The sequence below is a fragment of the Eublepharis macularius genome, chromosome 15 (genome assembly GCF_028583425.1).
Source record: "Eublepharis macularius isolate TG4126 chromosome 15, MPM_Emac_v1.0, whole genome shotgun sequence".
Taxonomy (NCBI): domain Eukaryota; kingdom Metazoa; phylum Chordata; class Lepidosauria; order Squamata; family Eublepharidae; genus Eublepharis; species Eublepharis macularius.
In genome coordinates, this window is record NC_072804.1 from 110,505 (window position 1) to 172,445 (window position 61,941).

General features: G+C 42.0%; 1 protein-coding gene and 1 long non-coding RNA gene across 2 annotated transcripts; one reads left to right on the forward strand and one right to left on the reverse strand.

Annotated features, from left to right (window-relative positions):
* Window positions 1-13,895: 13,895 nt before the first annotated feature.
* LOC129343691 (uncharacterized) lies at window positions 13,896-15,542 on the forward strand. Its single transcript, XR_008598319.1, has 2 exons — window positions 13,896-14,101; window positions 15,225-15,542. It is a non-coding gene; the product is annotated as an uncharacterized LOC129343691 (long non-coding RNA).
* A 10,439-nt stretch (window positions 15,543-25,981) lies between these two features.
* LOC129343690 (uncharacterized) lies at window positions 25,982-41,315 on the reverse strand. Its single transcript, XM_055000048.1, has 15 exons — window positions 41,269-41,315; window positions 40,593-40,688; window positions 40,064-40,159; window positions 39,601-39,696; window positions 38,925-39,020; window positions 38,462-38,557; window positions 37,786-37,881; window positions 37,237-37,332; window positions 36,561-36,656; window positions 34,874-34,969; window positions 31,695-31,734; window positions 30,727-30,879; window positions 28,824-29,020; window positions 26,760-26,802; window positions 25,982-26,204 (listed from the first exon to the last, which is right to left on the reverse strand). The coding sequence occupies exons 4-15, from the start codon at window positions 39,654-39,656 to the stop codon at window positions 26,157-26,159; spliced, it is 1,113 nt and encodes a 370-aa protein (XP_054856023.1). The 5' UTR covers window positions 39,657-39,696; window positions 40,064-40,159; window positions 40,593-40,688; window positions 41,269-41,315; the 3' UTR covers window positions 25,982-26,156.
* Between the last annotated feature and the right edge of the window lie 20,626 nt (window positions 41,316-61,941).

Sequence of the window (61,941 nt, forward strand, 5' to 3'; positions counted from 1 at the left end):
CAATGCCATAGGGTAAATAAATACAAGTTCACAAAGACATAGCATTAGTAAAAATCCACTACAACATAGTGGTGAGGTCTATGGTTCCAGACTCATTAGTGGATCATCTGAGATCCCCTCCCTACAATACACCCCTCCTATCTGAGTAAAAAGCCTTTTTGAATAATTCCATTTTGCATCGTTTGTGGAAAGCTAGTTGAGTGGGGGCTCTCCTGACCTTCTTAAGGCAGGCCATTCCATAGGGTAGGGGCCCCCACAGAGAAAGCCTGTGAAGCATAAAACTTAATAGAAAAACAATCTATAATTCAACAGGATATTCAAATAAATCAAGATTGTTTTTTTGCATTGTTTTAGTATTGCTCATTTGTGCATCCCACTGTGCCAAGGGGGGTGGGGGAGGTGAGTCCCACAAGTTAATAATGCATTCTGAAAGTTAGTAAAGCAGACTGAAGGCAGCCATTCTGAAGAACTTTGAGAGAGGCAAGTTAGACTACAATCCAAATCAATCCAATCCAATCCAATCCAATCCAATCCAATATACTTTATTGCTTCAGCACAGTCATAGCAAATAACAAAAAAGTACAATACTATTAATACGAATTACTACATCCTAAAATTTAAACCAAAGTTAACAAATCTCCATCTAGAACTCTAAATCCATAAAACCCATACATCATATAATATAGTGTAATAAGTCCTACTAAGAGGAACTTATTGTTACCTTTAGAATAAAACTTACTTCAATAGTCTTAACTGTATTTTGTTTTCCAATGTTACAAACTTTGCCACTTGCATTGTAATCCATTTATCCTTATCTACCGGCAGCACTGCTAATTTGTCTTGCTCTGACCTCCCTGGCACCCATTGCAGAATATTTCTAAGATACTTCTCCCGAATAGTTGCAAATCTTGGGCATCGAAACATAACATGGGGCATATCTTCAATGGATTTATGATCACACGGGCACATGCAATCAACAAGTGGGGTCTTGTTATAACAGCCTTTCAGTACTGCCAAATGAAGTATATTCATCCTAGCTCTGGTAAACGACGTCCTATATTCTGTGACTGTTAGGTCATCAAAATAAGCTGGCTGGGCTATAGGATGAGATACAAGGTTTTTATATAAAGTTGCTGAACTCGTAATACCAAGCTCCCCCTGGTCTTATTGTGCTCTTATGTCCAGTAATCTTTGTTTAATTAGACATATAGCAGCAATATAGTCATCGCTCCTTAAATAATCTTCAGATAGTCCTAATTTAGAGACTAAAATCAAATTTGCATTATTTATCAAAGATGTTATATTTGGTTAGGTATTTCTTGTTTGCCAAGATATACTATGACCAAAATTAGCTCCATAGTTTAATGAGGTGTTTTCTTGATTCTCTTTCCCTCACATTCTAATCCAGAAATAGATCTTTGAGTTGATAGACAACAGTTTTCTGGTAAAGTATCAGATTTTGCAGACACGATAACCTTGTCAATTCTTTCTCTGTGTTGTTGATGGTCCATAGTCTGTGTTTGAATTTTTCATGAAGAAAATGTTCTTATGCAGTCCTGAATTCAAGCACTCGCTTTATTTATCCATTAAACAGCAAACTCCGAGTAGCTTCTGTCCACTGGCAGCATGAATCTGGGTTCCTTCCATCTACTGTAAAGGTTTAAAGTTTACAGGATTTTTTAATTCTCTGTGGTGATGCATGGTGACATCCTCATGTTCGAAAAATTCAACTTTAGAGGGTCCCCTTTTTAACAGCATTCTGGCAATAGGGGTGCTGCTGCTGCCCTTTTAAGCCTTGGCAATTAAGAATACACACTAAAGGCTAAACTACACGAGACAAATTCCACGAGGATGCTCAAGTGAAGGGGGATGCAATGTTAGCTAGGAAGCATAGTTTGGATTTCACCTCTCTCTACAGAGCCGGCAAAGATCGCTTCTCAGGGGGTTTGTGAATAATTGACACTCTTCAGAGAGGCAAAGAGGAAATTAACAAACCCTCTGAGGTGCGATCTTTCTTGGCTCTGTAGAGAGAGGCAAAATTCAAATTACACTTCCCGACTAACGTCGTGTTCCCCTTCACTCGGGCGACCTCATGTAATTTGTCTCTTGTAGCTTAGCTCTGAGAGCAGCAGAATTGTGCCCACTAACCTGCTCCTACTCATGTCTTATAGGACTTGTGAACATGAGACTGCATGAGTCATGTCCAAATAGTTCCTTACCCATTCCTTTTTGTTTTCATATGTTGTCATTTCGAGCCTTCTGCTTGGCCCATGTTTGTCACTAGCATTCCCGATTCATTTCTTTTATGCCATTTTAATACCATTTTTACATCTTTATACATCTGGAGACCTCCCAAGAATTACAACTTATCTCTAGCCTACAGAGGTCAGTAGTCCTCTCCCCAAACTCTGCCCTCCCTAGGTCCCCCCCCCATCTCCAGGAATTTCCCAATCCAGAGTTGGCAACTTTCTGTTACAACGTTGATGACAACAGCTTGGATCCAGGATTTTCAGGATTTCTGTAAACAGAACGGGGAGATTTTGCTGACCCCCCTATAGCAGACCTCCAACTCCCTTCTCATGCAGTTCCTAGGCATCCACTGTTCCCCTAGAGCAGATATTGGGAGTCCTTTTGTACTGCACATGGAGGTGGAGGTTGAGAAGTCCTGCTCCACTGATGGAAATCCCCTCTATTTGTGGAAATCACAACTGGATGTTAGCCATTAATTCTGTTGAATTTCATTAGTATGTGTGGTGGAACTGCCCCAATGGCCCATGAGTGCTGCTACATTTGGTCTGCCAGGGCACCTGGGCACCTGGCAAGTGACTGTCCTGAATCTGCCCAGCAATGCCGCACTCTCCTGGCTCACCCAACCCTCAGAGGGATTTTTCTCTCTCCTTTCTCCTGCACGCTGCCACCATTTTAGGAATTACATGCTGAGACTCCCAGCTTCTCTTCACACATTGCTGTTCTAAAGATCTGCCTAGTGCCTGTATCTCCCACTACCCAGTGACTAGTTACCAGTGGGATGGTTTACTGTACTTGTAACAACTGACCACCTCCCATCCCTAGCACCCATTTTAAATAGCCTGTTGGGATGGTGGGAGTCACTGTGGTACATAAAGAACAACTACCAGCATTTAAAATAGTAAAGCATTTATTAAAAGTCCACACCCATACTTTCTGCACAGCAACGGACTGAGGGAGGAATACAAAATAAAGGTGCAAAGCAAACACAAAATTCACTTTCCCCTCATTTTATACATGCCCTACTTGATCTTAATTTAAGGCAGACTCTTAAGCTTAGAAGTTACAGTTTCCTAAAAACTTCTCATCCCCTTGCAGTCTTTGTCCAGGCAGCCAGTCCTTTGCCTGCTTCATGTGGCAATTACTCAACCATCAAAAAGAAGCCCTGCTGTGAGAGCTTCTTCCTCCAGATGGAGTCAGCCAAAATGAACTTGTAAAAATGAACCCCTCTCCCTCCATGCTAAGGGACTTTATATCTTCACTTTCCCCACCCCCTTGTGGGCTGAAGAATCTTTTCTTGAAATCTCCAGGAGGATATAGTCTACCCCCTTGCACTTCCAAGTCTCTCTGTCCCTAGATTCCACCTAAGGCGTAAGCTGAACATTTCATCGTCGCCAGTCAGGTCATCCATTAGCATTTCCATAGCTTTGATGGTTGAGATACTTGGATGTCAGAAACTGGGATTTGGACAATGTGATCATGAAATGCAAGAACTTTTGGGATGCCAGCTCTGGGTTGGGCAATGCCTGAAATTTTGGGGACGGAAAGGACTTCAGCAGGATATAATGCCATAGATTCCACCCTCCAAAGTTTCCACTTCTTCCAAGGAATTTGATCTCGATACTCTAGGGATACCCTGCTAGGTACTCTAGAGATTCCCTGCTAGGGATTGGGAGTGGCTTTTCCCCCACTTTCACCTTCAACCCCCCCTCCACAACTCACCTGGCTGGCAGGGGAGAAAGGTGTGGGAATGGGCCTCCCAGGCGCACTTTTGGGGTGGCACGACGTCACTCCCAGGAGTGATGTTATTGTACCACCTGAGAGCATGCATGCATTTTGCAGTGGGCTGATTTGGGCCCCAAATGGGCCAACTAAGGCTCGTTTGAGGCCCATATTGGCCCGTTGTGAAGTGCATGCATGTTTCTGCACCTGCGTGATGACGTCACCCAGAAATACCATCGCCGGAAGTGATATCATTACACAAATGTGGGGGCAGTGCACGCAAAGCAGGTGCAAGTGAATCATGCTGGACTGCAAGCAAGGAAAGTTCCAGGTCCCCAGCCTCCCACTGGGGCAGTAAGGGGACCTGGCAACCCTAGAGTGCTTCTGCAATCAGTTGTAATACTAGGAGATCTCCAGGCCTTACCAGGAGACTGTCAACCCTATGTAAATCCCTAGCCTTCACATGTACAAGTGTACACAGGAAGGCTTGCTCTATGTGACCAGGAACACTGGCAAATGACCCCAGAGGGCACTATTTGTCCCATTGGTGTGTGTGTGTGTGTGTGTGCATATGCTCTGGAGTGTGACTGACAGTCCTTGTTGCAGTCACCTGTTAAATGTGATACCTCGTTTGTGCCTCAGTGGATGTGTGTGAGGTTTTGTCTTATCGCAATGTGCTCTGTGGCAGAATGTTTCATGCTAGCATTATGGCTTCCAAAGCCACTTCACAGCAGTTTTGCAGCATCTTAATTCAGCAGTGTATGCGCTGTATTGAACTTGTTGCTTTCCTGGGAAGGGCACAGGAGGTACAAAACCCAAAAGACAATGAAACAAGCTCAGTCTTGTTATTTGTATCGATCTCAGTTTTGCTCCACTTCATCCAGATATATAAATATATAGTCCCTAAAGAACAGAAGTGTCTCATGTTATGTCACTAAAGTCCATGTTCTGTATCCCTTTTCAGACTTTCATATTCCATGTACTAGCAACACAAGGGGATCATGTCTCTATTTTTCAACCTCCCTACCTTAATAATAATAACAACATTCAATTTATACACCGCCCTTCAGGACAACTTAATGCCCACTCAGAGCGGTTTACAAAGCATGTTATTATTATCCCTACAACCAGGGCCGATTCCAGATGGCTAACGTTCACGCGGAACATTGCGCCTCATTGCGGGGAAAATGCGAAATATCGCGTTTCCTCGTGCGAGTTTTGTGCGTTGTTGTGCGACGTTGCGCAAAACTCGCGCGAGGAAACGCGATATTTCGCATTTTCCCCGCAACGAGGCGCGACGTTCTGCGTGAACGTTAGCCATCTGGAATCGGCCCAGGGCTTTTTTTCAGCAGGAATGTGGTAGAACGGAGTTCTGGCACCTCTTATAAATGGACACATGGCTGGTAGCCGTGCCCCCTAATGTCCAGAAAGAGGGGAGTTTAGATTGCCCTCCACACCGCTTGGCGGTGGGGAGGGCAGTCTAAACACCCCTTTGTCTGGAGATCAGGAGGCGGGACCACTGGCTATATGACCATTTTCACTTAGGGCAATTTAAACTTTAAAAAATTCCCCTCTTGTTCCAGCTGACCCAAAGTGACATCATTGTGCGGTCTTGAGTTCCACCACTGAGATCCACCACCTCTTTTCCCAGAAAAAAAGACCTGCCTACAACAAACACCCTGTGAGGTGGGTGGGGCTGAAAGAGCTCCAAAGAGCTGTGACTAGCCCAAGGTCACCCAGCTGGCTTCAAGCAGAAGAGTGGGGGATCAAACCTGGCTCTCCAGATTAGAGTCCTGCCACTCTTAACTACTACACCAAACTGGCTCCCTTCCTGATACCTGAATAGCTGCTGCCATTCGGAGTAAACAGTACCAATAAGCCAATCCAATATCAGGCTGCCTTGAGTCACAGTATAAAGGGGGTCTACAAATAAAGTAAGTAGGTAAATATTTTTTCTCATGCTAGATTTATATTACTGTTTTTTAATGTTTCATTTTTTAAAAATTTTGTAAGCCATCTGGGGTGAGCTCCTGAAGAGGCAGCGTAAAAATATTATAAATAAATAAGTAAATAAATAGGGACACGTCTAGTCATGGTAGAGACATGCAAGCATTGGCAAGAACAGGGTCAAGTGGGAACAAGCTGACAACTTCTGGAATGACCGACTGCAATCCAGGCAGTTTCATCTGTTCCCATAAAGCAAGAAACCGTGAGCGATCACCTTTCCCTTTCAGCTCTTTTTCTTTCATGCCTTGAAAGTGTTTTGCAGAACAACCTCTTTTTAAAATGTATCAGCTCGGAGAAGGTAATTGTCCAGGGTTGACAACAATACTGTACATATATTTGGATATTTATTCACGAGATCAAATTGATAAAACAGGTTCCTTCGTGCTTCCTGATTTATCTACTGTTCGGGGATCCGTGGTGTATGCACTGCCTGGCTATAACTGTCTCGGATGATACAGGGATAAGATGAATACCCTCTACCGATTTCAGGTACAAGTAGGAAAGTGTAATCATAACTCACTTCAGAACCAAGTGATACATATTTATATTTTGCCTATCACTGCCTAGCAAGCCTTTTGCCTCTTTATTTTTTCATTCGTAGACCCTGGGTGCCCATCAATCATGTTTTCCATTTGTTAATACTGTTGTCAGTCAGAGGAAATTTATTGTGGTGTGACTTACGAGTCCAGCCAATCGAGCTCAGCTTCAACTCTCCATCCTGTCTGCTCTGCTACATAGCGGGCAGGCAGTCCGTGGGGCGATTCTTTCCTTGTGCCACATCAGTGAGATACCAAGGAGGGCATAACTGACCAGCTGGACACGAGCTTCTGCCCAGCAGGCTATTGCAGCAGAGAGAAGGCCACTTTTCAGTGTCTCTGTCCTGAGCCACATTTATCTGCCTACGCCAAAAGGGATGCCCGTGAGATCGTACCCCGCATTCTGCTGGGACAAGCCATAACTTTGATGAATTAAACGGTGACCAGCATCCTTCCTGCTTTCCGGCAATGCCTACCTTTAAAACAGAAAAAGGATAAAATGTCCAGTATTAAGTTTTGCACAAGTTAATGCGCTCTCTTATGCATTCTCAGAACAACCCTGCAGATTTGCCATTCCTCTTTTGTGGTCAGGAAACAGACGCCAAGAGTAGGTGACTTTCCCCCACAGTGAACCTGTGTGAATCTGCATTTCGCAGTCCCAGTGCAATGCTGATCTCTGAATCTTTGGGTCTGTGAAAAGTCCATGTGTGTGCACATGCATGCACACACACACAAAGTATCCTTTGGCTTGTGGAGTGCTGGTGTTCAACCACTAAAGACAAATGCCAGTGTTGACAGATCTGAAAATATATTGTCGAAGGCTTTCATGGCCAGAGAACGATGGTTGTTGTGGATTTTCCAGGCTGTATCTCAGAGTTTGACACTGAGAGATCCCTGTCTTTCAGTGCTACACCTCTGAAGATGCCAGTCACAGCTGCTGGCAAAACGTCAGGAACTACAATGCCAAGACCACAGCAATACAGCCCGGAAAATCCACAATAACCATAGATCTGAAAATACTTTGAGAGTCTTTGCTGCTGTATGCTCTCATTTCTTTGATGCTACGGTTGTTGCTTGACTGCTTTTACAGGTGTTTTTTCTTGAAGTCTTACAAACTCTGCAAAACTTTATTCAGGAGATTTCAGGGGGCTATGGTCTGATGCCACATTTTCCCCACTTTTCCAATGGCTTTCAGTTCTCTGACAAAGCATGTCCCCTCTCCCCCTCCAGTCTTCCTTATTTTCCTTCAGTTGTGTCTCTCTTCCTGGACCAACCAGCCTTCCTCCCCTTGCAGGACCTAAAGGAGGTGACCCTCTTTGGTCAAAATGTCAATAGCTACCGAGACACCTCTGAGATCCAGTTCCTATCAGCACCGCCAGCCCCCCAAGCTGCAGCTTCAGCACTGTCTACAAAACCAAACAGGGTGGCTTGTGCTTCGCAGGCCTTTTGTACTGGGTGTCCCTGGTTGACTCTGAAATGAGGATCTGCTTCATTTCCCTGCACCCCAAAGATTTCCCAGATGAGATGGATTTCTCCCAGGGCCAGCAGTTCTGGCCTTGACTAATGGGGTTTCCTCCAAGAGAATAGTGGTTGCCAGGTGAACAGCATCTCTTTTCCTGGCAGGTCTTTCAGTTCATGCGGGAAAGGCACAACCTTTGCAGGCAGCTCCATGGTCCTGCCCAAAGTGGCAGTACTTGTGCCCTGGAGGCCATGAGGAGAGGGTAAGCAAGAGACGGAGCTTGGCTGGCTGCTTGGAGGCCATGAGATCTGGCCTGCCTAGTATTTATCGAGGGAGGGTGTAAACAAAATGGTTTTCAATTTATAAGAAGGTAGAGGTATTCCACATCTTGTTGTGGCTACTTTCCCCCCCATTAAAATATGTAGTAGCCAAGCATGTAGAGCCTGTATGATGTAATGTAGTCTTCAAGGAGTGGCTGGATGAATACTTGTGGAGATGCTCTAGGCTGTTCCTGGATTGGGCAGGGGGAAGGGTTGGACTAGATGGCCTGTAAGACACCTTCCAAGTCTAGGATTCTATGATCTGAGTTCAAATCCTTGCTGGGTGACCTTGCCCCATTCTCACTCTTTCAGCCTATCCTACCTGACAGGGCTATTGTGAAGATTGAAAGGGGGGAAACCTCTGAGCTCCTTGGAGGAAGGGAGGGTTAAAAATGTACTAGAAGGTATTTAAGCACCCATGCTTCTGTGGACACCCATGCTTCAGCATCTGCATTGCATACTCGGCCTTTGCCTTCCTGATACACCCAAGAGGCTTACATGGAGCTGGTGTACCACATCTGGGCCTCCCTGCCAGGTAGGCACCTCCTCTGCTCCCCCTTTGATAGACTTGACCCCCAGGGCTGAGGCTGAAACATGCAAAGGCTTTTCACAAAAAGAAGAATGTCAAAGATAAAAGACTTTTGGCCTCTCTGCTTTGTGCCTGTTGGAAAGGGGTCCTGGTAGGGGTTTCTGGGAACAGGCTTCTGAGCAGAATTGCATTGGTTATTTTGTTGATTTTTTATAATTCTTAGCTGCATACACTATGAACAAGTTGTTCTCTTGCATATCTGTATGAGATCAACCTGTGGATTTTGCGGCTGGCTGGAGAGATAGCAAGAGAACAGAATCCTGTGGCCAAGTCTGCACATGGAGATCCTTTTCAGTCCCGTACTGGATTCTGAGACATCCACCACTTTTTTCCTGTGGCCTAGAAGCTTAGATTTTGGAGAGTATATTGAGCCAGGGCCATTCTCTGTTGGAGAACTTCGCCACAGGAAAACCTTTAATTGAAACTGCAACAGGGGACACTGAACTCGAGCCCTTTTGCATGCATAGCAGAACCTCTGCCTCTGAGCCACAGTTTCTCATGGGTGTGTGAGCCCAGAGTGTTTTTCATCATGGGCTTTTCATTTTGAAATTATGTGCCTCCTGCATTTCCATCCATGACAGAAATCACAGTGGCTAGCAGTAATGATAATAGCAGTTACAGTACTGATCAAATCATTAGCCACTTGGCCGTAATGCATAAGCCCTGATTTGGGGGGACGTTGGCTAAGGCCCCCCAGGACTTTACAGTTACATGGCATGTGCAACTGCTCTACATGGGTGACAGCATAGTTTTAGGGAGAGACAGTGCAAGCAGGAAATCTTGATGGGAGAAGTGCTCCTGCCTCACCACCAGCCTTGCATTTAAATTACAGCAAAAGAAATGCAAGGAAGGATTTGGGGATTGTTATTTTATTTTGATTTTTAACTGTAAATGTTTTTAATCTTGTAGCACATGCTGCCTTGAACCTCAAGGGAAGGTTTCTTAATGTGCTTTAATAAATTAATTTAAGAAATTAATTAACGTATTTGTAATTATTTCAAGTGTGTGTGTGTGTGTGTGTGTGTGTGTGTGTGTGTGTGTGTGTGTCTTTAAATGGTTGGTGAAGAATGGGGGTAAAAGAGAAGGATGAGTGAGTGATATGATTGGCTGATGACTGAGAGTGTGGGTGGAGTGAACTGATGTATCAGTTACTGAGTGGAGAGAAAAGATTCAGTCTGAGCAAAGCAGGCAACTTGTGTGGACGCCTGAAAGGATTCTTGTTTAGTTCAGTTAGGCAAATCTGTGTGAAGCCTGAACTGTGTATGTTTGTAAAAGAACATACAGTCAGGGCAAGAGAGGCAAACTGTGTGTGTGCCTGAGAGAAGATCTGAGTGACTGTGTCTATGAAAAGTAACTTTAAGAACAAATAACACTCTTTTGAAACCATCAAGCTTAAGAAATAATATGAGACCCTGGCAATTGAAAAAGGGAAAAATGAGTTATAGGGAAGGTAACAGAAGAAGGAACAGAAATAATGGACCACCAAGGTATAAAAAGAGCTTTTTATAAATATTATGCAAAATTATTCCAAAAGAAAATGACAGATTTAGACAAAATAGAAGCATGGTTGTTGTGGGTTTTCCGGGCTGTATTGCCGTGGTCTTGGCATTGTAGTTCCTGACGTTTCGCCAGCAGCTGTGGCTGGCATCTTCAGAGGTGTAGCACCAAAAGATAGAGATCTCTCAGTGTCACAGACTGTGACACAGAGATCTCTATCTTTTGGTGCTACACCTCTGAAGATGCCAGCCACAGCTGCTGGCGAAACGTCAGGAACTACAATGCCAAGACCACGGCAATACAGCCCGGAAAACCCACAACAACCATCGTTCTCCGGCCGTGAAAGCCTTCGACAATACAAAATAGAAGCATATTTGGAAAGAGCAAAACTACCAAAGATTTCCAAGACAATGAGAGAGATTTTGAATGTTCCAGTAACAGAAGGAGAAATTTTAGATGCTATAGAATCAACTAAAATAGGGAAAGCACAGGGTCCGGATGGAATTTCAGCAAAATTTTATAAAGTAATGAAAAAAAACTTGGTGCAGCCTCTACAAAAGTTGATGAATGAAATTATTAAGAAGAAAAATCTCCCGAAGACCTGGAATGAAGCAAATATCTCACTGATTCCAAGAGTCACAAGATTTATTAAATGTTAAAAGTTACAGGCCGATATCTTTATTAAACAATGACTATAAAATTTTTGCAAGAATTATAGCGGAAAGGCTTAAGAAATTTTTAATGGAATTTGTAGGGGAGGAGCAGGCCGAATTTTTACTGAATAGACAAATTAGGGATAACCCGAGAGTGGTGTTGGATGCCATTGAATATTATGATAAACATCCAGAAAAAGAAGTAGGCCTTTTTTTTGCTGATGCTGAGAAAGCCTTTGACAATTTGAATTGGGATTTTATGTTTTTGACGATGGAAAAGATGGAAATGGGACAAGATTTTATTAATGCAGTGAAAGCTATATGTTTTGAACAAAACGCGTCATTAGTGGTAAATGGTGACCTGACAGAAAAATTTGAGGTAAGAAAAGGTACAAGACAAGGATGTCCGCTTTCACCGTTATTATTTGTCATAGTGTTGGAAATACTTTTGAGGCAAATAAGAGATGATGACAATATTAAGGGTATAAAACTCAAAGGGTTTTCTTATAAGTTCAGAGCGTTTGCAGACGATGTAATGTTTATAGTAGAAGATCCAATCCAGACATTACCAACATTGTTAGATAAAGTTAAAGAGTTTGGAGATCTGGCAGGATTTACTATTAATAGATTAAAGTCGAAATTGCTCTGCAAAAATATGACAAAAAAGAAACAAGAACAATTAATGAATGTTTCAAAGTGTGAAGTAGTTCAAAAAACAAAATACCTGGGGATAGAAGTATCAGCTAAGAATATAGAACTATTTAAAAATAATTATGAAAAACTGTGGTCACAGATAGAGATCTGTTGAAATGGAACAAATTGAATCTGTCATTGTTGGGACGTATCTCAGTTGTTAAAAATGAATGTATTACCGAGAATGATGCTTCTGTTGCAAATGATTCCAATTGTTAAAGAAATGAAGCATTCTGACAAATGGCAAAGAAGAATTTCAGATTTTATCTGGGCTGGGAGGAAACCGAGAATTAAGATGAAGGTACTGTGTGACGCAAAAGAAAGGGGAGGCTTGCAACTACCAAATTTGAGACTGTATTATGAAGCAATTTGCTTGGTCTGGTTGAAAGAATGGGTTAAATTATCTAATTTAAAATTATTAGCTTTGGAAGAGTTCAATAACTTGTTTGGTTGGCATGCGTATCTATGGTATGAGAAATATAAAATGGACGGTATGTTTCAGCATCATTTTGTGAGAAGGAATATCTTCATGATTTGGCAAAAATATAAGAAATTTCTGGGTGAAAAAAGACCTATGTGGATTGTACTGGCGGAAGTGGTGAACCCAAATATGTATTATAAAGGGGAAGACTGGTTAACTTATAAGTAGTTATTGAGTGGGGAGAAAGATACCCTTCAGATAAAAAGTAAAGATGAGTTACCATTTGAGTATGGCTGGTTACAATATAGGCAAATCAAGGATATATTTGAAACTGACAAAAGAAATGTAAGTTTCAGAATAAAAGAAATGTAATGTAAGAAATGTAAGTTTCAGAATAAAAAACAGAACTAGGAGAGATTTTGTTTGGTGAAGAAGTGAAAATGATTTCTAAATTGTATAAAATTTTGCTAACATGGTATACACAGGATGAGGTAGTTAAAACACAAATGGTGAAATGGGCAATAAACTTTAATAAAGATGTTACAATGGAAAGCTGGGAATTTTTGTGGAGAAATACTTTGAAGATATCCACATGTAACAATTTGAAAGAGAATGGATATAAGATAATTTATAGATGATATTTAACACCGAAAAAATTAGCAAATGCAAACAGTGAAATGCATGGGAATAAATGCTGGGAATGTAAAAAATATGAGGGCTCTTTTTACCATATGTGGTGGACCTGTGAAAAGGCCAAAATGTTTTGGTCTAAGATTTATGGAGAAATGCTGTCAATTATGAAATATAATTTATTGAAGAGCCCGGAAATGTTGCTGTTAGGATTGAATATCCAAGAAGTTAACATGAAGGACAGAACTCTGTTATACTATATGACTGTTGCAGCAAGAATTTTGTATGCACAATACTGGAAACAAGAAGACATACCAGAAGTTGAGGAATGGATCCAAAAGCTGTTGTATATGGCGGAAATGGACAAATTGACAAGGAAATAGAGACCAGAATCCAAATGAATTTTTAATTGACTGGAAGAAACTTAAGGACTATGTGGAAAATAAATGGGACATGAGAGGACAACTGTGGACTTTAGATAGTTACTAAGTGATAAGAGCTATGAGAATGAACATGGACTTTACCTTTGATAATAGGGACTATAGAGTAATTAGAGATAACGATAAGAAATTAAGGGGTTTTAGTGCTGTTGGAAGTCAAAAAGGGAAAAGGGGGAGGGAGAAGGGATGGGGGGGCATATACTTTAAATATAAGGGTAAATGACTATGTATCGTATATTGTGTTGTATGTTAACCCATTCAATAAAAATCTATTTTTTAAAAAAGAAATAATATGAGACCAATACACTTATTGTATAAATAAAAAAATATTTTGTTTTTTCCCCCAACCCAGAGTATTTGTTATTCCCATATCCCATTCCTATCCTCAGGGCCATATAGTCCCACGAAGGAGCCTGATGTTTGGGCATGTAATAAAAGGGGAAATTTAAGTTATTTTGGAATATAATTCCTAGTGGGAGCAATCTACCAAGAGGGTGTAAAAGAAGAAAAGAGATAAAGGCAAAATCTAACTGAGAGAAAGAGAGGGGTTGTAACAGTATTAGTTTATTGATTTAATTTATTAAAATGTTTTATTACATAAATAAGCAGATGTCGAGCTAACAAGGAATAATCACAGCAAATAAATAGCAAAGCCAGGAGCTACTTCCTTGGCTTTCTGGAGTCAGTTCTTCAGCTCCTCCCTGTTTTCCTTCCCTGGGTCAGGGTTCCCATGGAGCTTTCTGTTTTGTGTGGCAGGAGTCAGCCCCAGCGGTGATTTCATTGCTGTTTTCTGCAGAGAGACAGAAGCCGATCATCAGCAGTCGATGTCCTTCCTGTGCCAGGTCTGCTACAACATGGCCTTCATCTTTGCGTACAGCATGTGACAGGTGAGAGCCCGATCCATGTGAAATCCTGAGGAACCAGGGGTTCTGGACACTGCAAACAGGGTGGAAAGTTCAGTGGTTGCCTCCTTGACATTTATCAACTGCAGAACTGGTGATTCTGGTTCCAGTAACTGGTATAGAATAAAGACATGTCCATTAAACTTGGGCATTCAGGTTTGCTTTCCCCCCCATTTTTATTATTAATTCCAGAAGGGCCATTTTCAGGATTGAGGGTTTTTTAATTGTATAGTTTTGTTTCTTTCGTTACTGATTCACTTTCATAACTGGTTTCAGTGGAAGATACCCCTTCCCTTTTCTCAGGTCTGTACCTTTATGGTTTCCCATCCAAATTGGATAAAACTTGGAGTGATTGTAGTATTTCCTGAGGACACCCACACTGCCGTATTTCAGACAGATAGAATAAAGCCCTCTTCACTTTTGAGCCAACGAAAGACAACCGTGTTAAAACAGGGTTGTACATACCTGTAACTATTGTTCACCGAGTTCTTCTGTGCTGACACACAGGTGCAGGCCAGCCACCAGAACATTCTTAACTGCTTTCTTGAGCTCCAAAGAGGCTGTTGCTCACGAGCTTATAGCAACCGTTTCCTGCCCAAACGGTTACATGCACTAATGGCAAGCAATGGCCCCTTCCCTCAGTTCTCCTATGCCACCGCAACCCATCATGAGAGCTAATATTGGAGTTCACAGCAGGGTAGGAGGGGATGTGTGTCAGCACAGAAGAATTCAATGAACAATAGTTATAGGTATGTACAACCCTGTTTTCATCATCGTTCTTCTGTGCCTCCGCACATGGGAGAGTACCAAGCTAAAGATGCTGAGGAGGCAGGGTGAAACTCCAACTCAACTTTATTAAACATAACTTCAAATATGACAGCAATTAATGTCAAAGGTAAACAAGTTCTCATGCAAACACATAACAGAAAGTGAGCAATGAGAGCAAGAGGCTCCACAACTAACTCCCCAACAGGGTATCCTCCCCAAATGAATAGTCAATACCGTTGAATACAACACTAGCTTATCTCATGAACCATTGCAGTGCCATAAACCATTTTGCATAAAATCTCCAATTGCATTAATTAATTTAGTGCTTTTTTTTTTTAAGGAAAATAAGGATTGAAGAACAGCTCTGGCTACTGCAATATCTTGATTTGCATTGATATCCATAGCATAATGCTTCACGAATGTGTCAGCAGAAGACCACGTTGCTGCTTTGCAAATGTTAACAATTGGAACACCCCTGAGCAAGGCAGATGACGCTTCCTGAGACCTTGTAGAACGAGCCTTAAGAAGCAATGGACATTTTATTCCAGCCATTGCATACACCTTAACAATGGCCGAAACAATCCATTGGGACACTGTCTGCAGAGATGCTTTTTTGCCCTTGTCTTTGTCCCCAAAACAAATAAACTGATGCAGACTATTATGGAAGCCCTTTGTCCTATCTAAATAAAAGGCTAAAGCCCTTCTAAGATCTGAAGTGTGAAGAACTTTTCCTCCCTTAGTCTCTGTGTTAGGAAAAAACATGGGTAATGTAATATCCTGTGCAAGATGAAAAGCAGTTACTACTTTTGGTAGAAATTGAAGGCATGGTTGTAAAACCACCTTGTTAGCATGAAATTTCAAGAAGGGAGGGTCAGCCTGAAGGGCTGCTAACTCACTCACTCTCCTGGCTGAAGTTACAGCCACCAAAAAAGCAACCATATATGACAGCAAATCTAAAAAGCATGTTGCTAGTGGTTCAAACGGTGGTAGCATCAATCTTGCTAATACTAAAGACCACTGAGGTATCGGCGGTGCTACAGGTGGGTATAGGTTAAACATTCCTTTCAAAAACTGGCAGGATTTGAAATGGGAAAATACAGTATGGCCCTCAACCTGCTCGTGAAATGCAGAAATAGCAGCTAGATGCACCTTCAAGGATGTAACCATTAGCCCTTGATTTTTCAACTCACACAGATAATCAAAGACTAAACTCAATTGGCACTTAGAAGGCACTACACTGTTTGTCACTGCCCATGTTTTAAATCTAAGCCACTTAGCATCATAAGATCACCTCGTGGAAGGTTTCCTTGCATTTAATAAGACCTCTTGCACCTGCATGGAAAAATCTATAGGCGAGGTTGTATCCACCAAACAGTCAGGTGCAACTTCCTGGGCTCATGATGAAACAGATTCCCGTTCACCAGGAGATCCGGCCGAGGAGGTAAGTGCACATATGTCCGTCTGGACAGCTCTAACAGTTTTGGAAACCATACCTGCCTCGGCCAAAACAGTGCCACCAGAATGCAATTGGTATTGTCTTTCTCTATTTTGCACAAAACCCTTGCCACTAATGGGAATGGGGGGAATATATAATGTAGCTTGTGGGTCCACACAAACTGGAAAGCATCCCCAATGGACAGGGGGTCGCTCCCTGCTCTTGAACAAAACACTTGAGCCTTGGCATTTTTTGATGTAGCAAAGACATCTCTGTCTGGTGAACCCCAGATCCAAAAAATCAAATCAATGTATTCTTCGTTTAATGCTCATTCATGGTCCAACATCAGTACCCTGCTGAGCACATCCACCCGAACATTGTTGGATCCTGCTATGTGTATAGCCTGAATTGTTACACCATTCAGAATCGCCCATTGCCAGATGAGTGTGGCCTCCTTGCAGAGAGTCATTGATGCAGTACCACCTTGTAGGTTTATGTAATACATTGCAGTTGTGTTGTCCGTCTGCACCAAAACATGACGATTCCGGAGAAGCGCTGCAAAGGACACAAGTGCAAAATGTATCGCTCTTAATTCGAATGAATTAATGTGTAGCCTTCTTTCTCTCTCTGACCATACATCCTGAACAAACAAAGACCCACAATGGGCCCCCCAGCCTTGCAATGATGCATCTGTAGTCACTGTGATGTCAGGGTGCAAATGCCCAAATGGGATTTCCTTAAGCAAATTTTCATCCTCTAACCACCAGTTAAGGGATGACAGTATGGTCCTAGGCACTGAAAACCTCAAGCAGGGAGAGTGCTGCATAGGATTATATCTACGTACAAACCAATTCTGAAGTGACCTCATGTGAAGTCGTGCAAATGGCACCACTGAGGTTGTAGCAGCCATATGCCCCAACAAACATTGAATTGTGCGCACAGACTGGAAACGATTCTTCTTTAAGATAGAAATTATGCCCTTAATTGACTTAGCTCTTTCATGGGGCAACAATGCTTTTGCCACCATAGAGTCCAATACTGCACCAATGTAAGACACCGTTTGACAGGGCACAAGCTTTGATTTTTCAAAATTTATAAGCAGACCTAAGCGCCTGCAAGTGCTTACTACTAAGTCTACATCTTGCAGTAGTTTAGCCTCTGAGCCTGCCACAATAAGCCAATCATCCAAGTATGGAAAAATGGTACAGCCCTGTTGTTGAAGACACCACAGGTGCTACACACTTTGTGAACAGCCGTGGTGCTGTGGACAGGCCAAAGGGGAGTACTCTATAACGGAATACCCTTTGTTGGTAAACAAAACCTAAGTACTTCCTATGCTCCTTTCGTATTCCTATATGAAAATAAGTGCCCTTCAGGTCAAGGACAGCAAACCAATTACCTTCCTTCAGTAAGGAAATAACTGAAGATAAGGTGACCATCTAAAATTTTGTAACCTTAAGGAAAGCATTAAGGCCCCTTAAATCTAGAATAGGACGTAAACCCCCGTCTTTCTTGGGGACCAGGAAGAAACGAGAAAAGAAGCCCTTCCCAGACTCCTCATATGACACTTTTTCAATAGCACTCTTGGCCAGAAGAGATATGATTTCATCCTCTAGTTCAACCAAGTTATTATTTACTGCCATTGAAGGCCCAATACACACAGGCAACTAAGCGAACTCCAACCCATAACCTTTATTAACAATCATTAAGACCCATGACCTGTTCCAAAAACAGCTAATTAGTAAAGAAGAAACAGATCGATATTTGGACAAGAGAAAGTTACCAAAAATCTTGGATTCCATGAGGACAACTTTGAACACTCCAATAACTGAAGAAGAAATTTTAAAATCTATAGATTCGATGAAACTGGGTAAAGCACCAGGTCCAGATGGAATTTCAGCTAAATTTTACAAAATTTTGAAAAAAGACTTGGTGCAAGTTTTACAAAATTTGATGAATGAGATAATGAGGAAAAAGGGAGTACCAAAAACATGGAATGAAGCCAATATCTCGCTGATCCCAAAGGAAGCGCAGGATTTAACAGATGTTAAAAATTACAGGCCTACATCTTTGTTAAATAATGTCTATAAGATTTTTGCAAGAGTTTTGGCGGAAAGACTGAAAATATTTTTAATGGATTTTATTGGAGAAGAACAAGCAGGGTTTTTACCTACTAGACAAATAAGGGATAATTTGAGAGTTGTTATTTTTTTTTTTTATAAATTTTTTTATTTTTCATAACTACAAAACACTACACCAGACTATCACAAGGAAAGGGGAGAGGGAAAGGACAAAGGGGGGTGGAAAAAGAAAAAGGGGGGGGAATGAACTACAAACACTAAACACTACACTTCAATGTTTCCCTTCATACTGTCATAATACAAAAATAGCTCCATAGAATAATGATGGAGTGGTTAATCATACAGAAAATAAACATTTCAAATTCTGATTAAACTTTCCTCCCCCTTCTAGGTCCCGGACGCAATTCTCTCTGTGCAACTGCTGTTGCGATGCTCTCCTCCTCCCCCCCCCCCCTCCGGCTCCTCCTTTTCTTCGTTCTTGGTGCAGCAGAGTTCTGGGTTTTTATTCTCAAAATCCTTTAGTTGATCTTCTGATAATATCTTATAGGCCTGATCTTTATATCTGAACCATATTCCTTCCGGGAATAACCATTTGTACTTTATTCCATGGTCCCTCAGAAGAGCTGCAAACTTTTTATATTTAAAACGCCGTTTCCGGACTAGAAATGGAACGTCCTTCAAAATCTTGACTTTCAAACCCATAAAGTCCAAATCCGCATTGTATGAGTTATATAGGATGGTGTCCCGAATCTTTTTAGTTGAAAAGTCAATAATGATCTCACGAGGCAACTGTCGCTTTGTTATTTGAGAGTTGTTATTGATGCTATATAATATTACGATAAACACCCTGAAAAAGAGGTAGCCTTTCTGTTTGCGGATGCAGAGAAGGCCTTCGACAATTTAAATTGGGATTTCATGTCTTTAGTAATGGAAAAGATGAGTCTGGGTCAAGAGTTTATAGAAGCTATAAAGGCAATTTATCAGGACCAGCAAGCAACATTGTGTATAAATTATGATTTGACAACAAAGTTCGAGGTAAGAAAAGGTACGCGTCAAGGATGCCCACTTTCACCATTGTTGTTTGTTATGGTACTGGAAATATTGTTAAGACAGATAAGAGAAGATCAAAGTATTAAATGGAATAAAACTTAAAGGCTTCTCTTATCAATTCAGAGCATTTGCAGACGATGTTTATTATTGAGGAACCTGTCCAGACATTACCATTATTATTAAACAGGATTAAAGAGTTTGGGGATCTGGCAGGTTTTTATATTAACAAATCAAAATCTAAATTGCTCTGTAAAAATATGACGAAAGCGAAACAGGTTGAACTAATGAATCTCATGGAGTGTGAAGTGGTCCAAAAAACAAAATATTTGGGAGCAGAATTAACAATGAAAAACATAGACTTATTTAAGAATAACTATGAAAAATTATGGGCTCAACTGGAAAAAGACTTGACAAAGTGGAACAGATTGAATCTGTCGTTGGGTCATATAACAGTTGTGAAAATGAATGTATTGCCAAGAGTGATGTTCTTATTACAAAGAATCCCAATTGTAAAAGAGAAAAATCAATTTGACAAATGGCAAAGGAAATTATTAAACTTTGTATGGGCTGGGAAAAAAACAAGAGTTAAGATGAAAGTGCTGTGTGATGCAAAAGAAAGAGGTGACCTACAACTACCAAATCTGAGACTATATCATGAAGTGATATGTTTGACATGGTTGAGAGATTGGGTTAACTTAACTAATCGTAAATAGTTAACATTGGAGGGTCATAATAATCTTTTTGGTTGGCATGCATATTTATGGTATGAGAAATATAAAATGGATGGTCTGTTTCTGCATCACTACGTAAGGAAAAATGTATTCTCGGTTTGGCAGAAATATAAAAAATATATAGAGGAGAAAAGACCTTTATGGATAATTCCAGCAGAGGTGATAAAACCATAGACAGAATATCAAGGAGAAGATTGGATAACGTACAAGGGCTTGTTGCAGATGGAAGGAGATACAGTCAAAATGAAGAAAGAAGAAGAGATGCCTTTTAAATATGGATGGCTACAATATAGACAAATTAAAGACTTATTTGAATCAGATAAAGGAAAGTGGGTTTCAGAACTAGGAACTCAGAATTAGAAGAACTTCTGCTAGGGAATGAAACAAAGATAGTTTCTAAGCTTTATAAACTGCTATTGAAATGATATATAGAAGATGAGGTGGTTAAGGTCCAAATGGTGAAATGGGCTTTACATTTTAACAAACAGATCACAATGGATGCATGGGAATATTTGTGGAAAAATGTTATGAAAATATCTACATGTGTTAATTTAAAAGAAAATGGATATAAGATGATGTATAGATGGTACTTAACACCGAAAAAATTAGCTAATATGAGTAATGCTATGTCAAACAAATGCTGGAAATGTAAACAACATGAAGGCTCCTTCTACCATATGTGGTGGTCTTGTGATAAGGCAAAACAATATTGGTCTAAGATATATACAGAAATGTTGAAAATTATGAAGGGTAATTTGTTGAAAGATCCTGAAATGTTTCTGTTAGGACTGAATATGGAAAATGTTAATGTAACGGATAGAACATTAATGTGGTACATGATTGTGGCAGCAAGATTACTGTATGCACAATATTGGAAACAAGAGGAGATACCAGATGTTGAAGAACGGATACAAAAATTACTGTACATGGTGGAAATGGACAAGCTGACTAGAAAACTGAAGGAACAAAGTTCAAATGAATTTCTAAAAGATTGGGAAAAATTCAAAGATTATGTGGAACTCAGGTGGGATGTAAAAGGCCAATTGTGGTCTATGGATAATTATTGATGGGGGTATAATGATGGGGTTATGTTTTATCTAAGAACTTTACCTTTGAGAATGAATAACAGTAATAGAATAGAGGGGAAATTTAAAGAATTTAAAGGGTTTAAGCGCTGTTGGGGGTCTAGAGAAAAGAGGGAGGGAGGGTGGGGAATGTACATTTTACTGGATAATTATAAGGTAATTGATATTGATATGTAGAGAATAATTGGAAAAACTTATATGTAACATTCCTTCAATATACTTAATAAAAATTTTATTTTTTAAAAAAAGACCCGTGAGTCAGTTGTTATCATCTCCCATTTAGAAAAGAAAGGCATCAGTCTGTCAGAAAAACTCTGTGCAGAGGTCACTATGTCCTATCAGAACTGCTTCCCTGCACCCTGAGAATCTTTCTGGTGAACAGGGGCTTGTGATGGATGGGGTTTGTAATGTCTACGCCTCCTTGACTACTGTGAAACATTGTAGTGGCGTTGAGCTGTGGGATTTTGCTGAAAATAAGGGCATTGCTGATATCTCCCGTGATACTGGTATGGGTTGTATCTAAATGAGTACCGTGGTTTATATCTAGACCTACCTATCGAAGTCACTACCAATGATCTGGCCATCTGCCTATTCTCTTTTTCTTCAGCGCCTCATCTGTGGTGCTGGAAAACAAGGAATCTCCCTCAAATGGTAAGTTCTCTATTTTGGTTCTTGTTTCCATTGGAAGAGCTGTTGAACGGCACTAGGAATGCCTCCTCAAAAGCACTGCAGTGGACATCCCACGAGCCCCAGTATCAGCAGCATGGCTCCCAGCATTCATTTGCTACTTTGAGAAGTGAACGGCCTCCGTTTGCAGGAGAGAAATGACAGCTTTCTTATCCTCTGGCAAGTCAGCGACATAAGAGGACAGCTTCTCCCACAGATATAGTTGATATCCTGCCATAATTGTTTGATAACTGGCAATGTGAAGGCCTAAAGCAGAGATAGAATATTGGTGTCTCCCCAAACCATCAATTTTTCTTCCCTCTTTATCTGGAGGAGCAGAGAGGGAGCCAGAACTGCGATGCTGAATTTCCTCAGCTACCAAGGATGACAGTGGAGGGTGTTTTATCAATGCTTGCCATGTACCCTGTTTGATCTTGTACATCTGTTCAATGCATTTCGACGTAGCTGGCAACCCTGAGGGCACCTTCCAAACCTTCTGCACTATCTCCTCCAGGCCTTCTAGCATTGGAAAACCCACTGTTGCTGGAGAATCACCATAAATACAACAAAGCAACTTATCTTTAGTTTTTGGGATGGCAGATGACATGTCAATATCCAGTGCCTTTGCCATTCGGGTCGTCTGTATATACATAGATCCTCAAAAGGAGAACTCGCACTAGGTCCCACGTTCTCATCTGGTGACGAACCTGACAGTGACTTGGACCCCAATTCAGAGTACTCTCCTCCACCTCAGAAGCAGGAGTTGACAGGACCTCATCCGGAAACGGTGGAGGCAACTACCCACATTCCCTGGATGCTGAGGGCCTCAGATCTGATGGCTCATATCCCGAGGGCGCTCCCTTCCATTGACAATGATACGGGGCTGGAATGCAGCAGGCATGATGGTGCTGTATGGCAAGCGTCTTGAACCTGAGCCCTCCCTATTAGATGAATGATGTTGACTCCAAAGGGAAGACGTGGGACATGGTCGCCTTGAAGAGTGCTCTTGGATCCGATGATGGTCAGTTGAACCCGGTCCTGGAATCAGAGACCGCCTCCCTCCCGGTGCCGACAGCACCTGTTTCAGCTGGATGGTCAATAACTGGATCCGGCACTTCACCATCAGAGACAGAATGGTCCGGGGAGCACAAATGGGGTGATGGTGTACATGGTGAAACCAACATCATTAGACTCCGGCCATGGAGACCAAGAATGATGCTTAGACCATGAAGCTGACCGATGTTTTTACTTCTTTGGCTTCTTTGGAGGCGGTTCCGAACTGGCTCTTGGATCTGAAGACCTCTTTGAGCTCGACTTCTTCCCCGTCATATCTGATCTCGGAGTCATCTTCCCCTTCGGATCGGACTTTGGAGTCGACTTACCTGTCGGATCCGATCTCGGGATCGACTTCAATGAAACCACAGAACCTGAACTGTGACCCGCCTTTGGGGCAGACAATGGTGTTTTTTCTATCACAGAAGGGGACATAGGCACTTCATCTCCATCTAACACCTTTTGCCATAACAACACCCTCAACCATTGGGCCCTCTCATGCCTCACCTTCAGAGTGAAGTTCTGACATGCAGGCATGTTGTGGCCCTCCCCGAGGCAGATCAAACATAGATCATGTCCATCCATACGGATCATCTTCATCTGGCACTGAGTACAGTGCTTAAAGAAGGCCTTAGAAGTCATCATCAAGGGGTAGGAAGATATGCGTCGTCAAAACAAACTGGATCAATACACACCAAGTCCAAAACGAAGTCCAAATCAGCCAGAAGAAGTGTTAGTCCAGTAAACAGTCCAAATCACAACCAAAATCAAGTAAGATGGAATCCAAACACGGACCTATGAAGCAGACATCCTTCTCCTAGCGGTGGCAAGAAGAAAACTGAGGGAAGGGAATATTGGGAAGCCATGTCTAGTTATCAGGATACGTTCACTTACTCAGAAGAAAAGTCTAGGATTTTTTCTAGTCTCAAACCTAGGAAGTGGGACATTACTTCCCCCCCCCCCAGAGGACTGGGAAACCCTACAATTTTTGCAATCCAAATCAATGAAATTGGAGCTTCATGCTTCTACTTTATACGAATATTATCAAACTCAACAGATACCAAGAGGTTTAAGAATTCAGAAGCCCCCGGGCATGTTTGCTGACAGGGAGGAGTTCAAAACCAAGTGGGCATCTATTCTCAATAAATGTTCTTTCGATCTTATGGTACTCATTATAGCCACGTGTCAACAAGACGTGGTTACGGTTACTAAAGAAGCTGATAGAGTGAAAGATCTCTTACAGAGCACAGTCCCTACAGATGAATTTGAGAGCCAGATTGTTTTACCTGGATTCTTTCCTACAGGCGGAGGTTCCCACCATTCCCTTCTACATAAAGGACACTAGGAGCTTCATACAGACAATAGAAAATTTTCCAGTTGAGGAGGGTTTCACTTTATTGACTATGGACGTTAACTCCTTATATATGTCCATACCACATGACATGGCCAGGAGGGTGGTGTCTGATGTGCTGAATGCAAGACACATCTGTAGACCAAGCTCTGAATTTTTACTCCAACTTCTTGATTTGATACTGGAAAAAAATTATTTCATATTTTTGAACAGTTTCTTCTTTCAGGTGAGGGGCATCGCAATGGGGTGTGCGGCTGCCCCCAGCATTGCCAATATTTTTATGGCACAATGGGAGGCGAAATACATCATGAATCATACCAATCCCTACTTTGAGTACATAGTCATCTTTAAAAGGTACATTGATGATTTATTCTTTTTGATCCGTGATTATTCCATTGTGGAACATTTCTGCTCTTGGCTGAACACGCTAGATGAGAATATCAAATTCACTTGGAATAGTGATCAGCACAAAATCAATTACTTAGATGTGACTGTCTTCAGGGGGAGTGATGATAGATTGAAGATATGCCCTAAGATTACAGACAGGAATGCCTACTTAAACTTTGAGTCCCACCATCCCATCCATCTCAGACACAATATCCCATACGGACAGTTTCTGAGATTAAAATGGAATTCCACACGACAAGAGGACTATGATTATGGGTGTGCTGTTATGCAGAAGTCATTCATTAATAGAGGCTACCCTAACAAGACCATACAAAGGGCATTAACTAGAGCCTCACGGGTCTCTAGGAATAGCCTTTTTGAGAATAAAGCTAGAGCTAAAAAGGATAGACTACATTGGGCTCTAGATTATTCACCTCTATCTAAATTTGTACAAACCATAGTCCATAGCCATTGGAATTTAGTGTCTGACATCCATGGGTGTGCATCACCACCATGTATCAGCTACAGGAGAACAAGAAATATGAAGGATATTGTGTCCCATACAGATATAACCAGACCACTGGGTATGGATAGACCTACAGGCAACTTTAGGTGTGGCCATTGTGCCATGTGTCCATTAATGATAGAGGGTGACTCTTTGGACATACCTGTACCACAAAAGAAAATCACCATCCGACATTTCATCACATGCCAGACTTCCAGAGTGGTGTACCTGTTGATTTGCCCTTACCCTAAATTATATGTGGGCTATACAATCAGACCTCTGAGAGTCAGGATTCTGGAACGTATTTCCAGAGTTAAGAACAAAGTGGAGGAAGCCTCTCTAACTCATCATTTCCTTGAAACACAGCACACACCGACCGATATGAAGGTGTCAGTGTTATTTGTGGCATGGCCAACTTCTTCTCAGTGCACTAACAAGGAGTTACTGAGAAGAGAAGCCCAATGGATTTTTTCTCTGAATAGCCTTAAACCCCATGGGCTAAATAATGAGCTTTCACTTCAATGCTTTCTGGGTTAGACACTGGACCTTTGGAGTTGGGTGAAAGTTACTGTACCTTTAAATGAAATGGTTTTTGTATTTGAGCCAAGTCATGGTTACTGTATCTTTGAATGAGATTGCTTCATGCATGGGAGGAAGGTGTATGTTAGTATATAAACTGTTGTTAACCTTGGGAGGGACGCGTGAGCAAGGGTGCCTGCATCACTCTCTAGGTTTCAAGAAAGAATTGCACTGTTTCAAGGTGAGTAACTGTTTATTTGAATAAGTGGTTCGAGTATGCACCATTATATGAAGTGGTTTGAGTATGCCCATTATTGAAGATGATTATATCTTGCTTATATAATTGATACAGGGATCCTACATCCCCTGAGGAAGTTATCCAACGACATCTGCTGCCAGCCGGCCACAGCTAGGGCTGAGTCATGTTGTACCATCTACATTGCATCTTGGTAGACACCTGAAGGAAAAGGAAAGAAACAACATTTATCTTTTGAATAGACACACACTTACTGTCTTCCTCCATGAACCTGGAGTCTTTGCCCTGTTCCTGGAAAGCGAATGGAATAGGACTTTGCTATCTTAGTCTGTTTTGGACTGATATATAAGCTATGAACTCACTCACTCATTCTCTCCTGAGACACAAATGAAAATAAAGCAGCAGAGCAGAATGAATTCAAAGCAGCTTACGTTCCTTTGGAGACCAGCCCCACTCGGCTTGCACTCACTCACTCCCTCTCTCTCTCCCTCTCTCTCACGAGTCACAAATGAAAATAAAGCAGCAGAGCAGAATGAATTCAAAGCAGATTACGTTCCTTTGGAGACCAGCCCCACTCGGCTTGCACTCACTCACTCACTCCCTCTCTCTCTCACGAGTCACAAATGAAAATAAAGCAGCAGAGCAGAATGAATTCAAAGCAGCTTACATTCCTTTGGAGACCAGCCCCACTTGCATTGCTGTATTTCCCCTTCCCCCCTTCTCTGAAGAAGAGCAAAGCAATGGATATGTACTTACATGTGTCCCAGCCACAGGTGAAGAAATTAAAAGGTCATCAGGGCTGTAAAACAAAGGAAGAAACTGGGTAATTTGAATAGGGGTCAACCTGCCGAATGTCTCACTGCCAGTCCTAAAACTAGTCTAGCCTGCTTATGCAAAATAACTGCAGTAATAAAGCAAGTGGGCTCTTCAGTAGATCCACTAGCTAACTGGGTATACAGGTATCCAAAGGGCAATGAGCTAGTTGGCATTTGGCTTCTGGACTAGGCCAGGCTTGGTTTCCAAAGGTGCCAGCATGCCATCAAGGAAGATCAGGCTCCAGCGACAAAATCAAGGAAATGCTCTTCAGGAGAAGTCCATGAGCTCCCCAGAGTAACTTAGTCAGGGTGCAAGCATTGCAGATGGGCTAGGCACATTAGTTGCCATCTTGCATCTCTTGGACAGTTTGGTCTGCTGTTAGATACCCAGTATGGCCGCCAACTTGTGCTACTACAAAGGTGCTCCCTGATTGTAATTGCTTCAAGCTGAGCAAGATTTGTGTCCAGTTGCACCTTAAAGACCAACTAAATTGCCAGGAAATGAGCTTTTGATAATCAGAGCTCCTTGCCAGTTAATGTGGTAACCCCTTAGAAAAGCACTGCTTCTTTAGCAACAACCGTATCCATTTCACCATTTCACACAGTTTCACACCAGAACTGTACAGGACAAATTGCCACAAGCAAAGAAAATGTTTCCAAAGATTTTCCATGCTCAGATGTTAAGATCCAACACCTTTTGTAAGAGCTGGTGAGGTGCAATGGCTGGCTGGGGAAGGGGGGGGGGTGAGTTTGAATGAGGGAATAGACAAATGCCTTTTATTTTGGAGGTTTAGACTGCATCGAAATCTATTTTCCTAGTTTAAAAAGTTTCTCTTGGCTAAGAACAGGCAAGAGGAGGGAGGGCAAGTTGATTGCTCTCCAGCCACACCCTGTCAGTCCTTTTGAGATGCTGATACCTTGCCTGGGTGCAGACAATGCAGTGATGACAGGAGACTTTGGCACAAGGCAGGGCCTTAGATGGCAAGTCAATGCAGGGTAAGTGGTAGCCCTGGCCCTCTTGGCAAGCAATGTCTGCAAAGGCTCGGTGGTGGCAGGCTGAAATCTGCATTCACAATCTTTAGAGAAAGTAAATTGCTGGCAGGTCTTCCACCAGATTTGACAATCAAGTCCAGTGTTGCATTGGCTTGATTGGCAGTGTAATAAATCAATGGACCTCTGATGCCAACAAACTTAGCCTTTACATCCCCTTCTTCAGCAGCCTGAAAGAGTACAGGAGAATCAGTGAGGGAGGGGCTTCATGGAATAGAAGCAAAAGGCAATCTACCAACTCCAGATGTGCCTAGCCTGTGAGGCTTTTTATATGTCAGTTATGGTCCTTGGGCGAGTGGGGTGGAAGCACTCAAGAAAATAATCCTGACTTCCATTTACTTCCTAACAGTTGAATTTATGCTCTTTTAATAATAATAATAAAATAATGATAATGACCACAGCAACAATGATGATGATTATAACAACAACAACAACAACCATGTACTTACATACCGCTCTTCTGGACAGGTTAGTGCCACACTCAGAATGGTTAACCAAGTAAATTTATTATTAACCCCACAATACAGCTGGGGTGGCTGGGCCTGAGAGGAGTGAATTACTCAAGGCTACCTGCAGAGCTCATGGCAGTAGTTGGAATCAAACTAGCAGAGTGCTGATTTGCAGCCCAACCATTCAACCACTATGCTACAACAGCTTTTATAATAAGTATGCTTATATACTGCTCTTCTAGACAAATCAGTGCCAACTAAGAGTGGTGAACAATGTTAGCGTTAATATTATCTCCACAATAGAGGTGGAGAGCTGGGCTGAGAGGAGGGGCTCACCCAAGGCCACCAGCTGAGCTCATGGCAGGAGTGAGAGTCAGACCAGCAGAGTGCTTGCTCGGAGCTCAGCCACTTAACCACTATGTTACAGCAGCAGATTCCCTACCATGCCTCTATAAATGACATGTTGCAATTAAGAAGAAAGAAATCAGATTCCTGATTCAACATACTTGCAATCATTGCACAGAATGAAATTGGTGTGTGTCGTAGACCTGGAAGAGCAGGCGCTGTCTTCGTGGTCCTTCTGATGTCCGCCACTGGTCTTATCCTCAGCTGCCAGCCTCCTCCAATGAAAGGCAATGCAGAAATTGCTGACCTTGGGTATCCCTCTCTGTTCCTCTGCTGCCAATACACTGTTGTCCCAAACCTGCCAGAAGATGTGAAAGCGTGAGTACCTCCTCAGTGCCACCCCCTCACTTTCAAGGCAACCTGCCCTGAAGTCTGTCCCGTGTGATTTATTTAGTTGATATGCCACTTACCCCAAGGAAGTCAAATGTAGTTTCAGTAGACAAAATCCAAAACAGGTGAACACTAAGGTCTTATAACTACCATTGCCCAAAATACGTTCTACCCAGCACATTACTCACATGCCTTTCTGTTTGAATTCAAGCAGGCACAAAAAGATGCGGCAATTACAGCCACTCTTTCAGCAAACAGTGATAACTGCTGTGCCATATACAGGGTCACCTCAACACTGAAGTTCCAGATCAGTGCTACGAGGTCTGGCTTCCTTCAGAAGAAAGAACATGGTGGAGGTGGGGGACCTATGCTATCTTTGCAACATGTGCTTTTGCCTTTATTTAAGCAGCGCCTCTTCAAAGCAAGATGGCTCTTCAAGAAGCCACCCCTGCGTCAAACTGTGCTCCCCTCCTAACCTCCTCCCCCTTCCTATGTAAGCCTGTTTTTGCTTAATCTCTTCAAAACGTTTCTCTGGCTCCCTCCCACAGGTGCCGCCTTCCCCATCTTTCTCTCTTTCTTTTTCTTTCTTTTTCTTTCTTCATTTCTTCCTTTCTTCATTTCGTTCGTTCAGTCTTTTGTTCCTTTGTTTATAATCCATTCTCCCTGCACATGCTCAGAGTGGATCACAACCAAATTAAAATGCAATATAATATACAATATAACAATTAAATGGACAGTGCAAAATTAAAACAGATAAAACTGGTAACAAAACCCCCATAACACGCAGCGCCCCTGTGGCCCAACGTAATGCTGTGCATTACACCTTCAGGCGCTGCAGAGTGGCTCCTAGCAATCAGGGAACATCTCCAGTGTCTGGCTTTTATCAAGGAAACCTCAGCTGGTCTTTTTTTAAAAATAGAGTTTCATTAAAATTTTAAAATTCTAAAACCTACAAAAAGAAAAAAAGGAGATAAGAATATACTTATATAAATAGGAGTAGGTACCCATTTTCCATTTGAAAGATTCTAACATTAATACATATTATATACTAATTCTAAAATAATCATTAAGTACAATGCCAAGACCACGGCAATACAGCCCGGAAAACCCCCAACAACCATCGTTCTCCGGCCGTGAAAGCCTTCGACAATAAATCATTAAGTAGCTACTTTTCCTTTCCATTTATATATTTTTCCCTCTCCTTAATCTTCACAAGCACAGATTATTAGTTCATCTCTTTCTGTTTCTTGCAAAAAGTCTATAAGGGGCTTCCAGACAATCAAATATTTGACTACTTTCCCCTGAAGCTGATCACTTCTGATTGCAAGGAATCAGTGTATCCTTAACCTGAAGGGACGATCAGTAGCTCCTTGGGGCCATTTCTGATCAGGAAAATAGTGTGAAGAGTCAGGCTTAATCCCTCTTCCCTGGATGCCACCATCCTGATCAGACTAGGTCATCATGCACATCCCAGGAGGGCAGAAGAGCTCAAAGAAACCCTAGCATTTTGTCTGGCTGTGCCCAGATGAGGGCTAGCTGGTATCTCAATAGCCAGTCCCTTTGCATGAGAACTGGACCTGTACTTGTAAAATGTTTGGTGGCAGATGCTGCAGCGTTCCTCTTCCCACCCCACCCCTGGTAAACTTCAAGAATTTTGCTGCACTGCCTCCATACCATTGCAGAGCGGTTGCGAGGGGTGATTGCTGACAGGATGGCCGAGGGGATGCTGCCACTCACAGCCATGTCCACACCAGTGCCTTGTGGAGGCAGGAAGAGAGGTGGGCCACCAAGCAGTGTGCGGCTGCCGTTTGATCTTTGAACCATGATCTGAAAGGAGATGCAGGGGAAACTAAACACTTGTGAAACCACAAGGAGAAACCATAGGGGGTTTTTTTTGCATTTGTTCATTGTGACATAATCTAATTCTTGATTGGGGATCCAAGCTGATTAAGTGGACAATGAGGTGGAACAAAAAACAAAGTCCCCAGCTACTGTGTGGGAGGGCAGAAGAACCCTTTGGGGGATACTGGAGGAATGGCACCTGCAGAATAAAAAAGGGAATCGCCACATCAACAAGTCCAGGCCACAGGATCACAGCCCACAGACGGACCTCTGTGTTGGCCACTAGAGTAGAGCAGGAGTACTCCAAAACATGGTCACTGACCAAACATTCCAGGTGACTCAAGCAAGTGAGACAAGTTTCACCCTACAAGACCCACTTGAAATACAGCCGACAGACCCAAAATGGGTTGGTTTAGCTGCAGCTGGGGAGGTGGAAGTGGCTTCAAAGAGAACCTTGTCAAACGTCGTCTTCCTTCCTGGGAAGATTAGATAATGGAAAGGGTAGGCTGGCCTTGTAGTGGGAATTTGTAAATACAATATTAGAACGTACACGTTGAGTAGGTTTTTTTTACAAACTCCTCAATTTCTCTCTCACTTTTAGCCCACCCTTCCTCAAAGCAGCACGGACAGTTCTCCCTTCAGATAGGATTGTTTCTAGCTATCTAATCTAGGATGCTGAGAGATGCAGGACAACATGTCCTGCAACCATGGTGGTAAGATAAAAAAGGAGTACAATCTTTGCAAGGTGGGGAGAGGAAGCGCTTGCATTGAGTTTCCTGAGTGGCTCACAACATTCTTACCATGTTCATCCACACGACGTATATGAGCAGAGGGCTATTCCTGAAAGGAGAAAAGAGAACTTGGTTGTAGTAGTGGGCTTGCATTTTTGCAGGGCTGGGCAGCAGACGACACTTTCAGCTGTTGCCCATCTCAGCTCTTCAGGACTGTAGGAGCAACGCAGGAGTGGGAATGATGTTCCTGTCTCACCCCCTCCTAGTCTCCTCTGTGGCAAACAAGCTCTGCAGCCAGGCTTGGAAATGTTGTAATTTCCTCCTGAGCCTGTCTGTCAGATGCATCTGACGAAGAGAGCTGTGGTTCTCGAAAGCTGACGATGCATCTGACGAAGAGAGCTGTGGTTCTCAAAAGCTTATGCGACAATAAAGTTGGTTAGTCTTAAAGGTGCTACTGGACTCTTTACTATTTTGGTACTACGGACTAACATGGCTAACTCCTCTGGATCGATGACTATAGATGAAAGGTTCACTGTAGTTCCACTACACAACTTGCCCAGTCCAGCATGAATATTCAGAGAGTATCATAATTAAGAGCTTATCAAAGGAAAAATAACAATCGTGAAAGCTTACCAAGATGTCTAAATCAATGCCGCTTAATCTTCAATAAAATTATTACTACAAAAACATGTCTTTTGTATGGGTACAATGTCCAAAATAGACTTTTGTGAAAATACACTATTAGTCAACCTCCAAATCCGTACGCAACTCTATGGTTACAACTGCACCCCCTTTGTCCACTTCTTTGATAGTTATATTTGGATCCTTTGGAAAATTATCCAGGGCTCTCTGTTCCTCTTGGGATAAATTGTTCCATGTAGGTTGTGGTTGTCCCTCTAAGCTTTCCAGTGTTGTGAGCTAAAAATCTGCTTTGTGAGCTGAAACAACTTTCATTAAAGTTTTGAGTGCACCTCCTTTAAAAAAAAATTAAAATCAAATTGTTTTGATTACAATCAAATCAATTTAACAACAAAAGCCATTAGGTGAAAGGGCCACAAAAATCAGAGTATACTTCTGTATAAAAATGGATATGTCCATGCTGATTACAAAGGGGTAGTTGTATTAGTCTGTTGCTACAAAATAAAGCAGACACGCAATGGCACCTTAAAGACTAGCAAATTCATTTCAAGATGAGCTTTTGTGAGTCAATGCTTCAGCCTCTTTCTGCGCCAAGGCCAAGTTAAATGATGCGTTCACCATGGTGGTGGCTGAGACGCTACCTCCTCTCCTCAGCTCTCTGGGGCTGAGGGGATCCTAGTGATTTCAGGCTGCATGAGTCAGGCCAGACTCGATCACTCAGCTCTGCTCTGTTCCCCAGCTAGAGAGCCAGCAGTGGCTGGAGGCGCTCTCTGGCACCACCCTGGGGGCCAAACCAACCACAGCCAGGAAGGGAGGAGAGAAGTGGGATGAGGCTTCATCCATATAGGGCCCACCTGCAGATGCTGGCTGACTGGGAGGGCGGGGCCACCTGAGGGTTAGTATCTGTGAGCTACATCTGAGAAGCTGTGAGCGGAGGAGTCAGAATCTGTAAGCGATTGCTCACATGCTCACATTAGCGGGAACTCACTGGTTGTGATTCTAATTTTTTATTGTTTTTTAAAACCATCACTTCAAAAGTTGTTATATTGGGATGACTAATATTGGGTACAAAGGAAGATTTAGGGCGCAAGATCACTAGTTGTTTCCATACATCTTTTCTTCACGCAAAATCGCACAAAACTCACAGAGCGACATGTCTTCATGGCATGATTTCCCATCATGATTCCATTTCATGGTGTGATTTCTGATGTCATCACACCACGAAACAGAGTCATGATGGGAAATTGCACCATGAAGACACCATCGTTCCATGAGTTTTGTGGAATTTTGTGTGGGGGGAAAGAGGTGTGGAAATGGCCACTACTCGAAGGATCTCTATTACTCAAGAAGACTTTAAGTTTGAGTTGTTTGATTAATTTAAATAGACCTAACCTTGTTTGAAAACTATTGTAATGGGGGATGGGAACATAACCCAAACCCCGATTGAGCACTTTCAGCTGTATGTCAGATATCTTAACCAGGAAGTAAGGAGCCTAAGCTCAAGGAGGCAGAAAATGGGGTTATAATCAAAAAGCCTATGCCGTGTATATGACTTATAATATTAGTCATGCATCAAAATCAACATATACCAAGTATTATTATGGTTTACATGTAAATACAGTTACAAAGTCCAGTCCCAAGACTTATTTATGTATATTTGTTCTTTCTTATTTTGTAGGTAGCCTTTGCAGAACAAACAGAGTTCTTTGGCAAGAACTCTGAAGCGGCCTTTTCCTTTCCTCTGAAAGGGTGAGATGGAGGTGGCATTTTAAAGAAGTTGACAATAGACTACGAGGCTTGCCGGACCAGTCTCTTTCAGCTTGTTCTGAGAAAAGTCTTCCTCTGGCCAATACCTAATTCCTTCCAGTAAACTTTTTTTGGATTCAGTCTTCTAGCAATTATTATGCTGGAGACACAAAGGACAAATATACAAGTCTTGGGACTGGACGTTGTAACTGTATTTACATGTAAACCATGATACTTCGTAGAGACACGTTTTGGGTAATCTTTCGTAGAGACACGGGTGGCGTGACTTCTACAACCTTCAAACTTCAGAATTGGGGGTAGGAGGAGAATGACAGCAATAAGCTATTTACTGCTCTAAAAGTGACTTTTTTCTTCACACAGAGAAAACTTAACACCTCAAGAAGGTACCAAAAGGAATTGTGGACTTGTCAAGTGAAAGAATGGCTTTCGTATTATTTGACTAAAGAAAAAGGCATGAAAGAGGCCAACTGCAGATAAACCAGGACATCCACTCCTCTCTGCAATTCAGGCCTCTGATTTCCACAAAATCATAGAAAATCAGAACTGACGACACACTTTTTGAGAGGAATAAAATCATAAATGCTGAGCAAAGCATGAATGAAAAGTAGTTGTTCTCTCTCAAAAAGAAGCACTTTGTGCTCTGTGCAATTGAGCAATGGGGCCTCTTGCTGCAAAAGGATATAAGGATATGAGGATAAGCAGGAAGGAAAAGGTGTTGCCCCTTCAGCAGAGGCTTCATGTGCAGAAATGTTGACGGTTTTCATGTCATGGCAATAATCTATATCTGGTAAGTTATATTCCATTGAGCCTCTATACACAAGAGGCTTTCCAGGAAAGCTTACCTTTGCCCTTCAGTTTTATCCCGAAAGCGGGATAGGAAGACGCCTTGGGTAATCTTCCCTAGAGACTTGTGTGGCGTGACTTCCACAGTCTTCAAACTGCAGAATTGGGGGTGAGAGGAGAATGACAGTAATAAGCTATTTCCTGCTCTAAAAGTGACTTTTTTCTTCGCACAGAGAAAACTCAACACCTCAAGAAGATACTAAAAGGGCTTTGTGGACATTCCAATTGAAAGAATGGCTTTGGCAGTGTTCGACTAATGAAAAAGTTATGAAACAAGCCAACTGCAACTGGGACATGAAATCCTCTCTGCAGTCCAGACCTCTGATTTCCACAAAATCATAGAAAACCAGAACTGGTGACACTCTTTCTTAGAGAGATAAAATCATAATTGCTGAGCAATGTGTGAATGAAGAGTAACTATTAACTCTCAAAAACAAGCACATTAAGCTCTGCGCAATTGAATAATGGGGCCACAGTCTGACAGTTGCGACATGATATGAGGATGACCAGGAATGAAAGAGTGTCACCAGTTCTGGTTTTCTATGATTTTGTGGAAATCAGAGGTCTGATCTTTCGTAGAGACACGGGTGGCGTGACTTCTACAACCTTCAAACTTCAGAATTGGGGGTAGGAGGAGAATGACAGCAATAAGCTATTTACTGCTCTAAAAGTGACTTTTTTCTTCACACAGAGAAAACTTAACACCTCAAGAAGGTACCAAAAGGAATTGTGGACTTGTCAAGTGAAAGAATGGCTTTCGTATTATTTGACTAAAGAAAAAGGCATGAAAATGGAGTCAGTACAGTTTAGATATACACTGGACCTGACATTCTGCCCCCCTTAAAATAGATCCCCCCCTGGCTTATATGGGTAGCGAGTATGAAAAGCTTTGGTTAGTCTAGGAGCATGAACATGTGCAGAGTTCACCCATTCATCGTAACCAGAATCAAAGTCCTTCCATCTAATGAGGTAAAAAAGCTGATTTCGTTTGAGTTTAGAGTCCAGGATTTGCTGTACCTCATAGTGTATTTGGTCGTCAATCAAAGTTGGAATGGGTGGAGCTTTGACGTGCCATTTGTTGTCGGTGGGAGCTTTCTTTAGAAGACTGACATGGAACGTGTCAAGCACATGGCGCAGGTTCTTGGGCAAAGTTACAGCAACAGTCACTTTATTTATTATCTTGCGCACAGGAAAAGGTCCTAGGAATTTCAGAGCGAGTTTGCGGCTGGTCTGAGCAAGTTTTAGATTTTTTGTGGAAATATACACATGATCTCCGGGTTGTAATTCCCATTCGGCCGCACGATGGCGGTCTGCGTATTTTTTGTAATCCAGTTTGGCTTTGTCAAGGTGTTTCTTAATAAGAGTCCATTGCTGCGCCGCCTCCCCCCACCACGAAGATACATCTGGCAATTTAGAGGAATGGAGAGGGGGGGCATCCAACGGGAAGGGATTGAAGTGAGTCCCGTAGACAATTTTGAAGGGGGCCTCCCCCGTTGAAGCGTGTACACTGTTGTTATATGAATGAAAAGGAGTTGCCCCTTCAACAGAGGCTTCATGCGCAGAAATGGTGACGCTTTTCATGTCATGGCGGTAAACATTACTGGGTAAGTAAGAATCCATTGAGAAGGTGAACACATGCATTTCTAGGTCACAAAGAGAGACATTTGGCTTTCCAGGAAAGCTTACCTTTGCCCTTCAGTTTTTTCCCGAAAGCGGGATAGGAAGACGCCTTGGGTAATCTTCCCTAGAGACTTGTGTGGCGTGACTTCCACAGTCTTCAAACTGCAGAATTGGGGGTGAGAGGAGAATGACAGTAATAAGCTATTTCCTGCTCTAAAAGTGACTTTTTTCTTCACACAGAGAAAACTCAACACCTCAAGAAGATACCAAAAGGGCTTTGTGGACATTTCAATTGAAAGAATGGCTTTGGCAGTGTTCGACTAATGAAAAAGTTATGAAACAAGCCAACTGCACCAGAACTGGGACATGAAATCCTCTCTGCAGTCCAGACCTCTGATTTCCACAAAATCATAGAAAACCAGAACTCGTGACACTCTTTCTTAGAGAGATTAAATCATAATTGCTGAGCAATGTGTGAATGAAGAGTAATTATTCTCTCTCAAAAACAAGCACATTAAGCTCTGCGCAATTGAATAATGGGGCCTCTCATTGCGACATGATATGAGGATGACCAGGAATGAAAAGGAGTTGCCCCTTCAACAGAGGCTTCATGCGCAGAAATGGTGACGCTTTTCATGTCATGGCAGTAAACGTTACTGGGTAAGTAAGAATCCATTGAGAAGGTAAACACATGCATTTCTAGGTCACAAAGAGAGACATTTGGCTTTCCAGGAAAGCTTACCTTTGCCCTTCAGTTTTATCCCGAAAGCGGGATAGGAAGACGCCTTGGGTAATCTTCCACAGAGACATGCGTGGCGTGACTTCCACAATCTTCAAACTGCAGAATTGGGGGTGAGAGGAGAATGACGGTAATAAGCTATTTTCTGCTCTAAAAGTGACTTTTTTCTTCACACAGAGAAAACTCAACACCTCAAGAAGATACCAAAAGGGCTTTGTGGACACAGTTTTTTAGAGGGATAAAATCATAAATGCTGAGCAAAGTGTGAATGAAAAGTAGCTATGCACTCTCAAAAACAAGCATTTTAAGCTCTAAACAATTGAATAATGGGGCCTCTTGTTGCAACAGAATATGAGGTTCTGCGACAGGATATGAGGATAAGCAGGAAGCAAAACCTGTTGCCCCTTCAACAGAGGCTTCATGTGTAGAAATGGTGACGCTTTTCATGTCATAGCGATAAATGTTATTGGGTAAGTTACATTCCCTTGAGCCTCTGTACGCATGCATTTCTAGGTCACAAAGAGAGACATGTGGCTTTCCAGGAAAGCTTACCTCTGCCCTTGGATATTATTCCGAAAGCGGGATTGCAAGGCGCCTTGGGTTATCTTTCGTACAGATATGGGTGGCGTGACTGCCTCAATATTCAAACTGCAGAATTGGGGGTGAGAGGAGAATGAGAGTAATAAGCTATTTCCTGCTCTAAAAGTGACTTTTTTCTTCACACAGAGAAAACTCAACACCTCAAGAAGATTCAAAAAGGGCTTTGTGGACATTCCAAGTGAAAGAATGGCTTTGGCAGTGTTCGACTAAAGAAAAACTCATGAAACAAGCAAACTGCACATGAATCAGGACACCTACACCTCTGTGCAGTCAAGACCTCTGATTTCCACAAAATCATAGAAAACCAGAACTGCTGAAAAAGTTTTTTAGAGGGATAAAATCATAAATGCTGAGCAAAGTGTGAATGAAGAGTAACTATTCTCTCTCAAAAACAAGCACTTTAAGCTCTAAGCAATTGAATACTGGGGCCTCTCGTTGCTACATGATATGAGGATGACCAGGAATGAAAAGGAGTTGCCCCTTCAACAGAGGCTTCATGTGCAGAAATGGTGACGCTTTTCATGTCATGGCGGTAAACGCTACTGGGTAAGTAAGATTCCATGGAGCCGGTGAACACATGCACTTCTCGGTCATAAAGAGAGACATGTGACTTTCCAGGAAAGCTTACCTTTGCCCTCGGATATTATTCTGAAAGCGGGATTCCAAGGTGCCTCGGGTTATCATTTGTACAGATATGGGTAGCGGGACTGCCTCAATCTTCAAACTGCAGAATTGGGGGTGAGAGGAGAATGAGAGTAATAAGCTATTTCCTGCTCTAAAAGTGACTTTTCTTAGAGAGGTAAAATCATAATTGCTGAGCAATGTGTGAATGAAGAGTAACTATTCTCTCTCAAAAACAAGCATTTAAGCTCTGCGCAATTGAATTATGGGGCCAACTGTTGCGACATGATATGAGGATGACCAGGAAAGAAAAGGAGTTGCCCCTTCAACAGAGGCTTCATGCGCAGAAATCGTGACGCTTTTCATGTCATGGCGGTAAACGTTACTGGGTAAGTAAGATTCCATGGAGCCGGTGAACACATGCACTTCTCAGTCACAAAGAGAGACATGTGGCTTTCCAGAAAGCTTACCTTTGCCCTTCAACTTTATCCCGAAAGCGGGATTGAAAGACGCCGTGGTTTATCTTCCATAGAGACTTGCATGGCGTGACTTCCACTATCTTCAAACTGCAGAATTGGGGGTGAGAGGAGAATGACAGTAATAAGCTATTTCCTGCTCTAAAAGTAACTTTTTTCTTCACACAGAGAACACTCAACACCTCAAGAAGATTCAAAAAGGGCTTTGTGGACATTCCAAGTGAAAGAATGGCTTTGGCAGTGTTCGACTAAAGAAAAACTCATGAAACAAGCAAACTGCACATGAATCAGGACACCTACACCTCTGTGCAGTCAAGACCTCTGATTTCCACAAAATCATAGAAAACCAGAACTGCTGAAAAAGTTTTTTAGAGGGATAAAATCATAAATGCTGAGCAAAGTGTGAATGAAGAGTAACTATTCTCTCTCAAAAACAAGCACTTTAAGCTCTAAGCAATTGAATACTGGGGCCTCTCGTTGCTACATGATATGAGGATGACCAGGAATGAAAAGGAGTTGCCCCTTCAACAGAGGCTTCATGTGCAGAAATGGTGACGCTTTTCATGTCATGGCGGTAAACGCTACTGGGTAAGTAAGATTCCATGGAGCCGGTGAACACATGCACTTCTCGGTCATAAAGAGAGACATGTGACTTTCCAGGAAAGCTTACCTTTGCCCTCGGATATTATTCTGAAAGCGGGATTCCAAGGTGCCTCGGGTTATCATTTGTACAGATATGGGTAGCGGGACTGCCTCAATCTTCAAACTGCAGAATTGGGGGTGAGAGGAGAATGAGAGTAATAAGCTATTTCCTGCTCTAAAAGTGACTTTTCTTAGAGAGGTAAAATCATAATTGCTGAGCAATGTGTGAATGAAGAGTAACTATTCTCTCTCAAAAACAAGCATTTAAGCTCTGCGCAATTGAATTATGGGGCCAACTGTTGCGACATGATATGAGGATGACCAGGAAAGAAAAGGAGTTGCCCCTTCAACAGAGGCTTCATGCGCAGAAATCGTGACGCTTTTCATGTCATGGCGGTAAACGTTACTGGGTAAGTAAGATTCCATGGAGCCGGTGAACACATGCACTTCTCAGTCACAAAGAGAGACATGTGGCTTTCCAGAAAGCTTACCTTTGCCCTTCAACTTTATCCCGAAAGCGGGATTGAAAGACGCCGTGGTTTATCTTCCATAGAGACTTGCATGGCGTGACTTCCACTATCTTCAAACTGCAGAATTGGGGGTGAGAGGAGAATGACAGTAATAAGCTATTTCCTGCTCTAAAAGTAACTTTTTTCTTCACACAGAGAACACTCAACACCTCAAGAAGATACCAAAAGGGCTTTGTGGACACAGTTTTTTAGAGGGATAAAATCAGAAATGCTGAGCAAAGTGTGGATGAAGAGTAACTATTCTCTCTCAAAAACAAGCACATTAAGCTCTAAGTAATTGAATAATGGGGCCTCTCGTTGCGACATGATATGAGGATGACCAGGAATGAAAAGGAGTTGCCCCTTCAACAGAGGCTTCATGCGCAGAAATGGTGATGCTTTTCATGTCATGGCGGTAAACGTTACTGGGTAAGTAAGAATCCATTGAGAAGGTGCACACATGCATTTCTAGGTCACAAAGAGAGACATTTGGCTTTCCAGGAAAGCTTACCTTTGCCCTTCCGTTTTATCCCGAAAGCGGGATAGGAAGACGCCTTGGGTAATCTTCCATAGAGACTTGCATGGCGTGACTTCCACAATCTTCAACCTGCAGAATTGGGGGTGAGAGGAGAATGAGAGTAATAAGCTATTTCCTGCTCTAAAAGTGACTTTTTTCTTCACACAGAGAAAACACAACACCTCAAGAAGATTCCAAAAGGGCTTTGTGGACATTCCAAGTGAAAGAATGGCTTTGGCAGTGTTCGACTAAAGAAAAAGTCATGAAACAAGCAAACTGCACATGAATCAGGACACCTACACCTCTGTGCAGTCAAGACCTCTGATTTCCACAAAGTCATAGAAAACCAGAACTGCTGAAAAAGTTTTTTAGAGGGATAAAATCATAAATGCTGAGGAAAGTGTGAATGAAGAGTAACTATTCTCTCTCAAAAACAAGCACTTTAAGCTCTAAGCAATTGAATACTGGGGCCTCTCGTTGCTACATGATATGAGGATGACCAGGAATGAAAAGGAGTTGCCCCTTCAACAGAGGCTTCATGCGCAGAAATGGTGACGCTTTTCATGTCATGGTGGTAAACGCTACTGGGTAAGTAAGATTCCATAGAGCCGGTGAACACATGCACTTCTCGGTCACAAAGAGAGATATGTGGCTTTCCAGGAAAGCTTACCTTTGCCCTTGGATATTATTCCCAAAGCGGGATTGCAAGATGCCTCGGGTTATCTTTTGTACAGATATGGGTAGCGTGACTGCCTCAATCTTCAAACTGCAGAATTGGGGGTGAGAGGAGAATGAGAGTAATATACTATTTCCTGCTCTAAAAGTGAGTTTTTTCTTCACACAGAGAACACTCAACACCTCAAGAAGATACCAAAAGGGCTTTGTGGACACAGTTTTTTAGAGGGATAAAATCATAAATGCTGAGCAAAATGTGGATGAAGAGTAACTATTCTCTCTCAAAAACAAGCACATTAAGCTCTAAGTAATTGAATAATGGGGCCTCTCGTTGCGACATGATATGAGGATGACCAGGAATGAAAAGGTGTTGCCCCTTCAACAGAGGCTTCATGTGCAGAAATGGTGACGCTTTTCATGTCATAGCGATAAACGTTATTGGGTAAGTTACATTCCCTTGAGCCTCTGTACGCATGCATTTCTAGGACACAAAGAGAGACATGTGGCTTTCCAGGAAAGCTTACCTTTGCCCTTGGATATTATTCCCAAAGCGGGATTGCAAGATGCCTCGGGTTATCTTTTGTACAGATATGGGTAGCGTGACTGCCTCAATCTTCAAACTGCAGAATTGGGGGTGAGAGGAGAATGAGAGTAATAAGCTATTTCCTGCTCTTAAAGTGAGTTTTTTCTTCACACAGAGAACACTCAACACCTCAAGAAGATACCAAAAGGGCTTTGTGGACACAGTTTTTCAGAGGGATAAAATCATAAATGCTGAGCAAAGTGTGGATGAAGAGTAACTATTCTCTCTCAAAAACAAGCACATTAAGCTCTAAGTAATTGAATAATGGGGCCTCTCGTTGCGACATGATATGAGGATGACCAGGAATGAAAAGGAGTTGCCCCTGCAACAGAGGCTTCATGCGCAGAAATGGTGACGCTTTTCATGTCATGGCGGTAAACGTTACTGGGTAAGTAAGAATCCATTGAGAAGGTGAACACATGCATTTCTAGGTCACAAAGAGAGACATTTGGCTTTCCAGGAAAGCTTACCTTTGCCCTTCAGTTTTATCCCGAAAGCGGGATAGGAAGACGCCTTGGGTAATCTTCCATAGAGACTTGCATGGCGTGACTTCCACAATCTTCAAACTGCAGAATTGGGGGTGAGAGGAGAATGACAGTAATAAGCTATTTCCTGCTCTAAAAGTGACTTTTTTCTTCACACAGAGAAAACTCAACACCTCAAGAAGATTCCAAAAGGGCTTTGTGGACATTCCAAGTGAAAGAATGGCTTTGGCAGTGTTCGACTAAAGAAAAAGTCATGAAACAAGCAAACTGCACATGAATCAGGACACCTACACCTCTGTGCAGTCAAGACCTCTGATTTCCACAAAATCATAGAAAACCAGAACTGCTGAAAAAGTTTTTTAGAGGGATAAAATCATAAATGCTGAGCAAAGTGTGAATGAAGAGTAACCATTCTCTCTCAAAAACAAGCACTTTAAGCTCTAAGCAATTGAATACTGGGGCCTCTCATTGCTACATGATGTGAGGATGACCAGGAATGAAAAGGTGTTGCCCCTTCAACAGAGGCTTCATGTGCAGAAATAGTGACGCTTTTCATGTCATAGCGATAAACGTTATTGGGTAAGTTACATTCCCTTGAACCTCTGTATACATGCATTTCTAGGTCACAAAGAGAGACATGTGGCTTTCCAGGAAAGCTTACCTTTGCGCTTGGATATTATTCCTACAGCGGGATTGCAAGACGCCCTGGGTAACTTTTCGTACAGATATGGTTGGTGTGACTGCCTCAATCTTCAAACTGCAGAATTGGGGGTGAGAGGAGGATGAGAGTAATAAGCTATTTCCTGCTCTAAAAGTGACTTTTTTCTTCACACAGAGAAATCTCAACACCTCAAGAAGGTGCCAAAAGGGATTGTGGACTTTGCAAGTCAAAGAATGGCTTTGGCATTATTTGACTAAAGAAAAAGGCATGAAAGAGGCCAACTGCAGATAAACCAGGACATCCACTCCTCTCTGCAATTCAGGCCTCTGATTTCCACAAAATCATAGAAAAGCAGACCTGTTGGTACACTTTGTTTAGAGGAATAAACTCAAAAATGCTGAGCAAAGCCTGAATGAAAAGAAAGTATTCTCTCTCAAAAAGAAGCACTTCATGCTCTGCGCAGTTGAACAATGGGGCCTCTTGTTGCAACAGGATATGAGGTTCTGCGACAGGATATGAGGATAAGCAGGAAGCAAAACCTGTTGCCCCTTCAACAGAGGCTTCATGTGCAGAAATGGTGACGCTTTTCATATCATAGCGATAAACGTTATTGGGTAAGTTACATTCCCTTGAGCCTCTGTACGCATGCATTTCTAGGACACAAAGAGAGACATGTGGCTTTCCAGGAAAGCTTAACTTTGCCCTTGGATATTATTCCCAAAGCGGGATTGCAAGATGCCTCGGGTTATCTTTTGTACAGATATGGGTAGCGTGACTGCCTCAATCTTCAAACTGCAGAATTGGGGGTGAGAGGAGAATGAGAGTAATATGCTATTTCCTGCTCTAAAAGTGAGTTTTTTCTTCACACAGAGAACACTCAACACCTCAAGAAGATACCAAAAGGGCTTTGTGGACACAGTTTTTCAGAGGGATAAAATCATAAATGCTGAGCAAAGTGTGGATAAAGAGTAACTATTCTCTCTCAAAAACAAGCACATTAAGCTCTAAGTAATTGAATAATGGGGCCTCTCGTTGCGACATGATATGAGGATGACCAGGAATGAAAAGGTGTTGCCCCTTCAACAGAGGCTTCATGCGCAGAAATGGTGACGCTTTTCATGTCATGTCAGTAAACGTTACTGGGTAAGTAAGAATCCATTGAGAAGGTGAACACATGCATTTCTAGGTCACAAAGAGAGACATTTGGCTTTCCAGGAAAGCTTACCTTTGCCCTTCAGTTTTATCCCGAAAGCGGGATAGGAAGACGCCTTGGGTAATCTTCCATAGAGACTTGCATGGCGTGACTTCCACAATCTTCAAACTGCAGAATTGGGGGTGAGAGGAGAATGACAGTAATAAGCTATTTCCTGCTCTAAAAGTGACTTTTTTCTTCACACAGAGAAAACTCAACACCTCAAGAAGATTCCAAAAGGGCTTTGTGGACATTCCAAGTGAAAGAATGGCTTTGGCAGTGTTCGACTAAAGAAAAAGTCATGAAACAAGCAAACTGCACATGAATCAGGACACCTACACCTCTGTGCAGTCAAGACCTCTGATTTCCACAAAATCATAGAAAACCAGAACTGCTGAAAAAGTTTTTTAGAGGGATAAAATCATAAATGCTGAGCAAAGTGTGAATGAAGAGTAACCATTCTCTCTCAAAAACAAGCACTTTAAGCTCTAAGCAATTGAATACTGGGGCCTCTCGTTGCTACATGATATGAGGATGACCAGGAATGAAAAGGAGTTGCCCCTTCAACAGAGGCTTCATGTGCAGAAATAGTGACGCTTTTCATGTCATAGCGATAAACGTTATTGGGTAAGTTACATTCCCTTGAACCTCTGTATACATGCATTTCTAGGTCACAAAGAGAGACATGTGGCTTTCCAGGAAAGCTTACCGTTGCGCTTGGATATTATTCCTACAGCGGGATTGCAAGACGCCCTGGGTAACTTTTCGTACAGATATGGTTGGTGTGACTGCCTCAATCTTCAAACTGCAGAATTGGGGGTGAGAGGAGGATGAGAGTAATAAGCTATTTCCTGCTCTAAAAGTGACTTTTTTCTTCACACAGAGAAATCTCAACACCTCAAGAAGGTGCCAAAAGGGATTGTGGACTTTGCAAGTCAAAGAATGGCTTTGGCATTATTTGACTAAAGAAAAAGGCATGAAAGAGGCCAACTGCAGATAAACCAGGACATCCACTCCTCTCTGCAATTCAGGCCTCTGATTTCCACAAAATCATAGAAAAGCAGACCTGTTGATACACTTTGTTTAGAGGAATAAACTCAAAAATGCTGAGCAAAGCCTGAATGAAAAGAAAGTATTCTCTCTCAAAAAGAAGCACTTCATGCTCTGCGCAGTTGAACAATGGGGCCTCTTGTTGCAACAGGATATGAGGTTCTGCGACAGGATATGAGGATAAGCAGGAAGCAAAACCTGTTGCCCCTTCAACAGAGGCTTCATGTGCAGAAATGGTGACGCTTTTCATGTCATAGCTATAAACGTTATTGGGTAAGTTACATTCCCTTGAGCCTCTGTACGCATGCATTTCTAGGACACAAAGAGAGACATGTGGCTTTCCAGGAAAGCTTAACTTTGCCCTTGGATATTATTCCCAAAGCGGGATTGCAAGATGCCTCGGGTTATCTTTTGTACAGATATGGGTAGCGTGACTGCCTCAATCTTCAAACTGCAGAATTGAGGGTGAGAGGAGAATGAGAGTAATATGCTATTTCCTGCTCTAAAAGTGAGTTTTTTCTTCACACAGAGAACACTCAACACCTCAAGAAGATACCAAAAGGGCTTTGTGGACACAGTTTTTCAGAGGGATAAACTCAAAAATGCTGAGCAAAGCCTGAATGAAAAGAAAGTATTCTCTCTCAAAAAGAAGCACTTCATGCTCTGCGCAGTTGAACAATGGGGTCTCTTGTTGCAACAGGATATGAGGATAAGCAGGAAGCAAAACCTGTTGCCCCTTCAACAGAGGCTTCATGTGCCGAAATGGTGACGCTTTTCATGTCATAGCGATAAACGTTATTGGGTAAGTTACATTCCCTTGAGCCTCTGTACGCATGCATTTCTAGGACACAAAGAGAGACATGTGGCTTTCCAGGAAAGCTTAACTTTGCCCTTGGATATTATTCCCAAAGCGGGATTGCAAGATGCCTCGGGTTATCTTTTGTACAGATATGGGTAGCGTGACTGCCTCAATCTTCAAACTGCAGAATTGGGGGTGAGAGGAGAATGAGAGTAATATGCTATTTCCTGCTCTAAAAGTGAGTTTTTTCTTCACACAGAGAACACTCAACACCTCATGAAGATACCAAAAGGGCTTTGTGGACACAGTTTTTCAGAGGGATAAAATCATAAATGCTGAGCAAAGTGTGGATGAAGAGTAACTATTCTCTCTCAAAAACAAGCACATTAAGCTCTAAGTAATTGAATAATGGGGCCTCTCGTTGCGACATGATGTGAGGATGACCAGGAATGAAAAGGTGTTGCCCCTTCAACAGAGGCTTCATGCGCAGAAATGGTGACGCTTTTCATGTCATAGCGTTAAACGTTATTGGGTAAGTTACATTCCCTTGAACCTCTGTATACATGCATTTCTAGGTCACAAAGAGAGACATGTGGCTTTCCAGGAAAGCTTACCTTTGCTCTTGGATATTATTCCTACAGCGGGATTGCAAGACGCCCTGGGTAACTTTTCGTACAGATATGGTTGGTGTGACTGCCTCAATCTTCAAACTGCAGAATTGGGGGTGAGAGGAGGATGAGAGTAATAAGCTATTTCCTGCTCTAAAAGTGACTTTTTTCTTCACACAGAGAAATCTCAACACCTCAAGAAGGTGCCAAAAGGGATTGTGGACTTTGCAAGTCAAAGAATGGCTTTGGCATTATTTGACTAAAGAAAAAGGCATGAAAGAGGCCAACTGCAGATAAACCAGGACATCCACTCCTCTCTGCAATTCAGGCCTCTGATTTCCACAAAATCATAGAAAAGCAGACCTGTTGGTACACTTTGTTTAGAGGAATAAACTCAAAAATGCTGAGCAAAGCCTGAATGAAAAGAAAGTATTCTCTCTCAAAAAGAAGCACTTCATGCTCTGCGCAGTTGAACAATGGGGCCTCTTGTTGCAACAGGATATGAGGTTCTGCGACAGGATATGAGGATAAGCAGGAAGCAAAACCTGTTGCCCCTTCAACAGAGGCTTCATGTGCAGAAATGGTGACGCTTTTCATGTCATAGCGATAAACGTTATTGGGTAAGTTACATTCCCTTGAGCCTCTGTACGCATGCATTTCTAGGACACAAAGAGAGACATGTGGCTTTCCAGGAAAGCTTACCTTTGCCCTTGGATATTATTCCCAAAGCGGGATTGCAAGATGCCTCGGGTTATCTTTTGTACAGATATGGGTAGCGTGACTGCCTCAATCTTCAAACTGCAGAATTGGGGGTGAGAGGAGAATGAGAGTAATATGCTATTTCCTGCTCTAAAAGTGAGTTTTTTCTTCACACAGAGAACACTCAACACCTCATGAAGATACCAAAAGGGCTTTGTGGACACAGTTTTTCAGAGGGATAAAATCATAAATGCTGAGCAAAGTGTGGATGAAGAGTAACTATTCTCTCTCAAAAACAAGCACATTAAGCTCTAAGTAATTGAATAATGGGGCCTCTCGTTGCGACATGATGTGAGGATGACCAGGAATGAAAAGGTGTTGCCCCTTCAACAGAGGCTTCATGCGCAGAAATGGTGACGCTTTTCATGTCATAGCGTTAAACGTTATTGGGTAAGTTACATTCCCTTGAACCTCTGTATACATGCATTTCTAGGTCACAAAGAGAGACATGTGGCTTTCCAGGAAAGCTTACCTTTGCTCTTGGATATTATTCCTACAGCGGGATTGCAAGACGCCCTGGGTAACTTTTCGTACAGATATGGTTGGTGTGACTGCCTCAATCTTCAAACTGCAGAATTGGGGGTGAGAGGAGGATGAGAGTAATAAGCTATTTCCTGCTCTAAAAGTGACTTTTTTCTTCACACAGAGAAATCTCAACACCTCAAGAAGGTGCCAAAAGGGATTGTGGACTTTGCAAGTCAAAGAATGGCTTTGGCATTATTTGACTAAAGAAAAAGGCATGAAAGAGGCCAACTGCAGATAAACCAGGACATCCACTCCTCTCTGCAATTCAGGCCTCTGATTTCCACAAAATCATAGAAAAGCAGACCTGTTGGTACACTTTGTTTAGAGGAATAAACTCAAAAATGCTGAGCAAAGCCTGAATGAAAAGAAAGTATTCTCTCTCAAAAAGAAGCACTTCATGCTCTGCGCAGTTGAACAATGGGGCCTCTTGTTGCAACAGGATATGAGGTTCTGCGACAGGATATGAGGATAAGCAGGAAGCAAAACCTGTTGCCCCTTCAACAGAGGCTTCATGTGCAGAAATGGTGACGCTTTTCATGTCATAGCGATAAACGTTATTGGGTAAGTTACATTCCCTTGAGCCTCTGTACGCATGCATTTCTAGGACACAAAGAGAGACATGTGGCTTTCCAGGAAAGCTTACCTTTGCCCTTGGATATTATTCCCAAAGCGGGATTGCAAGATGCCTCGGGTTATCTTTTGTACAGATATGGGTAGCGTGACTGCCTCAATCTTCAAACTGCAGAATTGGGGGTGAGAGGAGAATGAGAGTAATATGCTATTTCCTGCTCTAAAAGTGAGTTTTTTCTTCACACAGAGAACACTCAACACCTCATGAAGATACCAAAAGGGCTTTGTGGACACAGTTTTTCAGAGGGATAAAATCATAAATGCTGAGCAAAGTGTGGATGAAGAGTAACTATTCTCTCTCAAAAACAAGCACATTAAGCTCTAAGTAATTGAATAATGGGGCCTCTCGTTGCGACATGATGTGAGGATGACCAGGAATGAAAAGGTGTTGCCCCTTCAACAGAGGCTTCATGCGCAGAAATGGTGACGCTTTTCATGTCATAGCGTTAAACGTTATTGGGTAAGTTACATTCCCTTGAACCTCTGTATACATGCATTTCTAGGTCACAAAGAGAGACATGTGGCTTTCCAGGAAAGCTTACCTTTGCTCTTGGATATTATTCCTACAGCGGGATTGCAAGACGCCCTGGGTAACTTTTCGTACAGATATGGTTGGTGTGACTGCCTCAATCTTCAAACTGCAGAATTGGGGGTGAGAGGAGGATGAGAGTAATAAGCTATTTCCTGCTCTAAAAGTGACTTTTTTCTTCACACAGAGAAATCTCTTTTTTTTTTTTTTTTAATTAAGATATTGTATCCTATAGCCGGGGAGGGTTGAGAGTTTTAGTGTATTTTGGATGACTATTTCCCATTCAAGTTATTCATCTGTATTTCCATACCCTTATCCCTCCCGCCCTCCCTTTAGCTACTCATCCTTTCTAGCCAGGGGCACAAGCTTAGGAGCTTCCACCGAACGTCCCGTTGTTGACCCTCCATGACCCATTTTAAATATAAATGCCATTTTTCCTTAATCTTTCCTATTCTTAATTCCCATGACTCATCCTGATTAATTATGGCTATAATGTCTGATTGAATGTATTCAAATAAATAATCCTGCCAGTTTAGTTCCGTCCACTTAGTTTTGTCTTTCCAACCAAATGCTATTACTGCTTTACCGGCTAGCACCATTGCTTTAAATAAGTCCTGTCCTTCTTTTCTGATATCTTTATGACCTAAAGTACTACCTAACATCAATTCTGGGTCTATCTTTGGTCTTATTGCGAAGAACTTATAAAGTTGCTCTGTTACCTTCTCCCAAAAAGCTTTAACTTCTGCACACTCCCACCACATATGGGAGTACCATCCTTTCCCGTTTCTGCAGTGCCAACAGTTTGAACTTAGTCTTGAGAACATATTAGCTAATATAGCCGGGGTTCTATACCACTTCGTGTAGAATTTCAATTCCAGCTCTCTGAATTTATGCACTTTTATCTCCTGTATACCTTTTATAATTCTGTCAACCCTTCTATCCGCTAGACTAATTTCTACGCTCCACTTCCCCTGAAGGAGGGTTCTTGTCCGATCTTTATCAGACATCATCCTTCTATATATCTTGCCTGCTAATCCTCTTTTTGTGTTTATCATCACCTTTAATAACTCCTCCATTGGTTCCCCCGCCGTCAGAGTCCTATTTTCGATTATCTTTTTAAGTCTATTATGTAAACCTATTAGCTTCAACCAATATTGCCTTCCTATTTCATCATGTAATGTTTGTAATGGTTTAAGTGACTGCCCACATAGTATATCTTGCAATCTAGTGTACCCTTTCTGTTTAAGTAATCTCCACCACTTCTCATCTTCCTCCTCCTCATCCAATGCCTCTAATAATACTTGTTTAGATACTCCCTTTAACCATTTCGGTTGCCATTTCCTCCAAATCATTAATGCTGTTTTTCTCGGTCCCGGTTCTAACATACTGTATTTAAACTTTCCTCCTGTAAATACTCCAAATCTTCCAACCCCTTTATTTGCCTCATTCTCGATTCTAACCCATTTTTGTTCACTTCTCTCCCCTATTTCCATTAATGTTTTTATTTGAAATGCTTCATAATAATTTCCCAGTTCTGGGACACCCCATCCCATGTCAGATCTATGAGCATATATGAAATATCTAGAAACCCTACTTTTTTTACTGCCAAAGACCCATTCTTTTATTCTCGCATTCCAACTGTTAATTTTTTGTCTATTGATTTCTAAAGGTATCGTTTGAAACAAATATAATAACTTTGGGGTCCAGAACATTTTCACTATATTAATCCTAGCTGTTATGCTTAATGTCTTCTTGCCCCACCTCCTCATTTCTTTCAATATTGTGTTCCACGTCCGATTATAATTCCTCTCTACCATCTTATTAACATTTTTAACTATATCTATCCCTAAATATCTGAATTTCTTGACCCCTAAACCTATTCCTGTCCATTTATGTATCACTTTCCTTTCTTCCATCCTCACATTAATATACATTATCTCTGATTTTGCCATATTAACTTTTAATCCTGAGTTTAACTCAAAGTCTTCTAATATAATTTTTGTCTCTTTGACTCCTTCTTTCGGATTAGATATAACTATGATCAGGTCATCTGCAAATAAGTTTAATTTAATTTCTTCCTTGCCTATTTGACATCCCTCTATCCTCCCAGAGTTCCTAATGCGTTGAGCTAGTTGTTCTATAGCCATTATGAAGAGGAACGGGGAAAGCGGACATCCTTGCCTAACTCCTCTCTGAATGGAGAATTGTGAGGTATGTTCCCCATTGAGTCTAACTACCGCTGTGCCTTCTCTATATATTTCCTGGAATACTTGTATAATTGATTGACTAATTCCATATTTGGCCATAACTGTCCATAAAAATTGATATGACAGTGTATCAAAAGCTTTATAAACATCTAATTTTAATAAAGCCAGTTTCCTAAATTTACTATGACACAAGACATTGATTAAATTTCTTATTGGGTGTGCAATGTTTCTACCCTCCATAAAACCGTATTGATCCTCTTTTATCACTTTCCGAATAATATTCTTAAGTCTATTTGCCAATATTTTGGCAAAGAGTTTATAATCCTGATTCAGCAGGCTAATCGGTCTATATGAACCCACTTCTTGGGGGTCTCTCTTAGGTTTCAAAATCACCGTTATTTCTGCTTTCCTCCAGGTATCCGGGGCCTTTCCTCCTTTTAGTATATTATTAAATACTTCTTGTAATTCAGGGATCAATACCTCTTTCATTTCCTTATAAAATTCAGCTGAAAAACCATCTAACCCTGGAGATCTACCTGTCTTTAAGCTACCTATCGCCTGCTCAATCTCTTGACACTTTACATCCTCCTCAAGCCTCCTTCGTTCAGTTTCCGTTAACACTGTCCCTATCTCTTCCTCAAATTCCTTCACCTCTTTTTCCTCATATAAACTTTTATAAAATTTCTCAAATGCTCCTTTTATCTCCTCTGGATTCTGTGTCACCTTTTTATTTATCTTAATACTCCTCACCCTTTGTCTCTCCTTTTCCCTTCTCAGGTAATTTGCTAATCTCTTGGCTGAATTAAGTATATTTCTCTGGTATTCGTTTTTTACCATAACCTGCTTTTTCCATAATGCCATGGAGTCAAGAACATCCAGTTTTTTCCGCAGTTCCCTAATTAATTTATGTCTATTGGGGCAAAATTTCTTTATTTGGTCCTCTTGCAACTTACTTAATTCCTGTAGTTTCCCTTCCCTATCGGCATGCCATTTTTTCCTTATCTCCTTTTCTTTCATAATACATTGCCCTCTAATTACCGCCTTAGCCGCATCCCATAGTGTATTTGTCTCCACTGTTCCTCTGTTCTCTTTGAAGTATAGCTTTATTTGATCCGTAATATATCGCTTGTCCTCCTCCCTAGCCATAATCATGTTGTTGTATCTCCATGGTCTTCTAACTTGTTTATGCATTAGTATTATTTCTACACTTACCGGGGCGTGGTCTGAAATCCATGTTGGATGGGTGGTTACTCTTTTTACCTCCCAGGTACTCATTCTATTTATAAGTACATAGTCTAAACATGAGGTGGTTTTATGTCTACTTGAAAAATATGTGGGTTTGGGCACTAGGTTAAGAACTTTGTGTACTTCAGTCAGATCCCATTGTTTCCAATTAATTATGTTATCTTTATTAAAATCCTTATTTAAATCTCCTGCCAAAATTACCTCTCCTTCAGAGAAGCTACGCGCTTTTTTTAATACCTTTAATAAAAAGGTTTTCTGTCCCATATTTGGAGCATATATGTTTATCAATGTTGTTAATCTATTTTCAACCAGGCATTTAACCATTATGAACCTCCCTTCAGCATCTCTTATCACTTCTATTACTCTTATATCATTCCTCTTGTGAGCCAAAATTGCCACACCTCTTGATTTTGATGATCCACGTGCCTCTGCCAAGATCCCCCAATTAGGGTCTCTGAATAAAGGTCTTTTATCTTTCTTTGATTTATGTGTTTCCTGGAGCCATGCTATATCTATATTCTGTTGTTTAAGAAATCTAAGAAGTTTATACCTTTTTAAATCCGAACCCAGACCATTGACGTTCAGTGTCAGCACCTGTAGCGTTTTATCCATTTTCAAACTCAGATTTACCTTCCCTTTGTTCCCCTGGCCCGATATTTAGTTTGATATTCCCCTTTGTATACCCAACTTCCCTTCCCTTCCCCCTCCCTCCCCCTCCCCTTCCCTTGTGTAGAGCCATGAGCTGGGGATGAGTACTCATCCCTTCTCTACACATCTGGGGTAAGCGCACCCTCCACTCCCCGAGTTATATTAATAACCATTTTAATACTATTTTAATTTTGTTTGTATACTTCCCTTAATATGTCTCAGTCTCGAGACAGTCTTGGCCTCTTGTCCTGACGGTTAGATGGACCTTCCTCAGAGTACGGTTGCTGTGGCCGAGGTTGATGCGTTTCATCCATCGGGATTGACTCAGTATTCCTCACATTTACTCCCAAAGTTTCTAATAGGTCCCGTGCCTCTTCAGGGTTCCTCGCACAAAGCCTCCTCCCCTCTTGGTAAATAACCAGGGATGCTGGGTACGCCCAGCTGAATTTAATGTTGCTTTGGTTAAGTTTCTGTGCAAAAGGTTTCATTTGAGTCCTTTGATAAAGCGTTTCTTTGCAAAAATCTTCCTTCACATAAACCCTTCTGCCTTTAAATGTCAGCTCTTTATTTTTCTTGAGTGTTTTGAATATCCTCTGCTGTAACTTCTCCCTCACAAGCTTCATTATCACCGGGCGCGGTTCCCCCCCCATGCTTCTTGTTTGGAGTCTGTGGGCACGTTCAATATCTTCTTCTTCTATTTCCAGCTCCTGTTGTGATAACCATCCCACCAGGGTCCGCTCTAAATCACATGCTTTAACTTCTTCAGAAATACCAAAGAAAATAATGTTCCCCCTCCTATTACGGTCGGATAAGTCTACGTATTGTTTTTTCAATGAATCAATCTCCACTTTGTTCTGTTGCGCAAGAGCCTTGGCTTCCGATGCAATGCCTGCCACCAATTTAACCTCTGAGCCCAAATTTCTCATTTCTGCTGTTAGCTCAGTTAAAGAAGTTTGTATTTTGGTCTGGGAGTCAAGCATTAGTGCTTGAAATTGTGCCAGTTGTTCTGATAAGCCTTTCACAGTAGCCGCCATGTTATCTGTCTCGGCTCGTCCTCCCTTCCCTTTTAAAACTAAACAAGTTCTGTTATCCTCTCACCTATTCTTTTCACCAAGCTTCTTCTTGTTGTGCCAGACGTCTCATAAATCAGTTTCAGCAGTTTCAATCAGCAGTTTACATTCTTTTAAAGCTGTTAACTTGGATGTCCTCGGGAGAGTGGAGACAAGGCGTCCAAACGCTAGCGCGTGCGCATTGCCCTCCCCCACACAGAGAAATCTCAACACCTCAAGAAGGTGCCAAAAGGGATTGTGGACTTTGCAAGTCAAAGAATGGCTTTGGCATTATTTGACTAAAGAAAAAGGCATGAAAGAGGCCAACTGCAGATAAACCAGGACATCCACTCCTCTCTGCAATTCAGGCCTCTGATTTCCACAAAATCATAGAAAAGCAGACCTGTTGGTACACTTTGTTTAGAGGAATAAACTCAAAAATGCTGAGCAAAGCCTGAATGAAAAGAAAGTATTCTCTCTCAAAAAGAAGCACTTCATGCTCTGCGCAGTTGAACAATGGGGCCTCTTGTTGCAACAGGATATGAGGTTCTGCGACAGGATATGAGGATAAGCAGGAAGCAAAACCTGTTGCCCCTTCAACAGAGGCTTCATGTGCAGAAATGGTGACGCTTTTCATGTCATAGCGATAAACGTTATTGGGTAAGTTACATTCCCTTGAGCCTCTGTACGCATGCATTTCTAGGACACAAAGAGAGACATGTGGCTTTCCAGGAAAGCTTACCTTTGCCCTTGGATATTATTCCCAAAGCGGGATTGCAAGATGCCTCGGGTTATCTTTTGTACAGATATGGGTAGCGTGACTGCCTCAATCTTCAAACTGCAGAATTGGGGGTGAGAGGAGAATGAGAGTAATAAGCTATTTCCTGCTCTAAAAGTGAGTTTTTTCTTCACACAGAGAACACTCAACACCTCAAGAAGATACCAAAAGGGCTTTGTGGACACAGTTTTTCAGAGGGATAAAATCATAAATGCTGAGCAAAGTGTGGATGAAGAGTAACTATTCTCTCTCAAAAACAAGCACATTAAGCTCTAAGTAATTGAATAATGGGGCCTCTCGTTGCGACATGATGTGAGGATGACCAGGAATGAAAAGGTGTTGCCCCTTCAACAGAGGCTTCATGCGCAGAAATGGTGACGCTTTTCATGTCATAGCGTTAAACGTTATTGGGTAAGTTACATTCCCTTGAACCTCTGTACGCATGCATTTCTAGGTCACAAAGAGAGACATGTGGCTTTCCAGGAAAGCTTACCTTTGCTCTTGGATATTATTCCTACAGCGGGATTGCAAGACGCCCTGGGTAACTTTTCGTACAGATATGGTTGGTGTGACTGCCTCAATCTTCAAACTGCAGAATTGGGGGTGAGAGGAGGATGAGAGTAATAAGCTATTTCCTGCTCTAAAAGTGACTTTTTTCTTCACACAGAGAAATCTCAACACCTCGAGAAGGTGCCAAAAGGGATTGTGGACTTTGCAAGTCAAAGAATGGCTTTGGCATTATTTGACTAAAGAAAAAGGCATGAAAGAGGCCAACTGCAGATAAACCAGGACATCCACTCCTCTCTGCAATTCAGGCCTCTGATTTCCACAAAATCATAGAAAAGCAGACCTGTTGGTACACTTTGTTTAGAGGAATAAACTCAAAAATGCTGAGCAAAGCCTGAATGAAAAGAAAGTATTCTCTCTCAAAAAGAAGCACTTCATGCTCTGCGCAGTTGAACAATGGGGCCTCTTGTTGCAACAGGATATGAGGTTCTGCGACAGGATATGAGGATAAGCAGGAAGCAAAACCTGTTGCCCCTTCAACAGAGGCTTCATGTGCAGAAATGGTGACGCTTTTCATGTCATAGCGATAAACGTTATTGGGTAAGTTACATTCCCTTGAGCCTCTGTACGCATGCATTTCTAGGACACAAAGAGAGACATGTGGCTTTCCAGGAAAGCTTACCTTTGCCCTTGGATATTATTCCCAAAGCGGGATTGCAAGATGCCTCGGGTTATCTTTTGTACAGATATGGGTAGCGTGACTGCCTCAATCTTCAAACTGCAGAATTGGGGGTGAGAGGAGAATGAGAGTAATAAGCTATTTCCTGCTCTAAAAGTGAGTTTTTTCTTCACACAGAGAACACTCAACACCTCAAGAAGATACCAAAAGGGCTTTGTGGACACAGTTTTTCAGAGGGATAAAATCATAAATGCTGAGCAAAGTGTGGATGAAGAGTAACTATTCTCTCTCAAAAACAAGCACATTAAGCTCTAAGTAATTGAATAATGGGGCCTCTCGTTGCGACATGATGTGAGGATGACCAGGAATGAAAAGGTGTTGCCCCTTCAACAGAGGCTTCATGCGCAGAAATGGTGACGCTTTTCATGTCATAGCGTTAAACGTTATTGGGTAAGTTACATTCCCTTGAACCTCTGTATACATGCATTTCTAGGTCACAAAGAGAGACATGTGGCTTTCCAGGAAAGCTTACCTTTGCTCTTGGATATTATTCCTACAGCGGGATTGCAAGACGCCCTGGGTAACTTTTCGTACAGATATGGTTGGTGTGACTGCCTCAATCTTCAAACTGCAGAATTGGGGGTGAGAGGAGGATGAGAGTAATAAGCTATTTCCTGCTCTAAAAGTGACTTTTTTCTTCACACAGAGAAATCTCAACACCTCGAGAAGGTGCCAAAAGGGATTGTGGACTTTGCAAGTCAAAGAATGGCTTTGGCATTATTTGACTAAAGAAAAAGGCATGAAAGAGGCCAACTGCAGATAAACCAGGACATCCACTCCTCTCTGCAATTCAGGCCTCTGATTTCCACAAAATCATAGAAAAGCAGACCTGTTGGTACACTTTGTTTAGAGGAATAAACTCAAAAATGCTGAGCAAAGCCTGAATGAAAAGAAAGTATTCTCTCTCAAAAAGAAGCACTTCATGCTCTGCGCAGTTGAACAATGGGGCCTCTTGTTGCAACAGGATATGAGGTTCTGCGACAGGATATGAGGATAAGCAGGAAGCAAAACCTGTTGCCCCTTCAACAGAGGCTTCATGTGCAGAAATGGTGACGCTTTTCATGTCATAGCGATAAACGTTATTGGGTAAGTTACATTCCCTTGAGCCTCTGTACGCATGCATTTCTAGGACACAAAGAGAGACATGTGGCTTTCCAGGAAAGCTTAACTTTGCCCTTGGATATTATTCCCAAAGCGGGATTGCAAGATGCCTCGGGTTATCTTTTGTACAGATATGGGTAGCGTGACTGCCTCAATCTTCAAACTGCAGAATTGGGGGTGAGAGGAGAATGAGAGTAATATGCTATTTCCTGCTCTAAAAGTGAGTTTTTTCTTCACACAGAGAACACTCAACACCTCATGAAGATACCAAAAGGGCTTTGTGGACACAGTTTTTCAGAGGGATAAAATCATAAATGCTGAGCAAAGTGTGGATGAAGAGTAACTATTCTCTCTCAAAAACAAGCACATTAAGCTGTAAGTAATTGAATAATGGGGCCTCTCGTTGCGACATGATGTGAGGATGACCAGGAATGAAAAGGTGTTGCCCCTTCAACAGAGGCTTCATGCGCAGAAATGGTGACGCTTTTCATGTCATAGCGTTAAACGTTATTGGGTAAGTTACATTCCCTTGAACCTCTGTATACATGCATTTCTAGGTCACAAAGAGAGACATGTGGCTTTCCAGGAAAGCTTACCTTTGCTCTTGGATATTATTCCTACAGCGGGATTGCAAGACGCCCTGGGTAACTTTTCGTACAGATATGGTTGGTGTGACTGCCTCAATCTTCAAACTGCAGAATTGGGGGTGAGAGGAGGATGAGAGTAATAAGCTATTTCCTGCTCTAAAAGTGACTTTTTTCTTCACACAGAGAAATCTCAACACCTCAAGAAGGTGCCAAAAGGGATTGTGGACTTTGCAAGTCAAAGAATGGCTTTGGCATTATTTGACTAAAGAAAAAGGCATGAAAGAGGCCAACTGCAGATAAACCAGGACATCCACTCCTCTCTGCAATTCAGGCCTCTGATTTCCACAAAATCATAGAAAAGCAGACCTGTTGGTACACTTTTGTTTAGAGGAATAAACTCAAAAATGCTGAGCAAAGCCTGAATGAAAAGAAAGTATTCTCTCTCAAAAAGAAGCACTTCATGCTCTGCGCAGTTGAACAATGGGGCCTCTTGTTGCAACAGGATATGAGGTTCTGCGACAGGATATGAGGATAAGCAGGAAGCAAAACCTGTTGCCCCTTCAACAGAGGCTTCATGTGCAGAAATGGTGACGCATTTTCATGTCATAGCGATAAACGTTATTGGGTAAGTTACATTCCCTTGAGCCTCTGTACGCATGCATTTCTAGGACACAAAGAGAGACATGTGGCTTTCCAGGAAAGCTTACCTTTGCCCTTGGATATTATTCCCAAGCGGGATTGCAAGATGCCTCGGGTTATCTTTTGTACAGATATGGGTAGCGTGACTGCCTCAATCTTCAAACTGCAGAATTGGGGGTGAGAGGAGAATGAGAGTAATAAGCTATTTCCTGCTCTAAAAGTGAGTTTTTTCTTCACACAGAGAACACTCAACACCTCAAGAAGATACCAAAAGGGCTTTGTGGACACAGTTTTTCAGAGGGATAAAATCATAAATGCTGAGCAAAGTGTGGATGAAGAGTAACTATTCTCTCTCAAAAACAAGCACATTAAGCTCTAAGTAATTGAATAATGGGGCCTCTCGTTGCGACATGATGTGAGGATGACCAGGAATGAAAAGGTGTTGCCCCTTCAACAGAGGCTTCATGCGCAGAAATGGTGACGCTTTTCATGTCATAGCGTTAAACGTTATTGGGTAAGTTACATTCCCTTGAACCTCTGTATACATGCATTTCTAGGTCACAAAGAGAGACATGTGGCTTTCCAGGAAAGCTTACCTTTGCTCTTGGATATTATTCCTACAGCGGGATTGCAAGACGCCCTGGGTAACTTTTCGTACAGATATGGTTGGTGTGACTGCCTCAATCTTCAAACTGCAGAATTGGGGGTGAGAGGAGGATGAGAGTAATAAGCTATTTCCTGCTCTAAAAGTGACTTTTTTCTTCACACAGAGAAATCTCAACACCTCAAGAAGGTGCCAAAAGGGATTGTGGACTTTGCAAGTCAAAGAATGGCTTTGGCATTATTTGACTAAAGAAAAAGGCATGAAAGAGGCCAACTGCAGATAAACCAGGACATCCACTCCTCTCTGCAATTCAGGCCTCTGATTTCCACAAAATCATAGAAAAGCAGACCTGTTGGTACACTTTGTTTAGAGGAATAAACTCAAAAATGCTGAGCAAAGCCTGAATGAAAAGAAAGTATTCTCTCTCAAAAAGAAGCACTTCATGCTCTGCGCAGTTGAACAATGGGGCCTCTTGTTGCAACAGGATATGAGGTTCTGCGACAGGATATGAGGATAAGCAGGAAGCAAAACCTGTTGCCCCTTCAACAGAGGCTTCATGTGCAGAAATGGTGACGCTTTTTCATGTCATAGCGATAAACGTTATTGGGTAAGTTACATTCCCTTGAGCCTCTGTACGCATGCATTTCTAGGACACAAGAGAGACATGTGGCTTTCCAGGAAAGCTTACCTTTGCCCTTGGATATTATTCCCAAAGCGGGATTGCAAGATGCCCTCGGGTTATCTTTTGTACAGATATGGGTAGCGTGACTGCCTCATCTTCAAACTGCAGAATTGGGGGTGAGAGGAGAATGAGTAATATTGCTATTTCCTGCTCTAAAAGTGAGTTTTTTCTTCACACAGAGAACACTCAACACCTCATGAAGATACCAAAAGGGCTTTGTGGACACAGTTTTTCAGAGGGATAAAATCATAAATGCTGAGCAAAGTGTGGATGAAGAGTAACTATTCTCTCTCAAAAACAAGCACATTAAGCTCTAAGTAATTGAATAATGGGGCCTCTCGTTGCGACATGATGTGAGGATGACCAGGAATGAAAAGGTGTTGCCCCTTCAACAGAGGCTTCATGCGCAGAAATGGTGACGCTTTTCATGTCATAGCGTTAAACGTTATTGGGTAAGTTACATTCCCTTGAACCTCTGTATACATGCATTTCTAGGTCACAAAGAGAGACATGTGGCTTTCCAGGAAAGCTTACCTTTGCTCTTGGATATTATTCCTACAGCGGGATTGCAAGACGCCCTGGGTAACTTTTCGTACAGATATGGTTGGTGTGACTGCCTCAATCTTCAAACTGCAGAATTGGGGGTGAGAGGAGGATGAGAGTAATAAGCTATTTCCTGCTCTAAAAGTGACTTTTTTCTTCACACAGAGAAATCTCAACACCTCAAGAAGGTGCCAAAAGGGATTGTGGACTTTGCAAGTCAAAGAATGGCTTTGGCATTATTTGACTAAAGAAAAAGGCATGAAAGAGGCCAACTGCAGATAAACCAGGACATCCACTCCTCTCTGCAATTCAGGCCTCTGATTTCCACAAAATCATAGAAAAGCAGACCTGTTGGTACACTTTGTTTAGAGGAATAAACTCAAAAATGCTGAGCAAAGCCTGAATGAAAAGAAAGTATTCTCTCTCAAAAAGAAGCACTTCATGCTCTGCGCAGTTGAACAATGGGGCCTCTTGTTGCAACAGGATATGAGGTTCTGCGACAGGATATGAGGATAAGCAGGAAGCAAAACCTGTTGCCCCCTTCAACAGAGGCTTCATGTGCAGAAATGGTGACGCTTTTCATGTCATAGCGATAAACGTTATTGGGTAAGTTACATTCCCTTGAGCCTCTGTACGCATGCATTTCTAGGACACAAAGAGAGACATGTGGCTTTCCAGGAAAGCTTACCTTTGCCCTTGGATATTATTCCCAAAGCGGGATTGCAAGATGCCTCGGGTTATCTTTTGTACAGATATGGGTAGCGTGACTGCCTCAATCTTCAAACTGCAGAATTGGGGGTGAGAGGAGAATGAGAGTAATAAGCTATTTCCTGCTCTAAAAGTGAGTTTTTTCTTCACACAGAGAACACTCAACACCTCAAGAAGATACCAAAAGGGCTTTGTGGACACAGTTTTTCAGAGGATAAAATCATAAATGCTGAGCAAAGTGTGGATGAAGAGTAACTATTCTCTCTCAAAAACAAGCACATTAAGCTCTAAGTAATTGAATAATGGGGCCTCTCGTTGCGACATGATGTGAGGATGACAGGAATGAAAAGGTGTTGCCCCTTCAACAGAGGCTTCATGCGCAGAAATGGTGACGCTTTTCATGTCATAGCGTTAAACGTTATTGGGTAAGTTACATTCCCTTGAACCTCTGTACGCATGCATTTCTAGGTCACAAAGAGAGACATGTGGCTTTCCAGGAAAGCTTACCTTTGCTCTTGGATATTATTCCTACAGCGGGATTGCAAGACGCCCTGGGTAACTTTTCGTACAGATATGGTTGGTGTGACTGCCTCAATCTTCAAACTGCAGAATTGGGGGTGAGAGGAGGATGAGAGTAATAAGCTATTTCCTGCTCTAAAAGTGACTTTTTTCTTCACACAGAGAAATCTCAACACCTCGAGAAGGTGCCAAAAGGGATTGTGGACTTTGCAAGTCAAAGAATGGCTTTGGCATTATTTGACTAAAGAAAAAGGCATGAAAGAGGCCAACTGCAGATAAACCAGGACATCC

Excerpts from the sequence above, each read along its gene's own strand:
- LOC129343690 (XM_055000048.1), bottom strand. The coding sequence starts at position 39,656 with ATGATAACCCGAGGCACCTTGGAATCCCGCTTTCAGAATAATATCCGA. Across the intron at positions 29,021-30,726 it reads CTCGCAACCGCTCTGCAATG|GTTTGGGACAACAGTGTATT; the intron begins GTATGGAGGCAG and ends ATCTTCTGGCAG. Across the intron at positions 26,205-26,759 it reads CACCTGTGGCTGGGACACAT|GTGTCTACCAAGATGCAATG; the intron begins GTAAGTACATAT and ends CTTTTCCTTCAG.